Source organism: Manihot esculenta, chromosome 3 (assembly GCF_001659605.2).
Source record: "Manihot esculenta cultivar AM560-2 chromosome 3, M.esculenta_v8, whole genome shotgun sequence".
Taxonomy (NCBI): Eukaryota; Viridiplantae; Streptophyta; class Magnoliopsida; order Malpighiales; family Euphorbiaceae; genus Manihot; species Manihot esculenta.
In genome coordinates this window covers 20980949-21053037 of record NC_035163.2, presented here as the reverse complement: position 1 = coordinate 21053037, position 72089 = coordinate 20980949, and the positions used below count along the sequence as shown (strand labels likewise).

At 38.2% G+C, this 72089-nt stretch overlaps 3 protein-coding genes across 3 annotated transcripts; all 3 read right to left on the bottom strand.

Moving 5' to 3' along the window:
- Positions 1-516: 516 nt before the first annotated feature.
- LOC110611117 (peroxidase N1) lies at positions 517-2215 on the bottom strand. The gene is made up of 3 exons (XM_021751251.2): positions 1767-2215; positions 1458-1620; positions 517-1091 (listed from the first exon to the last, which is right to left on the bottom strand). Exons 1-3 carry the CDS (start codon positions 2151-2153, stop codon positions 676-678), a joined length of 966 nt encoding a protein of 321 aa, XP_021606943.1. The 5' UTR covers positions 2154-2215; the 3' UTR covers positions 517-675.
- Positions 2216-5277: 3062 nt separating this feature from the next.
- On the bottom strand, positions 5278-7504 carry LOC110611115 (cytochrome P450 72A397). Its single transcript, XM_021751249.2, has 5 exons — positions 7091-7504; positions 6685-6902; positions 6322-6566; positions 5876-6242; positions 5278-5804 (listed from the first exon to the last, which is right to left on the bottom strand). The coding sequence occupies exons 1-5, from the start codon at positions 7383-7385 to the stop codon at positions 5379-5381; spliced, it is 1551 nt and encodes a 516-aa protein (XP_021606941.1). The 5' UTR covers positions 7386-7504; the 3' UTR covers positions 5278-5378.
- Positions 7505-54841: 47337 nt separating this feature from the next.
- Positions 54842-57210, bottom strand: LOC110611116 (cytochrome P450 72A397). Its single transcript, XM_021751250.2, has 5 exons — positions 56833-57210; positions 56327-56544; positions 55996-56240; positions 55550-55916; positions 54842-55462 (listed from the first exon to the last, which is right to left on the bottom strand). Exons 1-5 carry the CDS (start codon positions 57119-57121, stop codon positions 55037-55039), a joined length of 1545 nt encoding a protein of 514 aa, XP_021606942.1. The 5' UTR covers positions 57122-57210; the 3' UTR covers positions 54842-55036.
- Positions 57211-72089: the final 14879 nt, after the last annotated feature.

Sequence of the window (72089 nt, the reverse complement as noted above, 5' to 3'; positions counted from 1 at the left end):
TAATTTTAGATTGGATTATTAAAACTAAAAAGTTTAGATAAAATCAGAAAAATAGATAAATGTTTAACTTTTTAATATTAATTATTTTTTTAAATAATTATCAAATGAAACTTATATTTAATAATAAAAAAAAAACACATATGGTGTCATATTATCAAAATATCAAAACACATTTTCCAATTTTAATTTTAAATTAATATAAAATTTATACCAAGTAATTCTTTAATTATGAATTAAATTACTAAAATTAAAACATTTAAATAAAATCATTAAAATGTTATTAATTACTTTTTTATTTATTATTTAAGATTTTTATAAAAAAACAATAAATATTAAATTTTAATAAAAGTAGAGATAAAAAAGACTATATTATATTTCAATTAAAATATGTATATAAATAACATAAATTTAATTAATATTTTAGAAATATATATTCCACTTATTAAAGTATAAATCAGAAAATAAAATATTTAATGAAGAAAAATCACTTATTTAAATGTAAAAAAAACAGAGTAATTACTCATAAGAAAAACAGCTTGCGCTCTGACATTAATAAAAAAATTATAACATAGGATATATGTTTTCTATCTATATTCTCGTCACACATACACATTACTAATAATTACGTGAGATTCACTTCTCTTATTTTCTGAAGAACCTCAACTTTTGACTTCTTCAATTTATGGCAGTACAGATTTTACGAATTTCGCCATTTGAACCAGTTTTAACACCGATATTGCTCATTTTAACCATGGATCTAGCGAACTCCACATTAAAGGTCAAGCCAAGCAAGCCTCTGATGCCTAAGAAACGTTGAACGAAGGTTCTGGTTGTGGCATCAGTCCACAACTTCTGATCAGATTCAAGAATTCCTCTGCCATTCCTCAAATTGGAGAAGAAAGTTGAGTCGAAAGTGTTGGAACTGCCAGTGTCAAGTGCAATTCTTTTGGAGGCGTCACCATTTTGTGGACAAAGTGCCTGTAGTTGTGGAACAAATGCTGGGTCGATGGAAGGATCTGCACCATTTCCACTGAAATTATACAGCCTGTATCTGAAGAATTGGCAGGCTGTGGCTCCTATCGTGTGTCCTCCTGTTAATCAACGCAACTTATTCAGGTTAAATTAATGCTGAACCAAATTATTAGAAAATTGATTTTTATAGATTGATAATTATAATAATTAACTAATTTCAAACAGGTATCAGGAAAAAAAATTTTGTCCTTGAGCTGACTGTAAATAAAATAATCCCACTTTACGTATTTTTGCTTTTCAATTTTTCAAACTAGTTGTTTGTTTTGTCGGAAAAACAGTATGGTTAAATAATATGAGACTTGACATCTTTTGTCATTGGTCCACTGCACTAAATCAACATGTCGGATCATCAAAATAAAGGCGGATTCTCATAATTGATGACTTCAAAACCTGTGGACTTTTTGAAAGCTTTATAATTATCTTACCAACAAGGGTAACGAGATCTTGAGTGTTAAGACCCAAAGCTGCAAACTTTTGCTTTTGAACATCAATGGAGTCTGTGAAGCCAGGCAAATTTGCAGTATCGGATGCTAAAGAAACCCTCCCATCTCTACGTCCTGTGGGTACTGGCCAAGTCGGTCCTCTTGTCTGAATATCCATAAATATATATCACACGTGTTAAACTCATAAATAAACAAATATGTAACATCAAATATCTTTGTAATTTTCTCTTTTTAATAACTAATAATAGAATATAAATAAAGCGAGTTGGAAAAAATAGTAAATATATATACCAAAACCACAGAGTCGCGGGCGGCAAGTGCTAAAATATCAGCACAAGAGACAACTCCAGGGCAAGCAGCTTCGAGTTTAGACTTAGCGTCGTCAATGACTTCAAATCCTCTGAGAGGAAGGTTAGGTCCTGCAGTTTTCTCTGAGTTAGCTCCGTCAATGAGAATGGAAGCATCACAGCCATGCACGAAGCAATCATGGAAGTGCATCCTCAGCAAACCAGGTGCAATTGTGGGATTAGACCTGAAATGGGTTTCAACTGTTGTCCTAACTATGGATTCAACCCGAGGACATGAGCTCGAATAAAAGCCAACTCGAGTTCCTTGCCCTTGAACCATGGTGGCCACCATGCAGGTCAAGAGAAGAAATGCTAATAATTGCATGCCCATTGTTATAGTAGCTAGAGAGACGAGAGCTTATTGTATGGTTTGGGTGATCTTATTGGTGGAAAGTAGAGAGTATTTATAGGCACTTGTTTTCCTTCTGAATTGATTATATACTGACTAGATTGAAGTTATCCACCACCAAATTTTAATATTATTCAACTTTACAAAAGTATAACGAAAAGTCAATACGTATAATCCGTATTTGTGTATAAAAATTAAATAATTATAATTTTATAAATATTAGATATTAAATATTAATTATGAAAAAATTATGGTGTCAACTTATTTTTTTACTATTTAAAAATTATTTTAAATAGAAGGAGATAAAATTATTAAATTTTATTTCTAAATTATTATTAAAATATCTAATAAAATCATTATTTATTAAAATTTAAAAGTATGAATTATATTATTATTAGTTTATTTGACTTTAAATTACGTTTATTTAATAATTTAAAGATAAATTTAAATAAAAAAATATAAACTTTAATATTTTTGGCATGATGTATAATTAGTGGCAAATTTGACATTTTCTACATAGTTTTAATATAGTCAAGATTGGAATAGAAGTAAGCAAAAGCGGCTGCCAAAGAGGGAGAGGTTGGGAGTCAAAGTGGGAGGTGAGTTGGGATCCAGTGGAATCATATTGTCTTTTAATGACTGGTGCATGCAATTTGCATGGTAGCATCAACCAAACACCAAAAAGTCTTCCATCTCTTATTTACATTAATCATTCTTTTCCAAATCATTCAACCTAATTTCATAAAGGTAGGCAATTATTCTGCCCCATTTCTGTATTATTTTTTTTAATCTTGATTCTCATTCAATATATAATTAAAATGACTTTTAGATTTTTTTTTTCACTTAATCAAAATCTTTGAATTCAAATTCTGATATAGAATATCTTTAAAAATTTTAAAAAAAAATGCTTTATCTCCATAATAGATTTATCTTATGTGAATTTATTAAATAAATTTTAGATTACGAATGGTTTATATTAAAAAAATAATTTTTAGATTTATTTTATTTTATTTTTAAAAAAATTTGATAAAATGATGAAAGTATTTTAGTGAATAAATAAAATTGAATTAAAATAGTAAATAAATTTAAATTTCACATTTTCCATGCTTGTTATCTCTTTAGTATGTGTTTTATGCTTATTTTATTTTCTTAACCGACCAGGCATAAGCAGGGGCTGCGCTCAGGAGAGGCTGTACAATATGTTAAAAAAAATATTTTAATATAACATGTAAAATTTAACTTAAAACTCCACGGCTCTCAAAATGATTTTATTTTAAGTAAATTATAATTTATTTATTAAATTTTAATATAATTAATAAATTGATTATTTTATTTTTAAAAATAAATATTTAAATTCTTTTAAATTCTTTCATTTATTTTTACTATTAAAAATATAAAAATATTTTTATTAATCTTTTAATGGATAAATTATATAATAGTTTTTAAATTTTATTATAATTAACAGATCAATTTCTATATTTTTAAAAAATTAAAAATTTTAAATCTCTTTATAATCAATTTATTTAATTTTTAATTTTTTTATACATTTATAAAAATATTTTTATTATTCTTTTTAAATTAAAAATATTATTTGTTAGAATTTTATTATTTTTTTATCTATTAAAATTTAAATATTTTAATCCTTTATTTTTTAGTTTAAAGAACACTTCCCCATTAACTTATAACTAGATTATATTCAACCAAACTTCAACCTTTTTATTATTGAATTTCTATTCATTAAAAATACTCCCTGATAATTTCAAAATTTTCAAAACGTATTATAATTTCAATCATTTTTAAGTAGTACTAAATAACTTTTAAATAGATTATAGATTTTAAAAAAAGTATTTTAGGAATAAATTATCATTCAGAAGTTTGATCACTTTTTAAACTAATATTTATAATAGAGAAAAAAATTATAATTTTGAATGGACTGAATACAGAAAAATATAAAAATTCAATTTTAAAAATATAAGAACTAATATATTAATTATATTAAAATTCAGGGATTAAAATATAACATATTGATAAAAATTTAAATGTTTAAGAAGGTATTTTAGATATTTAAAATGTTTATTCTTCCTTTTAAGTTGTTGAGTAACAGAATTATATAAAATAGAAAAATCTCCCATTCGGACGAATACATCCAAATTTTAAAAATATAGAAATTGATACGTTTAATTACGCTAAAATTTAAAGATTAAAATAAAATTTACTATTTGATTTTTAAGGCTCTCTTATTTATAGAAAATAACTTGTATTAAGAAATATTATCCGCGAAAAATATTTTTTTGAAATATATTTTTTAATGAGATAATTTATTTTTTATTATTTAATTTTAATTTAAAAAATAAAATTTATTAATAAATTTATATATAAAACTTTAATAAAAATTTTAAAATGTGAAAAATGATTTTTTTTGAAGAAGTTATTTTTCTTAAAATGATTTTTTTTATTAGAAAAATATTAAATTTTTAAATGTCTCAAATGTCAAATTATAAAAAAATATATTTTTGTAAAATAAATGGAGTAAAATACAATTAATTAAAATAATTACAAAATAAGGTAAATCATTTCAATTTTTAGAATTTGATTTGATAATTTTTGGAGAGGAGGAAAATGAAAGAGAGAAAATAAAAAATAGTTCCTTTTCTTATTTGAATTAATGAAAAATAAAATAGATAAAAAGAAAAATATATTTATTTATTTTCTTATTCATTTTGCTGATGTTTAAGTAAGATTTTATTAAAAATGAAAATTTTTTTTTCAAATCTTTTGATGGCAAAAGATTAATTTACAGATATAAATTAGATTATTGGGTAGTAATTTTTGAGTTATTCCCATTCAAGCAACGGGTTATTAATAGGTCAAAGAAGTTTTATGTTGACTAAATTAAATTTCAAGAGGTTTTACGCTGCAAATTGGAATTTAGGAATAACGATATTACAACATATTAAATTTAAAGATAACCGGTGAAATTTACCTCATAAAATAACATGTTCAATATCAACATTCATACTTAAAAATAGTAAAATGAAAAATCGATAACTCTAAGTTTATTTTTGTTAGCTTACAACCCAAAATATAAGAAAAGAAAAATATAAAATTGACATTGCAACCGACCACCTTAAATTAGCAATATTTAATACATGCATATTATAGGATATTAATATGAAAGAGTGTTTTTTATACATTAAGCTGAGTGATCTAAATTTTTCGGAAAATCAATTGAGCACCATATTCAGGTCGAAGAGTTGCAAATGCACGAGGAGCATGAGAGTAGGATGAAGAAAGTTGAAAAGAGAAGTGTTGTAATATCATAGCCAAAGCCATTTTTGCTTCCAGTAGAGAAAAGTTTTGTCCAATGCAAATCCTAGGACCCCATCCGAATGGGAAGAATGAAACTTGATTCTTTGTTGCCTTTGAAACACCTTCAAAAAATCTCTGTGGTTTGAATTCTAATGCATCTTTTCCCCATAGTTCAGGGTCTTGATGTACAATGCAAACTGGCACGGTAATTTGCACCCCTGCTGGTAATATCAAATCTCCAAGTCTTGTTTTTTCATAAACCGTTCGAGAAAGTGTCGTACCAGGTGAGTAGAGTCTGAGAACCTCGTACAAAATCATAGTTACCTATAAAATCAAGCCTTATAAATTTTTTTGTAATACGACTATAGAGCAAGAGGAGGTAAATATAAACTTACAACTTTAAGGCGGTTTAGCCCATCAAATTGTGGCCTTTTGCCACCAAAGACCTGCAAAACCTCTTCTCTAGCTTGTGCTTGCCAATGGGGATATTTACTGAGCAAGATTATAGTCCAAACAAGCAAGGATGAGGTTGTCTCTTGGCCAGCAAAGTAAAATAGCTTACACTCATCAATCACATCTTGAATACTTAGACGTTCTTTGGTTTGTTTTAAATTAGATTCAATGAGTAATCCCAATAAATCATCAAGCGGGGCTTCACCTGCTTTCATCCTATTTTCACGCTTATTGATCATTCTCTTGAGTGAGGTTTGTATTTCTATATCGATTTCTTTTATTCTTCTATTGACTTTAGTTGGCACAAACCTACATCCGATTAAATATAGTCATTAATGATGATTAATTTCATGTAGATTCCACTATAATTTCTCATCAGAAAACTTACCTCCAACCAGGTATATAAACTGATTGTGCACCTTGGAATATGAGAATGGCAAGCTCATCAAGGAGTTGGAAAACTCTCTGCCCTTGTTCATGATTGCTTCCAAATGCTGCTCGTGAAATGCAGTCACGGGACAGGTCTTGAAGATAAGGCCACACATCTAACTCACACGACTCCATTGACGAGATCAATTTCTTCCACTTCTCAATCATTTCAATACAGCACTCGTGGAATAAAGGTAACATAAGCTGTAAGAATCACCGTGCATGCAACATATATGTCAAAATTTAATAGATGAATTTGAACATATATACAAAGAATTGGAAAGGGTTTTTTTTTAAAAAAAAAATTTTGTTCTATTATCACCTTTAGCTTCTCTAGATGGAATGCCGGGTTGATAATCTTTCTATGCTTAGCCCATTTGTGACCCTCATAGCTTGCAAGTCCTGGTGCTAACACCTGGAACTGTGGATTCATCTTTACTCTCTGAAACTCATTTATTTTTGCAAATACTTCTTTTATATGCTCAGGGTTGGTGATGTTCACCCTGGGTGCTGGTCCAATCCATATAAAAGAATTCTTACCTGCATTAATATTATACATATTTATTTAGTGAGTATTAATGCTTACCTCTAACAATTATGAATACAGTTTGGTTTCGATTTATTTTCCAAAATTTCTGATTATTCTATTTAGTTCGATCGTTTTCTTGGATCATGACATATATGCATAATAATAAAAATGAGAGAAAGAGATAGCAATTACATAATACCATAATGGTTGAGGGTTTGAAGGAGAAAGGGAGCAACTCGGAGAGCAAGAGGTTGAGAAAAATCAAAGGGCTGAGATCTGGCTTGTTTGATCATCTCCACACTCTGTTTCAAGTCTCCATGAAAAAACCTATATGGATTGCCTGCAATTCCCTGTTTTCTCAGAAATCTCTCAAGCTTCTTTGGCCTAAACCATACCCAGTTGAGCACTCTCCACCCCAACGTCACTATTATCCCCAATATAATCGCTACTGCTACTGCTACTGCACTGCTTCTGCTTGATGTCTCCATTTGCATCTCTGTTTCACAGACTATGGAATCAGGAAATGTCCTCTGTGCTTTAAAAGCTTTTTTTTTTTTTTTTTATCTTTTTGATCCACGCAGAGATAGCAGAATCGTGCCGCTGATATGCACTCAGTTTTCCTTCAATTATTGAATCTTCAATGATTAACAAATATTTATATTTTAAAATATCTTCTTTTTTGTTTTTAAATTTAATAATTGTTTTCCAATTATAATACTGCTCTTCACGGTTACTGTGTATTACAGTGTTCATTGATGTTCCAATGATTTGAAAAGTTTAACCCATATTTGTAACTAAGCCTACTTTTAAAAAAAAAAAAAAGGTTTTCTTGGTGAAACAGGAGAGCAAAGCTTAGAAGCTATCCAACACTAACATGGGACATCCCAGTAGCGCCTTTCACAAGTAACGGAGCAAGATTCATCGACGGGAACTCAGCAACTTGCAACCATGGAAGCCAGATGGTTAGCACACAGATTTACATGCATCTCCTGCTGACATACGGCAGGGATGGCCAAAACCAACGGACTGACTTCTTGGGAATTTGGGTTCTGCCATTCAGCATTTGGACAGCGGGAAGGTTATCGCACTCCGCTCATACATTATGAAAATCCGATGTTTTGGCAAGCTTTAGGCTCTCATAGATATTTAAGTTATGGACCCATTGAAATAAGCAATTTAGAAAATAAAACACATAAAATAATTATATATTAAAATTTTTTTTATAAAAATTAATAATAATATAATAAAATTATAATAAATCTTATTTATTGTTCATTGGTTAAAATTTAAATATCTAACTTATTATTTACTAAACTTATTTTTCTAGATTTAAATTTTATTTTTAAAATTTAAATAGTACATAAAATCTATTAAATAAATTAATATTATTCGATAGTTTAAAGTAAAATTATATTCATATAAATATACTTTCAACTAAATAAGATAAATAAAAAAATTATTATTTTTTAGGATATGTTTAATATGAAGTTAATAAAATAAATTTAATGGTTAATTGTGTATTCTTTTATAGAGTTATAATTAATTCTTAAAAAAATTTCTTTTATGTTGTTAGGTTCAACAGTGATGATGAAATTAACTATTACCCTATTAACCTTTAAAATTAAAATTTAATTTTAATTTTAATGTTGTACTAAGGGAAGTAGTACAATAAATATATAAAGATAGTATACAAATTTGTATTCATAGATTTAATATAATGGTAAGTGTATCTAATTAAATTTGAGAGGTTTCCAATTTTATTCTTTCTGATTCTCAATTCTTATTTCAAAAAAAATAAATTAATTCAATGTAAATGTATCTGATTAAATTTGAGAGTTCTCTGATTTTACTCTTTCCGATTCTCAATTCTTATTTCAAAAAAAATATATTAATTCAGTGTAAATTTTAATTTAAAACTAATCACAGCTACCAAATGTACCCTGACCATAAAAATGGGTATAAAATTATATTAGATAATGAGTAAATAACTTAAAAATAAATTTTATGAAAAATAAATATTTTAAATTGAAAAATAATAGATAATAAAATGGATTAAATGATATAATACAGCTAAAAATACATAAACTATATAATATAAATATTAAAATTTATTAAGGATTTATTTAATAAAAAAATTAAAAAATTTAAATTTATAAAATATAAAATGTTTTAATTAAATAATTTTAAAATAAAAACTAATTAATAAATTTTTTAAATTTATAAAAATTTAATCATAATTTTTCTTCCCAGGTAAATATCAATGGTGGGCATTTGATCGATTCGATTCAAAATCGATTTAAAATCGAACCGAATTAAATAAATCGAAAACTAAAATTTTAATATTTATAAAAATTGAATCGAATCGATTTTAGTCAGAAATCAAATCGAATCAAACTGATTTTATTCGGTTTGGTTTAATCAGTTTAAATTTTTAATAATTATTTTATTTTTACAACATATTTTTAATATTTTAAAATTTAATTAAAATATTTTAATATTAATATGATCTAAACTCTTTATATTATTGAAAATAATATACTATTATGACTAATTGGTTCGGTTCGATTTTTTAAATTTTTTTCTGATTAAAATCAAACCGAATTGAAATAATTAAAAATTTTAAAATTAAAAATTAAATTGAATCAAAATGAATAAAAAATCGAACTAAATTTCTAAATTAATTTAATTCGATTAAATTTTTTAATTTAAATCCAACACTGAGCGCCTCTAGTAAGTACTTGTAAAAAATTTAAAAATTTTTAAGGGAGCATGGCCTCGGCACACAGTAGCTCCGCCAGTGTCAACTCAGTATATATGTAATTGCTCCAAATGGTAAACTAACATAAGTCTAATATAATTAGTAATACATATTTTTAATTTTTTAAGCAATCATTTTTATTAATCATCTAAGCAAAAACTTCCAATGCTTTATCTAATAAAATGATGTTTACAGTTTGGTTAATTTATAAAAATTTTCCTATTTGAATCTTATACTCATTTAAAATTTTTAAACAATTAATTAAAGTATTTGATAAATAGTTAATATAATTAATAACAAGTAATATTCATAATTAAAAAGGGAGAGAAGAAAATATTAGAATTGTCAAAAATACCCTTTAAATATAAATATTATAAATTTATTTATTTTACATTTTTATTTAAAGTTTTTAATTTAATAAGATAATTATATTAGTGTTTTATTTAAATTGAAATTGTTAAAAACTTATTTTAGTATTTAAGAAATTTATTAAGAATTATATTAACATTTAATTCTATTAAACTAAAATTTTATTATAATATAAAATAACACTAAAAAACCTAAATAAATTGTCGCTATAATGTGTCAATGAAACTTTTAACCTAAGTTATATTTTAAAACCTTTAACAACGAAATTTATGTTGCTAATAAATTTTAATGACTAACGTTTTATTTCATGGATTAATTTTATATAAGATTTATTTTCTAATATTATTGTTTTATTATTTTAAATAATTTTAACATATTATTTTTTATTTATAATAATTAAAATGTTAATACTATTAAAAATAAATAAGTGTTAATATTTTTTAATAAGAATAAAACTTTAAATTTTTTATTATATTAAAAATCATAATAAATAAAAAATTAATAATAAAAATTTTTCATACCTTTTAAATTATAAATGACTAAATTTAAAATTAAATATTTTATGTAAAATAAAATATAAAATTGTTAATTTTAATTTTTTTTATATTAAGATAAAGTTAACAATAAATACAATATTTATTTTATCTACTATATCTATTTTATAATTATATAATAATATTTTCTTTAAAAAATTATATACTTAATAAATTTATTATATAATAAGTATTATTACATAAATAAATTTTTATATTTTACCACAATATTTATGATAATAAATTGACTAAAATAATAAAATTTATTAATTTTATATTATAATTAATAATCTTCTTAAAAAATTTTGATTAAGTTTTCATCATAATAATTTGGTGTTAATAGAACACGAAATATAATTTTTTTATAATTTATTAAATTTTAAAATCAATAATTTTATGTAGAATAAATATTATTAATTCTGAAATTTTTATTAATGTATTTATAGTATATATTAAAATTATACTCATAGACTTAATTTAATGTTAAGTGCATTTGAATAAATATGTCTACTCTCCCGATTTTTAATTCCCATTTTAAAAAAAAATATATTAAAATTATACTATATAATAATATTATTTTATCATATTAAAAATATTTATATAATCATTAATAATAAAAAATTAGTCATATTTTTCAAATTATGAATCATTAAATTTAAATTTAAAATCAATAATTGTGTGAAAAATAAAAATATAAAATCATTAATTTTAAAATTTTTATTATTATTAAAATAAAATATATAAAAGTGTGAAGTAAAAAGAAATAATGAGACTTCCATAAACACCTATATTTATGATCACCGCTGAATTTCTCCATCCCGGTCTGAAACCAGTCCCATGACGACAGCCCATTACTTGGAGGCCTTCCAGTCTCTCGCATGAACCAGGACCAGCCCGCTAAGCCTTAAGATCGGGGTCCACCCAAACCCCCCAATTAGACCGGCCCAGCCCATTTGGCTCTGAGACCGGACCACCACTGGGTTCGGTCTCTTTCTCTCCAACCCTGTCGTGAGAGGAAAGGACAATAAGTCCAATCACTTCGCAGCCTTGTCCACTCGCACGCCGAAGGGAATTAAATGGCCGCCTGACACAGGGAGGGTCACTGCATTATCCGTACGTACGAGCCCATACGACAGAAAATGTGGTCCTATAGCAGAAAAGTCGTGACACGCCACTGGAAAAGCAGGATAAAAGAAGAGACACCCTCCTCACAGGCTAAGTTTTTCTAAGCCAACAGAACCATTTGTAAACCCTATTTTCTGGATCTCAGATCATCAATTGGCGCCGTCTGTGGGAAACAAAGGAGATCTTTTCGTCGCCGGAGTTCCACTCTTACAATACCCACTGAGATCCACAATGGCCAACCATAATGAAAACAACATCGTTAACACTCCCAATGACCTGAGCTCTATCTAAGAGAGAGGAAGCTCAAGTCCGTACTGCCGCTTATCAGCAAAGAGCAGCCCGTTATTACAATCAAAGGGTCAGAGAAAGAAGCTTGAAGGTAGGAGATCTGGCCCTGAGAAACCTGGAAGCTACAGGAAAGAGAGCGGCGGTAGGAAAGCTGGCGCCGACCTGGGAGGGTCCCTTCAGAATAGCAAAAGTAGTCAAGCCAGGGGGTATATCGAATCGAGGACATGCAGGGAAACCCTGAGCCTCATGCCTGGAATATCCAACATTTGAAAAGGTACTTCCCCTGAGATATTATCAAATGTAAAAAGACTGATTGTATTTTAAAGCGTGGTAATAAAATAGACGTTGTTATCGTCCAAATTCTTCATTTACCATAACTTACATTGCTTACATTGAAAGAAATAGAAAAAAAAATAATAAAACAGGCACAAATGCGCAAGACCTCAGGGAAGTAGGTGACCAGGATCTCCAAGATCTCCTAGCGCCAAAAAACCAAACTGAGATGACAAGACCTCAAAGAGGTAGGTGACCGGGATCCCCAAGATCTCCCGGTGCCACATGACTGGGATTGTAATGACCCGAAATAGGACCGCTACCAGCGCTAGGATCCAGATCGACTTAAGGTCGCCGGGATCCGTAGCAAGCCTAACATACAACCTGTCATACCTGACAATCCCATACATGATCATACATTTACATAAAATTTTTAAACTTTTTCATTCACCAAGCTTGACCTGTGCATGCACCATAACATTAAACATACAAACCCCATACTAGAGCTCTCATCAAATGCTCTAGCTGGGTCAACATAACATATGCCAAGCTTGGTTCAACATAAATCAACATTAAAACATTTCATAAGACCATGTACAAAAGGGATTAACATACATTAGGGCCAAGCACAATGCTAATCCTCAATACATAATTATACAATCTCTTACAATACATTACATTACATTATCCTTCATGTCCACAACTAACTATTACATACATTAAGCTTCTACTCTTGCTGACCTCCCAATCTATTCTGAACCTACAAGCCTGGGGGATTAAGGGAAGGGGGTGAGCTACTAGAGCCCAGTGAGCAGAATAATAAAACAGTATATTAAAACATATGCTTTCATGAAATGCATCACATCACAAACAATTCACATCAAGGATGGACTTGTCACCAATAGCCCTCTACACATTCCAATGGTGCCAGAGGCGTAGAATGGGCCTCGACCTGGACTTTCTCTTAGCATAACATAACATAACATAACATAACATTCCAATGTGCCAGGGGCGTAAAATGGGCCTCGACCTGGACTTTCTCTTAACATCGTACCAGGGGCGTAGAATGGGCCTCGACCTGGACTTCCATACCATATCATATCATATCATATCATATCGAGGACTAATGGATCATCCAACATCCATCCACATCAACATCATATTATGCAATGCAACATATTCGTGAATTCTAATGCAAACAACCTAGTATATAGCATGGCATTCGTGATGCATGAACATGCTCAAAATTTATTTGCTTTGAAACATAAAGATCCATTCTACTCACCTCAGGCTGACTCTGAGAAGACTCTGAAGCAGCTACCTCACTGCTGGGGTCCTCGGTTCCTCGGGTCCGAACCTACACAGGTGGACTCAAATAAGGGACCAAACATACACTAACATGACTCTAAACATCTCCCCAAAAACCCCCCTAAAACACCATAAAACAATCATAGAAAGCATGCAAAGGAAGGCTGAACAGGACACTTTCGGCGGCAGGTTCGGCGGCCGAAAGTCCCTCTAGAGCCGAAACTCAGCTACTTTCGGCGGCAGGATCGGCGGCCGAAAGTCCCTCTAGAGCCGAAACTCAGCCACTTTCGGCGGCAGGTTCAGCGGCCGAAAGTGGTTTCAGAGCCGAAACTCACCAACCTTCGGGGGCAGGTTCGGCGGCCGAAACTCCCCTCCAGAGCCGAAAGTCCAAACTTTCGGGGGCAGGATTCGGCAGCCAGAACTGCCTCCCTAAGTAGGTTCGGCGGCCGAACATGATTTCGATAGCCGAACCTGGGTCCTTCAGCAGGTAGAACCCAAGCCACCAACAAGCATTCAGCCATCCCCAAACTTCACAACTCAACCCAACTCATGCAAAGGCATGCATAAACACATACACAAGCATAGAGGGGCTTAAAACTAACCTATACCCCAACAACATTAACATAACAACACATTTAACATTCATTTCATCATTAATCTCACAAAAACCCTAATATTTTTCAACTAAGCTAATCATACATCTTTACCCCATAACCCTTCATAAAACTTGCTTAAAACATCAAAGATGGTGAGGATCGACGCTTACCTCTTGAAGATCGAGAGAAGGCGTGACCCAACTTGGAGATTTGGGGAAAACGGGTTCCGGAGGTCTCCAAGCTTCACAACTTCGATTTTGAGCTTAAAACTTCAAAACAAGATGAAAGCTTGTTAAAAGCTTGAAAGATTTGAGGGAAAACATCAAAACTAACCATGGAAGGGCATGGACTCACCTCTGCCCGAAAATGGAGTAGAAAGCTCGCCCATTTTCGGACATGGGGCCTTTTATAGGTGGCTGGCCAGACCACCTTCGGGGGCCAAAGGTATTCCCTAAAGTCACCAACGTTCGGCGGCCGAACATGAGGTTCGGCGGCCGAACCTGGATTTCCTTCCTTGGTGCTTTTCTTTCAAAAACTCAATTTTTTTCTTACTTAAAACCTTAAAACACTTGAAAATATTTTAGAAAAACATATTTTACCCTTCTAGAGGTTCCCGACATTCGAGATTCCATCGGAAAATAGGAATTCCGATGCCGGGGTCTAGCCGGGTATTACAATCTCCCCCCCTTAAGAACATTCATCCCCGAATGTTCAACAAACAAGCATAACATGGCATAGCATACATAAACACATAACCACACATAGATACTAACCTTAAAAGAGATGAGGGTATTGCTGGAGCATAGACTCCCGTGTCTCCTAGGTACATTCTTCTACATTGTGGTGATTCCAAAGGACTTTCACCATCGGACATCTGCATAGCTTTTTTGCCGACTTACAGCAGTCTTGATTCTTTCTCTGATGATGGGCACTACTCTACTGGTGATCTCTACTAGCTCAAGCCCTGCTAAGGTCCTTTCTCCAACTTCTTCCCAACAGACAGGTGACCTGCACTTCCTTCTATACAAAGCTTCATATGGAGCCATCTCGATGCTAGCATGATAGCTGTTATTGTAGGCAAACTCCACCAAGGGTAGATGCTGCCTCCAAGAACTACCAAAATCTAGCACACACGTTCTGAGCATATCTTCAATTGTCTGGATGGTCCTCTCCGACTGTCCATCAGTCTGTGGATGGAAAGCAGTGCTAAAATCTAACCTGGTACCCATAGCATTCTGCAGACTCCGCCAAAACCTGGAGGTGAACTGGGGTCCTCTATCAGACACTATTGAAACAAGAGCCCCATGCAGCCTGACCACTTCATCAATAAACACCTGCGCCAATTTGTCTACAGAATAGCTACTCCTGACAGCGATGAAGTGAGCAGATTTGGTCAGTCTGTCCACAATCACCAATATGGAGTCCAATCTGTTGGACGTTGCCGGTAACCCCACCACAAAATCCATAGCTATATTTTCCCATTTCCACTCTGGAATTGACAGTGGGTTAAGCATTCCAGCCGGCTTCTGATGTTCCAGCTTCACCCTCTGACATACTTCGCAGGCGGACACAAACTGTGCCACTTCTCTCTTCATAGCTGGCCACCAATAAACTCTCTTTAGATCTTGATACATTTTGGTGGCTCCAGGGTGAACACTGTATCTGGCATTATGAGCTTCCCTCACAATGTCACCTTTCAGACTCACGTCGTCTGGTACACATAATCTACTCCCATAGCGGAGGATCCCCTTGCTGTCAAATCTGAACTCTTCATTCTTGTCTGACTGAACAGTCCTGGCAATTTTCACTCACTATGGGTCCTCATGTTGTTTCTGAGCCACCTGTGTAATATCCGGCTAGACCCCGGCATCGGAATTCCTATTTTCCGGTGGAATCTCGGATGTCGGAAACCTCTAGAAGGGTAAAATATGTTTTTCTAAAATGCTTACATGCGTTTTAAGGTTTTAAGTAATAAAGAAATTGAGTTTTGAAAGAAAAGCACCAAGGAAGGGAAATCCAGGTTCGGCCGCCGAACGTTGGTGACTTTAGGGAGCACCTTTGGCCCCCGAAGGTGGTCTGGCCAGCCATTTATAAAAGGCCCCATGTCCGAAAATGGGCGAGTTTTCTTCCCCATTCTCGGGCAAAGGTGAGTCCATGCCCTTCCATGGTTAGTTTTGATGATTTCCTTCAAATCCTACAAGTTTTAACGAGTTTTAACTTGGTTATTGCAGTTTTTGAGCTAAAGATCAAGTTTTGGAGCTTGGAGACCCAAAGAGTTAGATTTCTCCCATCTCCGAGTTAAGGATCGCATCTCCTCTCGATCTTTAAGAGGTAAGCTTAGATCCTACCCTTCTTGTATGTTTTATGAAAGTTTTGAGGGGTTTTAAGAGGGTTGATGCATGTTTTAGAGTAAATGCATAATGTTAGGGTTTATGCTAGTTTTGTGAGTAATGTATGTTATATGTGTTATTAGATGTGTTTTTATTGGGGTTTAGGCTAGTTTGAGGCCCCTATATGCTTATGAATGTGTTTATGCATGCTTGGGAGTGTTGTGCTTGAGTTTGGAGAGTTTGGGAGTCAAAATGTGCATGAGAGGCTGAGTTCTGCCATTTCTGGAAGAACTCAGGTTCTGTAACGACCCGAAAATCGGACCGCTACCGGCGCTAGGATCCAGATCGGCATAAGGCCCCCGGGACCCGTAGCAAGCCTACTATGTATTCTGAACAACCGGTATAATCCCCAATCATGAATAAACAATTTCCATAAAACATTTAATTCTTTTCCTTTAACCAGCTTGACCTGTGTATGCACTATGACTGAACTCATAGAACCCCTAGGGTCAGCATACTCTGTGTCAAACTCGGTCCAATACATACATCAACATAAAAATAAAACTCATGTACAAAGGGATTATCCAACTCGGGCCAAGCACAATACTATAACTCTGAACAAATTACATAATATCATTTTCTAAAACAACTCTTTTACATCATTACATAAACTTACATTACATCATGTCCACTACTATTCTATTACACATCAAAGCCATAGCCATAGCCTGGTGACCTCCTGATCTATCTCTGACCCTGCAAACCTGGGGTTAGGGGAGAGGGGTGAGCTATAAAGCCCAGTGAGCGGAAACCACACTAGCAGAACAGTTCATTTACAAGTATGCTATCATGGAATGCATCACATCACAAACATATCACATCAAGGATGAACTTGTCACCATTAGCCCTCTACATATCAAAATATGTCCAACTATACCAGGGGCGATGAGGCCACACCTAGTATTCCCTTGCATAACTCATATCATAACATGTCCAACTATGCCAGGGGCGATTAGGCCACACCTGGTCTTTCCTTACATATACATGATGCCAGGGGCGATTAGGCCACACCTGGGCTTTCTATATCATACCATGTCATCTCATATCATATTATTTCATCTCATACTGAGGGCTAAGGATCATCCAATATCCATCCACATCAACAACATATTATGCAATGCATCATATTCGTGGATTCTAATGCAAAACAACCTAATACATATCATGGCATTTCATGATGCATGGATCATGCTCTAAAAACATTTAATTTCTTAAGTTAAAGCATTAGGTTTAGTTCCACTCACCTCTGACTAGCTCTGGGCCGACTCTGAAACGGCTGACACTGCTAAACACCTCGGTTCCTCGGGTCCGATCCTACACAGGTGGACTCCAGTGAGGTGCCAAACATACCCTAAACAACTTATAAACAACTCCCCAAAAACCCCTTAAAGCATCAAGAAAACATGCATACAGAACACTCATGAAAAGGCTGGACAGGGCACTTTCGGCAGCACTTTCGGCGGCCGAAGGTCCCTTCCAGAGACGAAAGTCATGCAGGTTCGGGGGCGCCTTCGGCGGCCGAACCCTTTCTCCAGAGACGAAAGTCATGCACTTTCGGCGGCCGAACATCACCTTTGGCGGCCAAAAGTCTGCTTCAGCTCTGAAACACAACTTTCGGGGGCAAGGTTTGGCGGCCAATCCATGCATCCATAGGCATGTTCGGCGGCCGAAACCACCTTCGGCGGCCGAACCTGAGTTCCTCCAGAACTCAGCCCTTGTGCATACAAGCCTCCCAAACCCCCAAAACAAGCATCCAACCTTTTAAAACATGCATAAACTTCTCAAAACCATGCATAAACCCTTAGTCATGCATAAAGGAGCTTAACAACTAGATTAAACCCCAAAAACACATCAAAAGCATACCTAGATAGTTTATGACCCACATAGGCCAAAACCATCAAAACAACCCATAATCTCACTTGCTCTTTCCCAATCATGCATACACTCTCCCACATGCATAAACCAGCTCAAACCTTCAACATAGCATCACATAAACACACTTTGGGCACAAAACCCACATAAACCCTAACATGCATATCTACCCATACCCAATCATCAAAACATCATTAAACTTACTAAAACTTCATTAAAACAGTAGGGAAGCAAGGATCTACACTTACCTCTTGAAGATCGAGGGGTGGTGCGATCCCTGACTCGGAGGTGTGGAGGATCCAAGCTCCAAAAGCCTCCAAGCTCCAAAACTTCTATTTGGATTTTTTAAATCTTCAAAACAAGGGTAGATCTCATGAAAACTTGAAGGATGGGTAGAGAAAACAAGAAAACGACCAAAGGAGGACCAAGACTCACCTGAGCTCGAGAATGGGGAGAAAACTCGCCCATTTCCGATCTGAGGGCTCTTTATAGGTGGCCTGCTGAACCACTTTCGGCAGCCTAACGTGCCCCCTAAACTCATGCATGTTCGGCGGCCGAACTTGAGGTTTGGCGGCCGAACTTGAGGTTCGGCGGCCGAACCTGGTTTATTCAAACAAGGCTTTCGGAGGCCAAAGGCACTCCCGAAACCTTCCCATGTTCGGCGGCCGAACTTCACTTTCGGCGGCCGAACCTGGCAAATGCCTCCTTGGTCTTTTCTTTTAAAAACTCAATTCTTTTTCATTTAAAATCATGAAATCAGTAAAAACATTTTAGAAAACACCTTTTACCCTACAAGAAGACTCTGGCATCATCAAAATCCCAGATTCCCACGGAGATTCCGCCGGGAGGTAGGGATTCCGATGCCGGAATCTAGCCGGGTATTACATTCTTCCTCCCTTTAAGAACATTCGTCCCCGAATGTTCAAACAAATAGGCACATGCATATACACAACATAAGCACAATCATAACAACACATAAACTCTAGTCTATAAAGAAACACGGTATCACTGGAGTAGGAACTCTCGGTCTCCCTGGTGCACTCTTCATCTTAAGGCGATTCTAAGGGACTTGCACCATCGGGATTTCCTTGTTTCCACACTTTCTAACTTGTGTGTCTGCGGTCCGTACTAACTGCTCAACATAGGTGAGATCCTTTATGATCTCCACCTCTGGTTCTTTCCAGAACCTCACTCGGACCCGACACGAACTCATATACCGTGGAAACATGGAAAAAAAAACGGATGGAGCTCTTCCTTTGAAGTAGGTAAATCTAACTCGTGGAATATATTCCCAATCCTTTGCAGGATTTCAAGGGTCCAATGTATGTGAGAGCTAATTTACCTTTTTGTCCATAACAAATCATCCTCTCTTTAGGAGACACCTCCAGCAACCTCAACATGCTTCCGCGGCGCACTCTGACAAAACTCTTCTCGCTTCTGAAACCTTACATGCCTCTTGCGGATAACTTCATAACTCTCCTGCTGACTCACAACAGTTCTGATTCTTCTCATTCTTTGGTTACTGATCTTCTTCTTACTGCACTAAGGGATGGGATAGCTGCCAAGTGGTTTCCGGTTGAGGGCATCTATTAAAATATCTGCCTCAGCCGAAAATACTGAACCTTGGAGTCATAAACACCACACAGTTTTTACCCATCTCCTCTGCCTTCGGTTTTTCTCCCTTGACTCAAGATGTATTGCAAGTTCTTTCGATCTGTAAGGATCCGTCCTCATACCTTATACAGGTACCGCCTCCACATCTTGAGTGCAAGGATTACCATTTCCATCTCTAGATCATGTGTAGGATGACTCAACTCATGCTTCTTCAGCTACTTAGAAGCATAAGCAATCATCCTGCCATTTTTCCATTAACACATAATCTAGTTCCACCCGGGACGCGTCACCGGACACTGTGACATCTTCATTACTGGCGGACAGAGCCACCACTGGTGCTATCATCAACATTTCCTTCGGCTCTTCAACGCTCTCTTCACGCTGAGAAGACCACACAACCCTCTGGTTCTTCTTGATCCATCTGGTCACAGGAGCGACAACTCTAGGGAAGTTCTGGATGAACTTTCCAGTAGGTAACTGGCCCACCCCAAGGAGCTCTTGATCTTTGACATGATAATGAGCCTGGGCTAGTCAGCTACAACTTTAACTTTCTCGGGTCTACCTCACTTTTCTCTTCTATCCCGACATATCATGACCCAAGAAAGGTTTGCTCCTCGACCGAAACTCACATTTGGAGAACTGGGCATCCAAGCCATGTTCTCTCAGGATCTGCAATCCTGATTTCAGATAATGGGCATACTCCTCTGTATTTCTGGAACTCACCGAGGTACCATCGATGAAGACAATAACGGAGTGGTCCAGAAACCAACGGAAACTTTGCTTATGAGATCCATGAATGCTGTAGGGGCGTTCATTAACCCAAACGACATTCCTAGAAACTCATAGTGCCCATATCTGGCTCTAAACACTGCTCTCTGAACATCTTCTTCCTTGATCTTAACTGATAGTACCTGGACTTCAAATCTATCTTGGAAAGGCAACCAGCTCCTGCTAGCTGGCTTAAATAGATCGTCGATCCAAGGTAACAAATACTTACTCTGGGTAGTGACTTTGTTCAACGACTTGTAGTCGATACAAAGTCCTTGGGATCCATCTTTCAACCTCGCAACAATACTGGAACACCCCAAAGTGAGGTGCTCAATTAGATGGGAACCCTTGTCTACCAACTCTTGCAACTGATCCTTACAACTTTTTCAACTCTGTTGATACCATCCTGTGGGGAGAGATAGAGATTGGTCCAATTGCATGCATTACTTCTACTTTGACCTCTATCTCCTTGACAGGCAGTAGTCCTGGGAACTCGTCTGGGGAACATCTAAGAACTTCTCTAACAACTGGCACTGAGGCTGGCTCCCTGACCCTACCATCAAACTCTCTCTAAAAAGCTAGAACCCCTGATAACCTTTCCTGAACAACCTACGAGCCCGTAGGGCTGACATCAAACTGCTAGGTATCCCTACTCTGTCCCCTCAAAGGACTACCTCTGATCCATCCTGACCTCTGGACTAGACTATCTTGTCTTTGCAGACTCAGGTAGCACCACTAGTAGAAGAACCAATCCAACCCTAGAATGACGTCAAACAGTCAAATCTAGAACCGCTAGGCCAGCTGGAAGGCATCTACTCACAACATACTCCGAACTATACCGGCAGACTGACTCTGCCACTGATGGATCACACTTGGGTCCACCGACCCAAAGGGGATACTCTAACCCTTAAGCTATCATGCCCAACCTCACAATGACTCGCAAGCAAACAAAGAAAGAGAAACATCAGGATTCATAAAACATACACATCAGAACGTATCAGAATGAGATTACCTGATCCCATCGGGTTCGATGTGTTTGTAACGACCCGGAAATCCGACCCGTTACCGGCGCTAGGATCCAGGTCGGCTTAAGGCCGCCGGGACCCGTAGCAAGCCTACATACCTCCTGTAAACCTGTGGAATCCCATACATAACAACATATACATGATCTGTAAAAATTTTCTTTTCTCTTATCCAAGCAAAACCTGTGCATGCACAAAATCATACATAAACCCCACACTGGAGTCCTCATCGAAATACTCCAATGGGGTATCATCATCATACATATCAGCTTGGATAATCATGGTCATTAACATCATTACTCAATAAACATTCTGTACATAATGGGGATTCACACACCTCTAGGTCAAGCACTACTATAATCCTCAATACATCATAAATCATTCATTACATTACATGGTCATAAATACTCGTTACATCATGTTCATGTCCACGACTATCTATTACAACATACATGACTTAACTTCACTCTAGCCGACTTCCCGATCTATCCTGTACCTGCAACTCTGGGGATAAAGGGAGTGGGGTGAGCTACTAGAGCCCAGTGAGCAGAATAATAAAATATCAATTTAAATCATGCTTTCATGTATGCGCCATAACACAGACATTTCACAACAAGGATGAACTTGTCACCATTTAGCCCCTATCTTTCTTACTTATACATGCCGGGGGCGTAGAGCCGTAGCAGGCACACCCGGACTACCATAATCAATCATAGTGCCAGGGACGTAGAGCCGTAGCAGGCACACCTGGACTCACATAGGCTATCATGACATAAAAGGGCTAATGGATCATTCAACATTCATCCACATCAACAACAAGGTATGCAATGCAACATATTCGTGAATTCTAATGCAATCAACCTGATATATCTCATGGCATTCATGATGCGTGAATCATGCTAAAACATTTCATTAATTTGCTTTAAAACTTAAAGTTTATTCCACTCACCTCTGGCTAGCTCTGAAGAGACTCTGAAGCAGCTGGCTCACTGCTGGGGGTCTCGGTTCCTCAGGTCCGAACCTACACAGGTGGACTCAAATGAGGGACCAAACATACCTGAATATGACTCTAAAATACTCCCCAAAAACCCCCTAAAACATCCTGAAAACATCACATGAAAACATGCAAGAAATGGCTGAACAGGGCACTTTCGGCGGCAGGTTCGGCGGCCGAAAGTCCCACTGCAGCCGAAAGTCATGCAGGTTCGGCGGCACTTTCGGCGGCCGAACCTCCCAGACAGAGACGAAACTTGAGTTTCGGGGGCAGGCTTCGGCAGCCGAAACTGCCTTCACAAGGGGGTTCGGCGGCCGAAAGTCACTTCGGCGGCCGAACCTGAGTTTCTGCCGAAAGGCAGAAACTTGGCTTCCTTGTGTCCACAGCCTCCAAAACACCTCAAAACATGCATAAACTTGTTTCTACACATGCATACACATCATACATCACACCTAGGGGTCTCAAACTATAATATACCCCAACTACAACACTTCAAACAACACATTTCCAACATACATTGTTCAAATCACAACATAAACCCATAAACCTAACAACAAGCCTAAACATGCATTCTACCCCATCAACTTGCATAAAACTTTCATAAAACATAAAAGAAGCATAGATCGAAGCTTACCTCTTGAAGATCGAGAGGAAGAACGACCCTAGCTCGGAAAAATGAAGGGATTTAGCTCCAAGACTTCCAAGCTCCTAAACTTGTTTCAAAAGCTTAAATCTTCAAAACCAAGGGAAAACAAGTGAAAATCTTGAAAGATTTAGAGGAAGAACATCAAAAATGGGTGAGGGGCGGCGGAAAGCTCACCTTGGCCGAAAATGGGGAAAAACTCGCCCGTTTTCGGCTAAGGGACCCTTTTATAGTGGCTGGCCAGACCACGTTCGGGGGCCGAATGTGCCTCCGCATGCATGCAAGGTTCGGCGGCCGAACATGAGGTTCGGCGGCCGAACTTGGACTTCCCTCACTCATGCTTTCGGGGGCCTAACATGCCTCCAAAACACATGCATGTTCGGCGGCCGAACTTGACTTTCGGCGGCCGAACCTGGGTTTTTCTCCAAAGGTTTTTCATGTAAAAAATTCATTTAATTTCTTACTTAAAAACATGAAATACATGAAAACATTTCATAAAATCATAGTTTTACCCTTCTAGAGGTTTCCGACATCCGAGGTCCCACCGGACGGTAGGGATTCCGATACCAGAGTCTAGCCGGGTATTACATTCTCCCCCCCTTAAAAACATTCGTCCCCGAATGTTCCTCAACTAACATACAAAGCATGGCATCAATCAAAACATACAACATAGCATACAATATATCATACATGCAACACATAGAACAACTAACACTCACCTCAAAACAGATGGGGGTATTGCTGGAGCATGGACTCCCGTGTCTCCCAGGTGCATTCTTCAATATTGTGGTGGTTCCAAAGGACTTTCACCATCGGGATTTCCTTGTTCCTCAGCTTTCTGATCTGAGTGTCAAGAATCCGCACTGGCTGCTCTACATAGGTGAGATCCTCTTGGATCTCTACATCAGGCTCACTAAGAACCTTGCTCGGATCTGACACGTACTTCCGTAACAGAGAAACATGGAAAACCGGATGGATTCTCTCCATCGAAGCAGGCAAGTCTAACTTGTACGACACATTACCGACCCTCTGAAGCACCTCAAAAGGACCGATGTACCGTGGAGCTAACTTACCCTTCTTCCCGAACCGAACCACTCCTTTCATAGGAGACACCTTGAGCAAAACCAAATCCCCCTCCTGAAACTCTAGCTGTCTTCTGCGGATATCTGCATAACTCTTCTGCCGACTAGCAGCAGTCTTGATCCTCTCTCTGATTATGGGTACCACCCTGCTGGTAAGCTCTACTAACTCCGGACCCGCAAGAGTCCTCTCTCCTACCTCCTCCCAGCAGATTGGTGATCTGCACTTCCTCCCGTACAAAGCTTCATATGGAGCCATCCCTATGCTAGCATGATAGCTGTTATTGTAGGCAAACTCCACCAAAGGTAGATGCTGCCTCCAAGAACCGCCAAAATCTAGCACACACATTCTGAGCATATCCTCTATTGTCTGGATGGTCCTCTCTGACTGTCCGTCCGTCTGTGGGTGGAATGCAGTACTGAAGTCTAATCTGGTACCCATAGCGTTCTGCAGACTCCGCCAAAACCTGGAGGTGAACTGGGGCCCTCTATCTGACACTATAGATACCGGGACCCCATGCAGTCTGACAATCTCATCTACATACACTTGCGCCAACTTATCCACAGAGTAGCCACTCCTGACAGGGATGAAGTGAGCAGATTTGGTGAGTCTGTCCACAATCACCCATATGGAGTCTAATCTGTTGGACGTCGCCGGTAACCCCACTACGAAGTCCATAGCTATATTCTCCCATTTCCATTCTGGAATCGGTAGTGGATTCAACATTCCAGCCGGCTTCTGATGCTCTAGTTTCACCCTCTGACACACATCGCAGGCTGACACGAACAGTGCCACGTCCTTCTTCATAGCTGGCCACCAATACACTCTCTTCAGATCCTGATACATCTTGGTGGCTCCAGGGTGAACACTATACCTGGTATTATGGGCTTCCCCCATAATATCTCCCTTCAGACCAATGTCATCTGGCACACATAATCTGTTCCCGTAGCGGAGGATCCCCTTATCATCAAATCTGAACTCATTACTCTGGCCTGACTGAACCGTTCTGGCTATCCTGACCAACTCTGGGTCCTCATGCTGTTTCTGAGCTACCTGCTCCAGAAACACGGGTGTCACTCTCATCTGAGCCACTAAGGCACCTGTGCCAGACAACTCCAACTGTAATCCCTCACTCATAAGTCTGTGGAACTCCTTCACCACCGGCCTTCTCTCTGCTGAAATGTGGGATAGGCTGCCGAGTGATTTCCGGCTTAGGGCGTCTGCCACAACATTCGCCTTACCCGGATGGTACTGAATCTTGCAATCATAGTCACTCAACAGCTCTACCCATCTCCTCTGCCTCATGTTCAGTTCTCTCTGACTCAGGATGTACTGCAGGCTCTTATGATCTGTGAAGATCTCACATTTTACCCCATAGAGGTAGTGCCTCCACATCTTGAGTGCAAAGATTACTGCTGCCATCTCTAGGTCATGTGTGGGGTAATTCAGCTCATGCTTCTTCAGCTGTCTAGAAGCATAAGCGATCACCCTCTCATTTTGCATTAGCACACAACCCAGTCCCACACGGGACGCATCACAATATACTGAGAAGTCATCATCACTGTTTGGTAGAGCTAACACCGGTGCTGAAGTCAACCTCCTCTTAAGCTCCTCAAAGCTTTCCTCACACTGATCGGTCCATATGAACTTCTGATTCTTCTTTGTCAATTTGGTCATAGGAGCAGCAATCTTTGAGAAGTCCTGAACGAACCTCCTGTAGTAACCTGCTAAACCCAGAAAACTCTTGATCTCGGTCACTGAGGTGGGTCTAGGCCAGTTAGCTACAGCCTCTACCTTCTTGGGGTCTACTTCAATACCCTGTTCTGACACAATGTGCCCCAAGAATGATATGCTCCTAAGCCAAAACTCACACTTGGAGAACTTGGCATACAAGCCATGCTCTCTCAAGGTCTGCAAAACTGTCCTCAGGTGATGGGCATGCTCCTCTGCATTTCTGGAATACACTAAGATATCATCTATGAAGACAATAACGAAGTGATCCAGATACTGACTGAATACTCTGTTCATGAGGTCCATGAATGCTGCAGGGGCGTTGGTCAGCCCAAACGGCATCACAAGGAACTCATAGTGCCCATACCTGGTCCTGAAAGCTGTCTTCGGTATATCTTCATTCCTTATCCTCAGCTGATGGTACCCTGATCTCAGATCTATTTTGGAGAAACAACCTGCTCCTGTTAGCTGGTCGAATAGATCGTCGATCCTCGGCAAAGGGTACTTGTTCTTGGTAGTGACCTTGTTCAACTGTCTGTAGTCGATACAAAGTCTGAGGGATCCATCCTTCTTCCTCACAAACAAAACCGGAGCACCCCAAGGTGAAGTACTCGGTCGGATGAAACCCTTATCTACCAGCTCTTGCAATTGTTCCTTCAGTTCTTTCAATTCAGCTGGTGCCATCCTGTAGGGAGGGATAGAGATCGGTCTGGTACCAGGTATTAACTCAATCTCGAACTCTATCTCCCTAGCAGGTGGTAACCCTGGCAGTTCGTCTGGGAAAACATCTAAGAACTCACTCACCACAGGCACTGAGGCGGGCACTCTGACATGACTATCTAACTCCCTCACATGAGCTAGAAACCCCTGACATCCCCTCCTAAGCAACCTACGAGCCTGAAGAGCTGAGATCAGACCTCTAGGTGTACCCCTCTTGTCTCCTCTGAAGACGACCTCTGACCCATCCTGATCTCTGAATCTGACTACCTTGTCTCTACAGTCCAAGGTAGCACCATGGGTCGATAACCAATCCATCCCTAGAATGACGTCAAAATCTGTCAAGTCTAGAACCACGAGGTCGGCGGAAAGGCATCTTCCCTCTATGAAAACTGGACTACATTGGCAGACTGCCTCTGCCACTGACGGGTCACACTTGGGTCCACTGACCCATAGGGGACACTCTAACCCAGAGACCATCAATCCTACCCTCTCCACGACTCTCGGAGCAACAAAAGAATGAGATGCACCCGGGTCCATTAAGGCATACATATCAGAACAACCAATGATGAGATTACCTGCCACCACGGTGTTGGATGTATTGGCCTCCTGCTGAGTAATAGTGAAGATCCGTGCCGGAGCTGATGGACCTTCACCTCTGTATCCTGCTGATGAAGAGGCTGACCCTCTCCCTCTGCCTCTGCCACTGGCCTGTGTTGCGGCTGGAGCTACTGGCTGCACCACACTGCCGGAGGCTGTCTGCTGAGACGGCGCTGCAAAGGCTGCTCTAGGACAGTCTCGAGCCAAATGACCCGCCTGTCCGCATCTGAAACATGTGTTTGTCCCTGCCAGACATACTCCCTTGTGTGGTCTCCCACATCTCATACATGCTGTAACCTCTGCGCCAGAGCTTGAGCCACTGCCTAAACCCAGACCTGACTTGATCTTGTTCCAGAACTTATTCTTCTTAGATTTTCTGTGGCCTCTGTCCCACTTCTTACTGCTTGCAACTGCTGCACTCAGAGAAGAAGAGTCTAACCTTTCCCCACCTGGGGTCTTGGAACCAGAAGACTGTGCCACTGACTGTTTTACCTTCCCCTGAACGATGGCACAAGCCTCCATTCTCCTAGCCATATCCACTATGGCATGGAAACTCTCCCTCTCTGCTGACTGTATCAAAGAGGAATACCTGGAGTGCAGCCTCATAATATATCTACTTGACTTCTTTTGATCTGTGTCCAAATTCTGCCCAGCATATGGCAACAACTCCAGGAACCTGTCTGTATACTCCTCCACACTCATCTGATCAGTCTGCCTCAACTGCTCGAATTCTATTATCTTCTGCTCTCTGGAGCTCTCAGGGAAAGCCCATCCTGCAAACTCATTTGCAAACTCCTCCCAGGACATACTGTCTGCTCTCGGGTTCACATAGTTCTTAAACCAACCACATGCCTTCTTGCACTCCAGTGTGAACCCAGCCATCTGAATGGCTCTACTGTCATCAGCCCCTATCTCATCTGTAATAGTCTTGACCCTGTTCAGATACTCAAATGGGTCATCACCTGTTCTGTACTGAGGAGCACCCAACTTCATGTAATCGGTCATCTTGACCTTGCTCCCTCCAGATGAGGTAGGTTTGGGTACTTGTGTTTCCGGGACAGTAGGTACTGGTGGTGGTGGAGGTGCAACATCCCCTGGGGTAGGGTTTGCTGTACCGGTATAGGGAGGTGGAGGTGGGTACATGGGGTACTGAGAGTATGGTGGGTAGTAAGGTGGGTATGGCATATGTGGAGGATAAGGGCTAAAACTGGGGTTATCCGATGTACCTCCCATCGAATACCCTGGATGGTGTGAATAGGGTGGGTAGTGATGTGGCTGGACATAACTCGAGGCCTGAGTGCCTCCTTCTGATTCTCCCATGCCCTCTTCCGGCATACTTACACCAAGATTGCCATCCCTCCTCTGATCTACCTCCATATCCTCAGACATTCCTCCTTGCACTGTTCCCCTTACTGATCTGCTTCTACCCAGATCCAAAGACCTTCTTGGGTCTCTAGCCACTCTGTCTCTATTGGACCTACTGGACATTGCCCTAGGCAAAGCTGAAGGACGGGCATCAGCGCCCTCGTCCTGAGGTGGCACTCCAGTCAATCGTGCAGATCGACGAGTTCCTCTCATTCTATCTTCTGAAAAACAGCACATAACATAAGCAATCATTAGCATCATATGGTTCATGTGGAAACACATGAACCCTCATCACATACATAGCATCACATCATAGCATTTATGCACATGCATAACATCATGGCATATCATATCATCATATAGACAGGACTCTACATCCTATCCTAGTGGACATGATTTTCCTAGTGTGCTTGACCTTCTAGAACATCTATGAGCCCGACACTCTAGGTCCGACCATATGAACCTAGGGCTCTGATACCACTCTGTAACGACCCGGAAATCCGACCTGTTACCGGCGCTAGGATCCAGGTCGGCTTAAGGCCGCCGGGACCCGTAGCAAGCCTACATACCTCCTGTAAACCTGTGGAATCCCATACATAACAACATATACATGATCTGTAAAAATTTTCTTTTCTCTTATCCAAGCAAAACCTGTGCATGCACAAAATCATACATAAACCCCACACTGGAGTCCTCATCGAAATACTCCAATGGGGTATCATCATCATACATATCAGCTTGGATAATCATGGTCATTAACATCATTACTCAATAAACATTCTGTACATAATGGGGATTCACACACCTCTAGGTCAAGCACTACTATAATCCTCAATACATCATAAATCATTCATTACATTACATGGTCATAAATACTCGTTACATCATGTTCATGTCCACGACTATCTATTACAACATACATGACTTAACTTCACTCTAGCCGACTTCCCGATCTATCCTGTACCTGCAACTCTGGGGATAAAGGGAGTGGGGTGAGCTACTAGAGCCCAGTGAGCAGAATAATAAAATATCAATTTAAATCATGCTTTCATGTATGCGCCATAACACAGACATTTCACAACAAGGATGAACTTGTCACCATTTAGCCCCTATCTTTCTTACTTATACATGCCGGGGGCGTAGAGCCGTAGCAGGCACACCCGGACTACCATAATCAATCATAGTGCCAGGGACGTAGAGCCGTAGCAGGCACACCTGGACTCACATAGGCTATCATGACATAAAAGGGCTAATGGATCATTCAACATTCATCCACATCAACAACAAGGTATGCAATGCAACATATTCGTGAATTCTAATGCAATCAACCTGATATATCTCATGGCATTCATGATGCGTGAATCATGCTAAAACATTTCATTAATTTGCTTTAAAACTTAAAGTTTATTCCACTCACCTCTGGCTAGCTCTGAAGAGACTCTGAAGCAGCTGGCTCACTGCTGGGGGTCTCGGTTCCTCAGGTCCGAACCTACACAGGTGGACTCAAATGAGGGACCAAACATACCTGAATATGACTCTAAAATACTCCCCAAAAACCCCCTAAAACATCCTGAAAACATCACATGAAAACATGCAAGAAATGGCTGAACAGGGCACTTTCGGCGGCAGGTTCGGCGGCCGAAAGTCCCACTGCAGCCGAAAGTCATGCAGGTTCGGCGGCACTTTCGGCGGCCGAACCTCCCAGACAGAGACGAAACTTGAGTTTCGGGGGCAGGCTTCGGCAGCCGAAACTGCCTTCACAAGGGGGTTCGGCGGCCGAAAGTCACTTCGGCGGCCGAACCTGAGTTTCTGCAGAAGGGCAGAAACTTGGCTTCCTTGTGTCCACAGCCTCCAAAACACCTCAAAACATGCATAAACTTGTTTCTACACATGCATACACATCATACATCACACCTAGGGGTCTCAAACTATAATATACCCCAACTACAACACTTCAAACAACACATTTCCAATATACATTGTTCAAATCACAACATAAACCCATAAACCTAACAACAAGCCTAAACATGCATTCTACCCCATCAACTTGCATAAAACTTTCATAAAACATAAAAGAAGCATAGATCGAAGCTTACCTCTTGAAGATCGAGAGGAAGAACGACCCTAGCTCGGAAAAATGAAGGGATTTAGCTCCAAGACTTCCAAGCTCCAAAACTTGTTTCAAAAGCTTAAATCTTCAAAACCAAGGGAAAACAAGTGAAAATCTTGAAAGATTTAGAGGAAGAACATCAAAAATGGGTGAGGGGCGGCGGAAAGCTCACCTTGGCCGAAAATGGGGAAAAACTCGCCCGTTTTCGGCTAAGGGACCCTTTTATAGTGGCTGGCCAGACCACGTTCGGGGGCCGAATGTGCCTCCGCATGCATGCAAGGTTCGGCGGCCGAACATGAGGTTCGGCGGCCGAACTTGGACTTCCCTCACTCATGCTTTCGGGGGCCTAACATGCCTCCAAAACACATGCATGTTCGGCGGCCGAACTTGACTTTCGGCGGCCGAACCTGGGTTTTTCTCCAAAGGTTTTTCATGTAAAAAATTCATTTAATTTCTTACTTAAAAACATGAAATACATGAAAACATTTCATAAAATCATAGTTTTACCCTTCTAGAGGTTTCCGACATCCGAGGTCCCACCGGACGGTAGGGATTCCGATACCGGAGTCTAGCCGGGTATTACAGTGTTAGCCTCCTGCTGGGTCATAGTAAAGATCCGTGCTGGAGCTGATGGACCTTCACTTGGGAAACTTGTCGAAGAAGGAGCTATCCCTCTTCCTCTGCCTCTGCCCTGCGCCATGGCTGGAGCTCCTGGCTGAGCCATTCTACCTGAAACTGTCTGTTGGGACTGTGTCACCAAGGTCGCGGTGGGACACTCACGTGCCATGTGCCCCTCCTGTCCGCACCTGAAACATGCCGTTGTCCCCACCAAACAGACTCCCTTGTGCGGCCTACCGCACCTCGTACATCTGGAGTTACCCGAACCAGAGCTCGAACCATTACCTAATCCCAGACCAGACTTTAACCGGTCTCAGAACTTGCTCTTCTTTGATCGCCTGAGGCCTCTGCCTCCCTTCTTACTCTTTGTGGCAGCCTCGCTCAGAGGGGAGAGATTAACCTCACTTGTCCCTGGGACTTGGAGACCCGAAGACTGTGCCACAGACTGCTGAACTGTCCCTCGGATGATGGCACTAGCCTCCATTCTCCATGCCATATCCACTATAGCATGGAAACTATCCCTTTCTGCTGATTGAATCAACGAGGAATACCTGGAGTGAAGCTTCATAACATATCTCTTAGACTTCTTCAGGTCTGTGTCAAGACCTTGTCCTGCAAACGGCAACAACTCCAGGAACCTGTCTGTAAACTCATCTACACTCATCTCTTCTGTCTGCCTTAGCTGTTCAAATTCAATCATCTTCAGTTCTCTGGAACTATCTGGAAAAGCCCATCCTGCAAACTCATTGGCAAACTGCTCCCAGGATAAGCCTTCCAACCTTGGGTCCACATAGTTTTTGAACCATTCCCTTGCCTTCTTGCATTTCAATGTGAACCCTGCCATCTGAATGGCTCTACTGTCACTTGCTCCCAACTCATCAGTTATCATCTTCACCGTTCTGAGGTACTCAAAAGGGTCATCACCTGATTCAAACTTGGGGGCATCCAACTTTAGGTAGTCTGTCATCTTTACTTTACCCCCAACTGTTGAACCAGGTTTGGGTATCTGGACATCAGGGACTATCGGCTCTGCTGATGGAGGAGGAGGTGCAGCATTCCCTGGATTAAGGTTTGTTGGACCTGGGTAGAAGGATGAGGGTGGAAACATGGGGTACTGTGGGTAAGGTGGGTAAAAGGGTGGATTGGGCATAAAGGTGGGATATAGGCTGCAATGAAAGAAATCCGATGTACCTCCTATCGGATACCCTGGCCCTTGCGGGTAGGGTGGATACTGTGGTGGAACAAAGCCCGAGGCCTGAGTGCCTCCTTGGGACTCTTCCATATCCTCTTCTGACATACTCCTGCCCAAACTACTATCTCTTCTCTGATTACCCTCCTCAGTTCCCATCACATCTGCTGACATACCACCCTGAACTGATCTCCTCCGATCTGCATCAAAAGACCTTCTAGGGTCCCTTGATGTACCTTCTCTGCTTGTTCTACAAGATCTTGCCCTCTGCAGAGCAGGGGGATGGGCATCCATGCCCTCATTCTCTGGCAGAGCTCCAGTAAACCTTACAGATCGACGAGTTCCTCTCATCTTGACTTCTGAAAGCACAACATAACGCATAAACATTAACATCTAATGGTTCATGTGCAAACACATGAACCCGCATCACATACATAGCATATCATTAATGCACATGCATAAAATCATGGCATTTCACATCATCATACAAGACAGGACTCCACATCCTATCCTAGTGGACATGATCTCTCCTACTGTGCTTGCCCTTATATAACATCTATGAGCCCGACACTCTAGGTCCGACCATATGAACCTAGGGCTCTGATACCATTCTGTAACGACCCGAAAATCGGACCGCTACCGGCGCTAGGATCCAGATCGGCATAAGGCCGCCGGGACCCGTAGCAAGCCTACTATGTATTCTGAACAACCAGTATAATCCCCAATCATGAATAAACAATTTCCATAAAACATTTAATTCTTTTCCTTTAACCAGCTTGACTTGTGTATGCACTATGACTGAACTCATAGAACCCCTAGGGTCAGCATACTCTGTGTTAAACTCGGTCCAATACATACATCAACATAAAAATAAAACTCATGTACAAAGGGATTATCCAACTCGGGCCAAGCACAATACTATAACTCTGAACAAATTACATAATATCATTTTGTAAAACAACTCTTTTACATCATTACATAAACTTACATTACATCATGTCCACTACTATTCTATTACACACCAAAGCCATAGCCATAGCCTGGTGACCTCCTGATCTATCTCTGACCCTGCAAACCTAGGGTTAGGGGAGAGGGGTGAGCTATAAAGCCCAGTGAGCGGAAACCACACTAGTAGAACAGTTCATTTACAAGTATGCTATCATGGAATGCATCACATCATAAACATATCACATCAAGGATGAACTTGTCACCATTAGCCCTCTACATATCAAAATATGTCCAACTATACCAGGGGCGATGAGGCCACACCTAGTATTCGCTTACATAACTCATATCATAACATGTCCAACTATGCCAGGGGCGATTAGGCCACACCTGGTCTTTCCTTACATATACATGATGCCAGGGGCGATTAGGCCACACCTGGGCTTTCTATATCATACCATGTTGTAACGACCCGAAAATCGGACCGCTACCGGTGCTAGGATCCGGGTCGACTTAAGGCCGCCGGGACCCGTAGCAAGCCTAACATAAAACCTGTAAACCTGAACAATCCCATACATGATCCACAACGTGCATAAAAATTAAAACTGTTCTTTCTATGAACATCAACCAAACTCAACCTGTGCATAACATTAACATAACTTTGATCCCTCTGTGGGATCTCATCTGTGCCCTCAAAGGGTAACATAACCTGTGTTGAGCTGGTTTACATAAACATCATCAAAATCTCTAAGATCATGTATAAAAGGGATACAACAATCTATGGTCAAGCACATACTAACATCCATAAAACCCATTACATAACTATACTGTACTTTTACATTACAATTTGATCATGTCCATTTCTATCTATTACATAAGCATGACTTCTTCACTCTATCCGAACTCCCGCACTATATCCCGTACCTGTAAGCCTGGGGGAAAGGGAGAGGGGTGAGCTAGAAGCCCAGTGAGTAGAGCTAATAAAACACATTTAACACTATGCTCAAATGGGATGCATCATAACACAAACAATTCACATAAGGGTTGGGTGAACTCGTCACCAATTAGTCCAAGTTAACTCTGTGCCAGGCCTGTAGAATGGGGCCTGGTCTTCCTGTCAGAACATACATTACTTACCATTTTTCCAGGGCCTCCTCTGGCTCCTGGTCTTCAAGTCCCATAACCGTGCTAGACCATAGAATGAAATCCTGGTCTTTCCTTACTCTGTGCCAGGCCTGTAGACTGGGGCCTGGACTTGCTTACTCTGTGCCAAGCCTGTAGCATGGGGCCTGGTCTTCCTGTCTTGGACTAATTGGATCATCCAACATTCACCCACAACAACAACAATTTATGCAATGCGGCATATTGGTGAAAACTAATGCAATCATCCTATTGCATAATCATGATGCATGAAACATGATAAAGCATTTAATTTAAAAGATTAAGTTTTAGTTCCACTCACCTCTGGCTGACTCTGACAACACCGAAGCAGCTGAACTCACTGCTGGGGTCCTCGGTTCCTCGGGTCCGAACCTACACAGGTGGACTCAAATGAGGGACCAAACATATATAAACATGACTCTAATATATCCCCCAAAAACTCCCTAAAACATCCTGAAAACATCACATAAAAACATGCAAGAAGTGGCTGAACAGGGCACTTTCGGCGGCAGGTTCGGCGGCCGAAAGTCCCTCCAGAGCCGAAAGTCAGGCAGGTTCGGCGGCACCTTCGGCGGCCGAACCTCCCAGACAGATCCGAAAGTCTTCTTTCGGGAGCAAGCTTCGGCAGCCGAACTGCCTCCACAAGGGGGTTCGGCGGCCGAAACTCCCTTCGGCGGCCGAAACTCCCTTCGGCGGCCGAACCTGGTTTCTGCCAGAAGGGCAGAAACTTGGTTCACATGAACCTCTTGCCTCCCAAAACCTCAAATCATGCATAAATCTCAACTAAAACATGCATACAAGTTCCTAGGGGTCTCAAGTAGTCATATACCCCATCTACAACACTTCAAACACACTCAAACAACACACATTGTTCAAAACATCAAAATATATCCATAACTCAACATATACCCTAGCATGCATTTCTACCCTTTAAAACTTCATAAAACTTGTTAAAATCATACATTGAGCTTAAGATCGGCTCTTACCTCTTGAAGATCGAGGGTTGAGGAGATCTAAACTTGGAGATGGGAGAAGTTCCAACTTTTGGTCTCCAAGCTCCAAAACTCGTTCTAAGCTCAAAGATCTTCAAAACCAAAGTTATAAACTTGTAAAGATCATGGAAAAAGGAAGGAAAAACTCAAGATTGGGGAAGGATAGCGGAATGCTCACCTTGGCCGAAATGGGGAGAAAAAGCTCGCCCATTTTCGGCTAAGGGACCCTTTTATAGTGGCTGGCCAGACCACGTTCGGGGGCCGAAAGTGCCTCCGCATCCATGCAAATGTTCGGCGGCCGAACATGAGGTTCGGCGGCCGAACCTTGACTTCCCTCACTCATGCTTTCGGGGGCCTAAGGTGCCTCCAAAACGCATGCATGTTCGACGGCCGAACTTGACTTTCGGCGGCCGAACTTGGGTTTTCCTCCAAGGACTTTTCTTATAAAAACTCATTTAATTTCATACTTAAAATCATAAAACACCTTAAAACATTTTTATAAAACATGATTCTACCCTTCTAGAGGTCTCCGACATCCGAGATTCCACCGGACGGTAGGAATTCCGATACCGGAGTCTAGCCGGGTATTACATTCTCCCCCCCTTAAGAACATTCGTCCCCGAATGTTCCTCAACTAGCACATGCAAGGCATACAACAACATACACATAAAACACATAGAGACTAACCTTAGAAGAGGTGAGGATATTGCCGGAGCATAGACTCCCGTGTCTCCCAAGTGCATTCCTCTATATTGTGGTGGTTCCACAGGACTTTCACCATCGGGATTTCCTTGTTCCTTAGCTTTCTGATCTGGGTGTCAAGGATCCGTACTGGCTGCTCAACATAGGTGAGATCCTCTTGGATCTCCACATCAGGTTCACTAAGAACCTTGCCCGGATCTGACACGAATTTTCTCAACATAGAAACATGGAAAACCGGATGGATTCTCTCCATTGAAGCAGGTAAATCCAGCTTGTACGATACATTCCCAATCTTTTGCAAGACTTCAAAGGGTCCGATGTACCGCGGAGCCAGCTTACCTTTCTTCCCGAACCGAACCACTCCTTTCATTGGAGACACCTTAAGCAACACCAGATCCCCCTCCTGAAACTCTACTAGCCTTCTGCGGATGTCTGCATAACTCTTCTGTCTGCTTGTAGCCGTTTTGATTCTCTCTCTGATCATGGGCACCACCCTGCTGGTGATCTCTACTAGCTCGGGTCCTGCTAGGGACCTCTCTCCTACCTCTTCCCAGCAAACAGGTGATCTGCACTTCCTTCCATATAAAGCTTCATATGGAGCCATCCCGATGCTAGCATGATGGCTGTTATTGTAGGCGAACTCCACCAAAGGTAGATGCTGCCTCCAAGAACCGCCAAAGTCCAGCACACACATTCTCAGCATATCTTCTATAGTCTGGATGGTCCTCTCTGACTGTCCGTCAGTCTGGGGGTGGAAGGCAGTACTGAAATCCAACCTAGTACCCATGGCATTCTGCAGACTCCGCCAAAACCTGGAGGTGAACTGGGGCCCTCCATCTGACACTATCGAAACAGGAACCCCATGCAGTCTGACTATCTCATCAACGTACACCTGCGCCAACTTGTCCACAGAATAGCCACTCCTGACGGGGATGAAGTGAGCAGATTTGGTGAGTCTGTCCACAATCACCCATATGGAGTCCAATCTGTTGGACGTCGCCGGTAACCCCACTACGAAATCCATAGCTATATTCTCCCATTTCCACTCTGGAATGGGTAGCGGGTTAAGCATTCCAGCCGGCTTCTGATGTTCCAGCTTCACCCTCTGACATACTTCGCAGGCTGACACAAACTGTGCCACTTCTCTCTTCATAGCTGGCCACCAATAAACTTTCTTCAGATCTTGATACATCTTGGTGGCTCCGGGGTGAATGCTGTATCTTGCATTATGAGCCTCTCTCATAATGTCTCCTTTTAGCCCAATGTCATCTGGTACACATAATCGACTCCCATAGCGGAGGATCCCCTTATTGTCGAATCTGAACTCACTGTCCTTGCCTGACTGAACAGTCCTGGCAATCTTCACTAACTCTGGGTCCTCATGCTGTTTCTGAGCCACCTGCTCCAGAAACACGGGTGTCACTTTCATCTGAGCAACCAAGGCACCTGTACCAGAAAACTCCAACTGTAGACCTTCCTCAATGAGCTTGTAAAACTCCTTCACCACTGGTCTCCTCTCTGCCGTGATGTGGGATAGACTGCCTAGTGACTTCCGGCTTAGGGCGTCTGCCACGACATTCGCCTTACCCGGATGATACTGAATCTTGCAATCATAATCACTCAGCAACTCTACCCATCTCCTCTGTCTCAAATTCAAATCCCTCTGACTCAAGATGTACTGCAGGCTTTTATGATCTGTGAAGATCTCACATTTTACCCCATAGAGGTAGTGCCTCCACATCTTGAGTGCAAAGATTACTGCTGCCATCTCAAGGTCATGTGTGGGGTAATTCAACTCATGCTTCTTTAGCTGCCTAGAAGCATAAGCAATCACCCTCTCATTCTGCATAAGCACACAACCCAGTCCCACACGGGACGCATCACAAAAGACCGTAAAGTCCTCACCACTAGATGGCAGAGCTAAAACTGGTGCTGAAGTCAATCTCTTCTTGAGCTCTTCAAAACTCTCCTCGCACTGGTCGGTCCACAGAAATTTCTGATTCTTCCTGGTCAGTCTGGTCAGAGGAGCTGCAATTTTTGAGAAGTCCTGAACGAACCTCCTGTAGTAACCTGCCAAACCCAAGAAACTCCTGATCTCTGTCACTGAAGTGGGTCTAGGCCAGTTAGCCACAGTTTCTGTCTTCTTGGGATCTACCTCAATACCATTCTCTGACACTACATGCCCCAAGAACGAAATGCTCCACAGCCAGAACTCACATTTAGAGAACTTGGCATACAAGCCATGTTCCCTCAAGGTCTGTAAGACCAACCGCAGATGATGGGCATGCTCCTCTGCATTCCTGGAATACACTAAGATATCATCTATGAAGACAATAACAAAGTGATCCAGGTACTGGCTAAACACTCTGTTCATGAGATCCATGAATGCTGCAGGGGCGTTAGTTAACCCGAACGGCATCACAAGGAACTCAAAATGCCCATATCTGGTCCTGAAAGCTGTCTTTGGTACGTCCTCTTCCCTGATCCTCAGCTGATGATACCCGGACCTCAGATCTATTTTGGAGAAACAACCCGCTCCTGCTAGCTGGTCGAATAGATCGTCGATCCTTGGCAATGGGTACTTGTTCTTGGTAGTGACTTTGTTCAACTGCCTGTAGTCGATACAAAGCCTAAGGGATCCATCCTTCTTCCTCACACACAGAACTGGAGCACCCCAGGGTGAGGTACTCGGTCGGATGAAGCCCTTGTCTACCAGCTCCTGCAACTGCTCCTTCAACTCTTTCAATTCAGCTGGTGCCATCCTGTAGGGAGGGATAGAGATCGGTCTGGTACCAGGCATTAACTCAATCTCGAACTCTATCTCCCTAGCAGGTGGTAACCCTGGCAGCTCGTCCGGGAACACATCTAAGAACTCTCTAACCACTGGCACCGAGGCGGGCTCTCTAACCTGACCATCTAGCTCTCTCACATGAGCCAAATACCCCTGACATCCCTTCCTAAGCAACCTACGAGCCTGAAGAGCTGAGATCATACCTCTAGGTGTACCCCTCCTGTCTCCTCTGAAGACAACCTCTGATCCATCCTGACCTCTGAACCTGACTACCTTGTCCCTGCAGTCCAAGGTAGCTCCATGGGTAGATAACCAGTCCATCCCTAGAATGACGTCAAAGTCTGTCAAATCTAGAACCACAAGGTCGGCGGACATGCATCTCCCCTCAACAAAAACTGGACTACACTGACAGACTGACTCTGCCACTGATGGATCACACTTGGGTCCACTGACCCAGAGAGGACACTCTAACTCAGAGATCATCAACCCCAACCTCTGGACGGCTCTCGGAGCAACAAATGAATGAGATGCACCAGGGTCCATCAAGGCATATACATCTGAACAACCAATAATTAAGTTACCTGCCACCACGGTGTTAGATGCATCTGCCTCTTGCTGTGTCATTGTGAAGATCCGTGCCGGAGCTGATGGACCTTCACCTCTGAAACCCGCTGAAGAAGAGGCTGTCCCTCTCCCTCTACCTCTGCCACTGGCCTGAGTCATGGCTGGAGCTGCTGGCTGCGCTACACTGCCTGAAGCTGTCTGCTGGGACTGAGCCATTGGAGCCGCTCTTGGACAGTCTCGAGCTATATGCCCCTCCTGACCACATCTGAAGCAGGCGTTCGTCCCAAGCCGACATATTCCCTTGTGTGGCCTACCACACCTTGCACAAATTGCATTATCCGCACCAGAGCTTGAGCCACTCCCAAATCCCAGACTGGACTTAACTTTACTCCAGAACTTGTTCTTCTTACCCTTGGGTTTACCCCATCTTTTACTGCCTGAAGCTGCTGCACTCAAGGTAGAGGGATCTAACCTTCCCCCACCCGGAGTTTTAGAACCAGAAGCTTGTGCCACTGTCTGCTTAACTGTCCCCTGAATGATGGCACTAGCCTCCATTCTCCTAGCCATGTCTACTATGGCGTGAAAACTTTCTCTATCTGCTGACTGTACCAAGGAGGAATACCTGGGATGGAGCTTCATGATATACCTCCTCGACTTCTTCTGGTCTGAGCTAAGGTCTTGCCCTGCAAATGGCAGCAACTCCATAAACCTGTCGGTATATTCGTCTACACTCATGTCATCAGTTTGCCTCAACTGCTCGAATTCTATCATCTTCAATTCCCTTGAACTATCAGGGAAAGCCCATCCTGCAAACTCGTTTGCAAACTCTTCCCAAGTCATGTTGTCCACTCTCGGGTTCACATAATTCTTGAACCACTCCCGTGCCTTCTTGCACTTAAGCGTGAACCCGGCCATCTGAATGGCTCTACTATCATCCGCCCCTATCTCATCTGTAATTGCCTTGACCCGCTCCAAGTACACGAACGGATCATTACCTGTCTCAAACTGGGGAGCACCCAGCTTCATATAGTCTGTCATCTTAACCTTGCTCCCACTGGCTGAGCTAGGTCTATGAGGTTGAGCAACTGGGGCTGCTGGTTCTGCAGGTGGTGGAGGTGGTGCAACATCCCCTGGGGTAGGGTTTGCTGTACTGGTATAGGGAGGTGGAGGTGGGTACGTGGGGTACTGAGAGTATGGTGGGTAGTAAGGTGGGTATGGCATGTGTGGAGGATAAGGGCTAAAACTGGGGTAATCCGATGTACCTCCCATCGAATACCCTGGATGGTGTGAATAGGGTGGGTAGTGATGTGGCTGGGCATAACTCGAGGCCTGAGCGCCTCCTTCTGATTCTCCCATGCCCTCTTCCGGCATGCTCACACCGAGACTGCCATCCCTCCTCTGATCTACTTCCATATCCTCAGACATTCCTCCCTGCACTGTTCCCCTTACTGATCTGCTTCTACCCAGATCCAAAGACCTTCTAGGGTCTCTTGCTACTCTGTCCCTGTTGGACCTGCTAGACATTGCCCTAGGCAATGCTGGAGGACGGGCGCTCATGCCCTCATCCTCAGGTGGCACTCTAGTCAATCTTGCTGATCGACGAGTTCCTCTCATCCTGTTTTCTGAAAAACAGTACACATCACAAGCAACATTAGCATCATATGGTTCATGTGGGCACACATGAACCCTCATCACATACATCACATATCATAGCATATCATTAATGCACATGCATATTATCATGGCATTTCACATCATCATGCAAGACAGGACTCCACATCCTATCCTAGTGGACATGATCTTTTCCTATTGTGCTTGACCTTCTATAACCTCTATGAGCCCGACACTCTAGGTCCGACCATATGAACCTAGGGCTCTGATACCATTCTGTAACGACCCGAAAATCGGACCGCTACCGGCGCTAGGATCCGGGTCGACTTAAGGCCGCCGGGACCCGTAGCAAGCCTAACATAAAACCTGTAAACCTGAACAATCCCATACATGATCCACAACGTGCATAAAAATTAAAACTGTTCTTTCTATGAACATCAACCAAACTCAACCTGTGCATAACATTAACATAACTTTGATCCCTCTGTGGGATCTCATCTGTGCCCTCAAAGGGTAACATAACCTGTGTTGAGCTGGTTTACATAAACATCATCAAAATCTCTAAGATCATGTATAAAAGGGATACAACAATCTATGGTCAAGCACATACTAACATCCATAAAACCCATTACATAACTATACTGTACTTTTACATTACAATTTGATCATGTCCATTTCTATCTATTACATAAGCATGACTTCTTCACTCTATCCGAACTCCCGCACTATATCCCGTACCTGTAAGCCTGGGGGAAAGGGAGAGGGGTGAGCTAGAAGCCCAGTGAGTAGAGCTAATAAAACACATTTAACACTATGCTCAAATGGGATGCATCATAACACAAACAATTCACATAAGGGTTGGGTGAACTCGTCACCAATTAGTCCAAGTTAACTCTGTGCCAGGCCTGTAGAATGGGGCCTGGTCTTCCTGTCAGAACATACATTACTTACCATTTGTCCAGGGCCTCCTCTGGCTCCTGGTCTTCAAGTCCCATAACCGTGCTAGACCATAGAATGAAATCCTGGTCTTTCCTTACTCTGTGCCAGGCCTGTAGACTGGGGCCTGGACTTGCTTACTCTGTGCCAAGCCTGTAGCATGGGGCCTGGTCTTCCTGTCTTGGACTAATTGGATCATCCAACATTCACCCACAACAACAACAATTTATGCAATGCGGCATATTCGTGAAAACTAATGCAATCATCCTATTGCATAATCATGATGCATGAAACATGATAAAGCATTTAATTTAAAAGATTAAGTTTTAGTTCCACTCACCTCTGGCTGACTCTGACAACACCGAAGCAGCTGAACTCACTACTGGGGTCCTCGGTTCCTCGGGTCCGAACCTACACAGGTGGACTCAAATGAGGGACCAAACATATATAAACATGACTCTAATATATCCCCCAAAAACTCCCTAAAACATCCTGAAAACATCACATAAAAACATGCAAGAAGTGGCTGAACAGGGCACTTTCGGCGGCAGGTTCGGCGGCCGAAAGTCCCTCCAGAGCCGAAAGTCAGGCAGGTTCGGCGGCACCTTCGGCGGCCGAACCTCCCAGACAGATCCGAAAGTCTTCTTTCGGGAGCAAGCTTCGGCAGCCGAATGCTGCCTCCACAAGGGGGTTCGGCGGCCGAAACTCCCTTCGGCGGCCGAACCTGGTTTCTGCCAGAAGGGCAGAAACTTGGTTCACATGAACCTCTTGCCTCCCAAAACCTCAAATCATGCATAAATCTCAACTAAAACATGCATACAAGTTCCTAGGGGTCTCAAGTAGTCATATACCCCATCTACAACACTTCAAACACACTCAAACAACACACATTGTTCAAAACATCAAAATATATCCATAACTCAACATATACCCTAGCATGCATTTCTACCCTTTAAAACTTCATAAAACTTGTTAAAATCATACATTGAGCTTAAGATCGGCTCTTACCTCTTGAAGATCGAGGGTTGAGGAGATCTAAACTTGGAGATGGGAGAAGTTCCAACTTTTGGTCTCCAAGCTCCAAAACTCGTTCTAAGCTCAAAGATCTTCAAAACCAAAGTTATAAACTTGTAAAGATCATGGAAAAAGGAAGGAAAAACTCAAGATTGGGGAAGGATAGCGGAATGCTCACCTTGGCCGAAATGGGGAGAAAAAGCTCGCCCATTTTCGGCTAAGGGACCCTTTTATAGTGGCTGGCCAGACCACGTTCGGGGGCCGAAAGTGCCTCCGCATCCATGCAAATGTTCGGCGGCCGAACATGAGGTTCGGCGGCCGAACCTTGACTTCCCTCACTCATGCTTTCGGGGGCCTAAGGTGCCTCCAAAACGCATGCATGTTCGGCGGCCGAACTTGACTTTCGGCGGCCGAACCTGGGTTTTCCTCCAAGGACTTTTCTTATAAAAACTCATTTAATTTCATACTTAAAATCATAAAACACCTTAAAACATTTTTATAAAACATGATTCTACCCTTCTAGAGGTCTCCGACATCCGAGATTCCACCGGACGGTAGGAATTCCGATACCGGAGTCTAGCCGGGTATTACACATGTCATCTCATATCATATTATTTCATCTCATACTGAGGGCTAAGGATCATCCAATATCCATCCACATCAACAACATATTATGCAATGCATCATATTCGTGGATTCTAATGCAAAACAACCTAATACATATCATGGCATTTCATGATGCATGGATCATGCTCTAAAAACATTTAATTTCTTAAGTTAAAGCATTAGGTTTAGTTCCACTCACCTCTGACTAGCTCTGGGCCGACTCTAAAACGGCTGACACTGCTAAACACCTCGGTTCCTCGGGTCCGATCCTACACAGGTGGACTCCAGTGAGGTGCCAAACATACCCTAAACAACTTATAAACAACTCCCCAAAAACCCCTTAAAGCATCAAGGAAACATGCATACAGAACACTCATGAAAAGGCTGGACAGGGCACTTTCGGCGGCTGAAGGTCCCTTCCAGAGACGAAAGTCATGCAGGTTCGGGGGCGCCTTCGGCGGCCGAATCCTTTCTCCAGAGACAAAATTCATGCACTTTCGGCGGCCGAACATCACCTTCGGCGGCCGAAAGTCTGCTTCAGCTCTGAAACACAACTTTTGGGGGCAAGGTTTGGCGGCCAATCCATGCATCCATAGGCATGTTCGGCGCGAAACCACCTTCGGCGGCCGAACCTGAGTTCCTCCAGAACTCAGCCCTTATGCATACAAGCCTCCCAAACCCCCAAAAAAAGCATCCAACCTTTTAAAACATGCATAAACTTCTCAAAACCATGCATAAACCCTTAGTCATGCATAAAGGAGCTTAACAACTAGATTAAACCCCAAAAACACATCAAAAGCATACCTAGATAGTTTATGACCCACATAGGCCAAAACCATCAAAACAACCCATAATCTCACTTGCTCTTTCCCAATCATGCATACACTCTCCCACATGCATAAACCAGCTCAAACCTTCAACATAGCATCACATAAACACACTTTGGGCACAAAACCCACATAAACCCTAACATGCATATCTACCCATACCCAATCATCAAAACATCATTAAACTTACTAAAACTTCATTAAAACAGTAGGGAAGCAAGGATCTACACTTACCTCTTGAAGATCAAGGGGTGGTGCGATCCCTAACTCGGAGGTGTGGAGGATCCAAGCTCCAAAAGCCTCCAAGCTCCAAAACTTCTATTTGGATTTTTTAAATCTTCAAAACAAGGGTAGATCTCATGAAAACTTGAAGGATGGGTAGAGAAAACAAGAAAACGACCAAAGGAGGACCAAGACTCACCTGAGCTCGAGAATGGGGAGAAAACTCGCCCATTTTTGATCTGAGGGCTCTTTATAGGTGGCCTGCTGAACCACTTTCGGCAGCCTAACGTGCCCCCTAAACTCATGCATGTTCGGCAGCCGAACCTGGTTCATTCAAACAAGGCTTTCGGAGGCCAAAGGCACTCCCGAAACCTTCCCATGTTCGGCGGCCGAACTTCACTTTCGGCGGCCGAACCTGGCAAATGCCTCCTTGGTCTTTTCTTTTAAAAACTCAATTCTTTTTCATTTAAAATCATGAAATCAGTAAAAACATTTTAGAAGACACCTTTTACCCTACAAGAAGACTCTGGCATCATCAAAATCCCAGATTCCCACGGAGATTCCGCCGGGAGGTAGGGATTCCGATGCCGGAATCTAGCCGGGTATTACAGGTTCGGCAGCCGAAGCCATGTTCGGCCGCCGGACCTGCCTATGGAGGCAAGTTTTTGGCTGCCGAACCCTGCCCCCGAAAGTTGGACTTTCGGCTCTAGAGGAGAGTTTCGGCCGCCAAAGGTGCCGCCGAAGGTGCATGAGTTTCGTCTCTGGAAGGGACTTTTGGCCGCCGAAGGTGCCGCCGAAAGTGGCTGAGTTTCGGCTCTGAAGGGACTTTCGGCCGCCGAACATACACTAACATGACTCTAAACATCTCCCCAAAAACCCCCTAAAACACCATAAAATAATCATAGAAAGCATGCAAAGGAAGCCTGAACAGGGCACTTTCGACGGCAGGTTCGGCGGCCGAAAGTCCCTCCAGAGCCGAAACTCAGCCCCTTTCAGCGGCAGGTTCGGCGGCCGAAAGTGGTTCCAGAGCCAAAACTCACCAACCTTCGGGGGCAGGTTCGGCAGCCGAAACTCCCCTCCAGAGCTGAAAGTCCAAACTTTCGAGGGCAGGATTTGGCAGCTAGAACTGCCTCCCTAAGCAGGTTCAGCGGCCGAACATGGTTTCGGCAGCCGAACCTGGGTCCTTCAGCAGGCAGAACCCAAGCCACCAACAAGCATTCAGCCATCCCCAAACTTCACAACTCAACCCAACTCATGCAAAGACATGCATAAACACATACACAAGCATATAGGGGCTTAAAACTAACCTATACCCTAACAACATTAACATAACAACACATTTAACATTCATTTCATCATTAATCTCACAAAAACCCTAACATTTTTCAACTAAGCTAATCATGCATCTTTACCCCATAACCCTTCATAAAACTTGCTTAAAACATCAAAGATGGTGAGGATAGACGCTTACCTCTTGAAGATCGAGAGAAGGCGTGACCCAACTTGGAGATTTGGGGAAAACGGGTTCCAGAGGTCTCCAAGCTTCACAACTTCGATTTTGAACTTAAAACTTCAAAACAAGATGAAAGCTTGTTAAGAGCTTGAAAGATTTGAGGGAAAACATCAAAACTAACGATGGAAGGACATGGACTCACCTCTGCCCGAAAATGGAGGAGAAAGCTCGCCCATTTTCGGACATGGGGCCTTTTATAGGTGGCTGGCCAGACCACCTTCGGGGGTCAAAGGTGCTCCCTAAAGTCACCAACGTTCGGCGGCCGAACCTGGATTTCCTTCCTTGGTGCTTTTCTTTCAAAAACTCAATTTCTTTCCTACTTAAAACCTTAAAACACTTGAAAACATTTTAGAAAAATATATTTTACCCTTCTAGAGGCTCCCGACATCCGAGATTCCACCGGAAAATAGGAATTCCGATGCCGGGGTCTAGTCGGGTATTACAGAGATCCCCAAAATCTCCCAGCGCCACATGACCGGGATCCCCAAGATTTCCCGGTGCCACATGACTGGGATCCCCAAGATCTCCCGGTGTCATATGATCGGGATCTCCAAGATCTCCCGGTACCACATGACCGGGATCCCCAAAATCTCCAGGCACCGCAAACCGAGCTGAGATGACAAGACCTCGACGAGGTAGGTGAATGGGATCCCCAAGATCTCCTAGCACTGCAAACCGAGCTGAGATGACAAGACCTCAAGGAGCTAGGTGACCAGGATCCCCAAGATCTCCCGGCACTAAAAAACTGAGCTGAGAAGACAAAAGCAACGTAAAGCTTAAAACACCGACCTGAGACACGCAAATATGAGCCTGGAAAAGCAAGCAAGAAAAGGGCCGAACTCAGAAAGCTCAAGGGCAAGCTAAAGTTACAAGCCTCCTACGATCTAAAAGGAAATTCAAGGCATGAGCAGACAAGGCCCCAGCCTCGATTCCTATCAGAACGGAATTAAAGGTAAAAAAGCCAGCCCTACTCATTACATAAAGAGGTACATGGTCCATTTTCACTTTGCTTATACAAATATTGTACGTCCGAGCTCGCATCACGGACGAGTTAACAGGATAGAAAATAATAAGAACACCTGTACAAGGTTGTAGAAACTCATGAATTGGAAGTTTAGTCAATTGTTAAAAATCGAACACATGGTCTGAACCCTGGGAGAGATTAACTAAATACGTAGCTTAAAGATTTTTATCCTTAAGGCAGACCCAGTTCGGAAAAGGCCTGCAGATAAGAACGCCCTTGTGAAATTGGAAAAGTTCATAAGTTGGAAGTTAAGTCCTTTGCTAAAATTCCAACCCTGATTGGCTCGGGGGCAAGAAATGAAAAACGGTATAATTAACTCCTTAGAAAAATTATGGAGCACGTGGCTTAAATGTTTTATTCTTAACGTGTTGGGCTTTTTACAGGTTGAGCAGTTCGGTAAAGCTAGAAAAGTAAATAAAAACAAGAATAACGCAAGCATAAAATACAAACAAAACACAGATTCTATTTCATTAAGACAAAAATTATAACCTATTCTAAACACTTACTCTACTGAAGGAAAAACTGTCCTTAAAGGACTTACATGCCTAGGTGTATCAATATCTACATTGCTATTGTCTACACTACTATCTACAAAGGGGACAATCTCCTGCCCCTGAGGCCCAGCACCTTCATCATCCTTCCCCAGCTCGGCATCTGCCTCAGAAGGCCCATCTGCAGCGCGAGAAGCTCCTTTGGGTAAGGGTCTGTCATCCTCCCCGTATAGCACCTCCTCGCCATCAGAGTCCTTCTCAGCAGCTCGGAGTTCAGCCAACAGGGTAGAGGGGGCATATCTGGCAGTCCTCAGCCCTCGATTGTATCCATAAACGAACATGCAGAAGCTCTTATTCCATATAGTAGTCTTCATCTCGCCAGAGCCTTTGAATTCTGCAAGTCGCTCCTCGCAGGCCTCAGCTATCTTGGTTTTCAGCTCTGAAAAGTCCTTATAATCTTGGAGATAAGCTTCACAGGCCTGCTGGATCTCCCTTTTTAGCTCGGCCGACTCCTTATACTCCCTTAGACGCTCCTCGCACTCCAGCTGGACTCTATCCTCAGCCAGCTTGGCATCTTCGAGTAAGGCTGAGCACCTCTTCTCCAAGGCATTGACATGTTGGCAGAGTTGTTGATTCTGAAGTTTGGACTCCTCTGCCGCCAAGGTCAAGCCCTTAACGCTGTCAGCTTGCTTGCTCAGCTCTTGCTCCAGAACCACGACCCGAGCTAGGGCTTCCTCCTTTTGAGCCTGCACGGCATCAAAATCTTTCTTCAACAGCTCGTGCTGGTGCTAGACCCCCTCCTTCTGGCTCAGGGCCTCTTCCCTTTCTCGCCGGATCTCCTCCAAGGAGGACAGCTGCTTCAAAACCTCATCGCGCTGATCTTCTGCCTCAGCTGTCCTCCCATCAGCCTTTTTGAGGGCCTCCAGCGCAGTATGCAGCTCTATCTGGAGGGACCTGGAGTGCTCTCGGGCGGCCGCGAGATTGCCCTTGGCGTCGCTGGTTGCTGATAAGTTCTCTTCCAGGCGTGCCTCCTCAATCTGGCGATCCACAGACTCCCGAAGAGAGTGGTCACGAGCATCTACCTCCATAAAGAGGTCCATCACCTAGTACAAGGAAATAATTGATAAGACAAAGAAGCAAAGAAAGCTAAAATGAAAACAAAAGGGACAACCTACCATCAGGAGCATCTCTCTGGTTGTATCACCGAGATCCCCTCGGGGTCGAGACCGAAATGCCGCTTGCTCTCGAGTAAAACCAGCCAAAAGGCCAATCAGAGCAAGCAGATGAGGGTCCGAAGCCTCCGTGATCCCACCGAACATCCGCTCCCGCAAGATCTCCGCTACAACGCTCGCCGGAGTTTGATGAGTAATATCCTCTGCGTTCAAAATGTCGTTGTCAGGAGCAGACAACTGGGGAACCACGGGAGCCTTTCTCTTCTTCTCGAGAGGAGGAAGAGCTGGAGCCGGTCTCCTCGAAGCCCGAGATTTCTTAGGGATGGGAACTGGGGCAGGCACTTCGGGAGGAGCAGGACGCTTGTCCCCGACCTTCTCTGCGACATCTTCACCACCAATGGGTCTGGGCCCCATTCCCTCGGAAGTAGGGGCAACCCCAAGAGGGGCCTCCAGGGCACCTTCACCCGCCGGGATAACCTCCATCCCTTTTTCCGGAGCCCTCTCCTTGGCGGCGGAGGTCTCAAGCCTCCCCTCAAGAACCTCCTCAAAAGGAAGAATAGGATCCGTCCTCGCCAGCTCGGTGCCTTCGATCGGCTTAGAGATGTCCCCAGGAGCCTCTTCCGTCCCCTTATTAGAATCCCGTCGAGACCGAGGGACTTGGGAAGACTGAGGAACAGAGCTCGATCTGCTGCGGCTGGATGGCCGGAAAGACTTGCTACTTTGGGAGCTCGGCTTGGGAGCTCGAGAAGATGCTGAGGCAGGAGGCCGGCTAGCCGACCTGGAGGAGATAACCTCAGCCACCCTCTGGGTAGTCTCTCCCACTGATTGCCCAGCTAGGAGGGCGTCTAATGCAGCATTCATGCTCTCTCTAGATAACGTGAAGTTCTTTGGAGGCTTGATCTGATCCATTTTCACGTCGGAAGCTGCAAAAATTCAAAACCAAGACAAATTAGAATGACCCTCGGTAAAAATCGCAATGAAAAAACAAAATGATTAAATAAAACAAAGTACCTGCGTCTTGGATATCCCGGAGATTAGACGCGAACATACACTTTTCGACATCATACTGCTTCTCAACAGAAGTCAGTCGAATATACCCGACCTGCTCGGTAAGACTCAGCTGGAGCAAGTCGTTGCAACCCAGAGAGACATCCTCCCAGTCGAGTTCTATCCCCCAAGATAGACCGGAGTCTTTTTTCAACTCCACCACTACAAAGCCCTCTACCCAGCCTTTGATGGAATCCTTGTAACCCGTGAAGATGAAAAGGTCACCACGGGGGGCAAAGTAGTAAAAACGCTGACTCGCCCTAACGAGACGGAAGAAAGTGACGAATAGACGCGCTGTGGGTGTGAACCCCCAGCTCAAGCAGACTGACTCGAAAGAACACATGAACAAAATGGAGTTGGGAGATAGCATCTGGGGGGTTATCCCGAAGTACTGGAAGACCTCGATGAAGAATGGGGTAAAGGGGAAAGTTAGACCGTAGTCTCGTTGTTTGACAAAGAAAACTAGACTGAGATCTTTTTGGGGATCTATCAGGCCGGAGGGAGGAGGATCGGGAAGAACAATCCTCTCGTTCCGGTAAGGAGCCCTAATGTGATAAAGAGGAATGTCCAAATACTTCCGAGAAAAGAAGTTGGTCAGGGTAGATGGGATAATGCAAGACTCAAGATTAAAAACCTCAGGGAGCTTTGGGCCTTCCATGGTGAAAGAAAAAGTGTACCTGGAAAACGATTAGCGCAGGTGAACAAAGCGAGCAAAACGAACAAAAAGCAGAGGAAAGCAGAAGTTCAGAGAAGACAGAGGGAATTCGAAATTTGAAACAGTAAGGAGGTGAAGAGATGTTTTGAGGCAGACTGTACTTAGACGGTGCGGTCATAATGATTCTCGGTATTTACCCTCTCATCAGTCGGGTAATAACTGATGAGAAGGTAAAGGGGCAATTGATGACCGCTGGATTTCTCCATCCCGGTCTGGGGCCAGGCCCATGACGACAGCCCATTACTTGGAGGCCCTCCAGTCTCTCGCATGAACCAGGACAAGCCCGCTCAGCCTTAAGACCGGGGTCCACCCAAACCCCCCAATCAGACCGGCCCAGCCCATTTGGCCCTGAGACCGGACCACCATTGGGTTCAGTCTCTTTCTCTCCAACCCTGTCGTGAGAGGAAAGGACAATAAGCCCAATCACTTCGCAGCCTTGTCCACTCGCGTGCCAGAGGGAATTAAATGGCCGCCTGACACAGGGAGGGTCACTGCATTATCCGTACGTACGAGCCCATACGACAGAAAATGTGGTCCTATAGCAGAAAGATCGTGATACGCCACTGGAAAAGTAAGATAAAAGGAGAGACACCCTCCTCACAAGCTAAGTTTTTCTAAACTAACAGAACCATTTGTAAACCCTATTTTCTGGATCTCAGATCATCAATTTATATTTTTAATTATAATTTATTTTTTTTATTGATGAGAAAATAATATAGATATTTATTATTATAATTTAAACATTTTAATCTAATTATAAATATATTGCAAATCTTTATTAAGTTAACTTTAATATATAAAATTTTTAACTCATATAATTTTTTTTTTCAAATTATAACTTTTACATATGTGAAAAATCAAATTATATTTAAAAATTAATATGTATATATATATATATATATATATATATATATATATATATATATATATATATATATATATATATATAATTAAAAAAATATAATTTTCATATAAATTAAATTATTAATTTTTTAACATTAAGATAATATATCTACAAGGTGGAAAGAAAAAATAGTGTGTGGTCAATGCACATCGAAATTTTATAGTATAATAATAAAAGACTAATTTTATTTTATTTAAATTGTTAATATTAATATTTAATTTTCAGATTAATAATATTAATTTCAATTTTTAAGTATGAAAATTAATAATATTAAATTTTCAACCCAATAATAAAAAAAATTATTAATATTTTAAAATGTTTAAAAATAACGTGTATTAAACATTTAAAAAATCTAGTATTATTAAAATTAAAGATTAATTTTATGGAGTTAAAATCATATACGAACTTTATTTATTGAATTAACAATTTAATTGATTAAAACTAATTTTATTTTATTCAAATTATTTAGTATCATTGAATTGAAATTTTATAGAAACTAGAATTGACAAAGTAATAATTTTAATTGGTTAAAATTAATTGTATTTTAGTTAAACTTTATACAGTTGAAATCTTACATAAATTTGGTTTATTGAAACTAATTTCATTTATTACTGTGCCAGTAATATAAATACATGTATAGTTTTTTGAATTTTTCAATATTATTCACAAACAATTATTTGTATTTTTAATTTTTTAAATTAATTTTTTTTAATAAAAATTTTATTTTTATATTCAATAAAATTATCTATTTATAATAATATATAGGTCGATAACATTATTAGAATGAAATGGTATTGTGATTGAATAAAACCTGCAAAAAAGAGAATATGAGGTAGTTGTTATTGCAGCCGCTCTAACCCTCAAATAAGTATTTCGACTCTAACATTTAAATTAGTGTTTTGAAAAATAGAGAGAATATAAAAAATTATTTAGATTTTGATCAGTATTAGAAAATGTCGTACATTTATTTCTATAATTTTTCTCATTTTATATTAAAAAATAGAGATGAATATGATATTTTTTAATAATTCTGCAGTAATATGACTATACACTTGATAAGGGATATCGCCCACTAATAATTGAAAATTCCATGATCATATTTATAATAGAATATATTGAATTATACTTGATAACGGTAATTTCATGTCGAGATTTGCTCTATTAAAAAAAGGATAACTTTTTTAATAATGATCGAGTGCTAATGTGTTTAGATCTTTCTTTTCTTATATTGGACTGCATTTTAAATTTTTCAAATTGAATTAATGTAATCAAGATTCAAAACTTATTTTTATGTAGTATCAAATATGTATATTTATTTATATATAATATAAAAGTGAGAATAATGAATAATATAATTATTTAAAAGATTGGATGTATATTATTTTTTTTTTTATTTATTAATAAGAGATATCATGTTTTATTTTACTGGTGTATAGTTCTACCAAAATTATTTTATCAGATAAATTTTATTCGCAATTTTCAATTTTATTATATTTTTAATTTGATCATTTAATTTTAATTTTTTAAAATTTTAAAATTTAATTTAAACATCATTAAACTCTCTTACCTTTCATTTCATGTTTCAGGTTAATTCAATTAAACTATTGTTTCTTTTCTCTTATTTTTTACATAATTTTATCTTTTCTAATCAAAATTTACTAGATTTTAGATATTTTCACCAATAATAATATATCTACACTAACAATATCATATATAAAATTAATTTCTATTATCCCTGATTATAGAATACAAAGTTTAGTTATTTTAAATAGAATTTTAATTTTTTACTCTTCTTATTTATTTATTTCTTCATGAAATGAAATAATAAATGTATATTCAATTATTAAATAAATTTTAGTAATTCATAAAATTTTAATATTACTAAAATTATTAATTTTTTCAATTTTATTTTCTTAATCATTATTATTATTTTAATATTATAATCATTATAAGCTACCATTATTAAAAATAATTTAAATATTTTATCTATTTAAAATATTTATTTAGTATTGATATTTAAAATAAAATAAACAAATATAATATAATGTAATAATAAAAAATAAATTAATTCAATACCCTAACTTTTTTTTTTTCACCATGTCTTTACTGATAAGCCCTTCAATCACAAAATGTTTTTTAGTTAGATTTTATAAAAATTTTAAATTCTTTTAGTTATTTTATAAAATAATTAATCTTTATTATATTATTATTATCTATTGCTTATCTTACCTTAATGTAATGAATATACTCATAATTGAGATTTTATAAATAAATTTAATTGGTTATTATAAATTTTTATTAAAATTATTTTATATTCTAAATTTAATATAAACATAATTTAAAATTTTGAAAAATTTAGAGTTTAATAATTAAACATTAAATGAATCATTTATATATATATATGTTGTGAAACTAAATCGGTATAAAAAATTTCTATTTTGGCTTAATTAAACATTATATTTATTTGACAATTATATTTTATTATACTTATCTAGAGTAAAAATGCATTAATCATTATATTATTTAAAATATATTATTAATTATATTATTTTTAATAACAGAATAATATGTCAAATAAAAGAATAAATAATGAGTATAATAATAATCTACATCACAATAATGAAAAATTAGTCCGTTATTAAAATCATTAAAAATTATATTAAATAAGATATATGTTAAAATTTTAACACAAAATAAAGTAAATATAATAACTTATTTAATTAAAATTTAATATTTATAAACATCAAAATAAAAAATTAATATCTCTAATTTTATTTTTTAGCTTACAAGCGGAACATATAAGAAAAAAAATGTTATAAACATACAATTCAACTTATATTTAGAGTTTATAATCTAGTTTAATTTATGAGTTAAGACAAACAAGCTCCTAAGATTTGCTCATCACCTGTAATTACTAAACATGCATATAAGGACAATAACATGAACTAGATTTTTCGCAAAATCAACGGAGCACCATATTCAGGTCGAAGGGTTGCAAATGCGCGAGGGGCATGAGAGTAGGACGAAGAAAGTTGAAAAGAGAAGTGCTGTAATATTATAGCCAAAGCCATTTTTGCTTCCAGCAGAGAAAAGTTCTGTCCAATGCAAATCCTAGGACCCCATCCAAATGGGAAGAATGAAACTTGATTTTTTGTTGCTTTTGAAACTCCTTCAGAAAATCTCTCTGGTTTGAATTCTGATGCATCTTTCCCCCACAGTTCAGGATCTTGATGTAAAATGAAAACTGGCAAGGTAATTTGCACTCCTGCAGGTAATATCAAATCTCCAAGCCTTGTTTCTTCATAAATTGCTCGAGTAAGTGTACTGGCAGGTGGGTAGAGTCTGAGAACCTCATATAAAATCATAGTTACCTATCAAAACAAGCCTTGTAAATCAAACTATTATTTCTTTTTAATATAATTCTACAAAATAGATCGGGAAAGTATATATAAACTTACAACTTTAAGGCGGTTTAGACCATCAAATTCTGGCCTTTTGCCACCAAAAACCTGCAAAACCTCTTCTCTAGCTTGTGCTTGCCAATGGGGATACTTGCTGAGTAAGATCATAGTCCAAACAAGCAATACTGAGGTTGTCTCTTGGCCAGCAAAGTAAAATAGTTTACACTCATCGATCACATCTTGAATACTTAGACGTTCTTTTGCTTGTTGTAAATTAGACTCAATGAGTAATCCTAATAAATCATCATTGGGGGCTTCACCTGCTTTCATTGCATCTTCACGCTTATTGATCATTCTCTTAAGTGAGGTATGTATTTCTCTATCAATTTCTTTTGTCTTTCTATTGGCTTTTGTTGGCACAAACCTACACGAGATGAAATATAATCATTAATCATGAACGATGTCATATATATAGAACTCACCATGACAGAAATTAGGCTTACCACCAACCAGGTATATAAACTGATTGTGCAACTTGGATTACGAGAATGGTGAGCTCATCGAGGAGTTGGAAAATTCTATGTCCTTGTTCATGATTGCTTCCAAATGCTGCTCGAGAAATACAATCACGTGACAGATCTTGAAGATAAGGCCACACATCTAACTCACACGACTCCTTTGAGGAGATCAACTTCTCCCACTTCTCAATCATCTCAATACAGCATTCATGGAATAAAGGTAACATAAGCTGTAAGAAGCACCATGCATGTAACATATATAACAAAATTTAATAGATGAATTTGAATGGTTATATAAAGATTTTTTTTTAATTACCTTTAGCTTCTCTAGATGGAATGCTGGGTTGATAATCTTCCTATGCTTAGCCCATTTGTCACCCTCATGGCTTACAAGTCCTGGTGCTAACACCTGGAACTGTGGATTCATCTTTACTTTCTGAAATTCATTTATTTTTGCAAATACTTCTTTTATATGCTCAGGGTTGGTGATGTTCACCCTGGGTGCTGGTCCAATCCATATAAAAGAATTCTTACCTGCATTAATATTATACATATTTATCTAATGCCGACTAATGTTGAAAGAAACGACTTGGAATTGACAATTATGCATATAGCCAAACGTTATAATCAAGTTCGGTTATTAAAATGAAAAATAAAATAATCCAACTGAATAAAAAATTTATATTTTCAGATTTGTTTAAGTAGACTATTTTTTTTTTTAAGAAAAAAATTTACTATAATTTTCAAGAACAATTACGACATATATTCATAAAAGTTTAATAAATAAATAAAAGAGAAGAAGAAATAGCAAATATATAATACCGTAATCGTTGAGGGTCTGAAGGAGAAAGGGAGCAATTCGGAGAGCAAGAGGTTGAGAAAAATCAAAGGGCTGAGATCTGGCTTGTTTTGTCATCTCCACACTCTGTTTCAAGTCTCCATGAAAAAACCTGTATGGATTGCCTGCAAGTCCCTGTTTTCTCAGAAATCTGTCAAGCTTCTTTGGCCTAAACCACACCCAGTTGAGCACTCTCCATCCCAACGTCACTATTATCACCAATATAATTGCTACTGCTACTGAACTGCTTCTGCTTGATGTCTCCATTTGCATTTCTGTTTCACAGGCTCTGGAATCAGGAAATGTCCTCCGTGGTTTTAAAAGCTTCTTGTTTTCTCTTTGCTCCACGCAGAGATAACAGAAGCGTGCGGCTGGTATGCACTCACTTGTCCTTCAATAATTGAATATCCAATGATTTACAGATTTTACGTTTTAAAATATCTTTTCTTTTTAATTTAAATATTTTTTTTTCCGATTGTGATACTGTTCTGTTCAGTGTTACTGTCTGTAACAGTGCTCAATGATGTTCCAATAATTTGATACTCTGTTTGTTGGGCTTTTTTCTTTTTCAAGTTAAAAATTTATAAGAATTTAATATGTAATAAAATATAATTATTTTTTTTTTGAAAAAAAAAGAGAGATTCCTGGGTATTTTTTAGATTCATTTTCCTATTTTTAAAAATTATTTTTGCAGATTTATTTATATTTTATTAAGTTGTCAGTCATATGGGTCATGCTATATGCAATCACCAAGATACTATAAAAATTCTTCACTCTTTTTTATCTTTTTATTTTTCCTCTTTGCTTTAGTGGTGTAAAATAAAATGACAATATCTAAATAAGTCTAATGTATCTTTTTTATCATATATGTAATAGTCGGCTAGACTCCGGTATCGGAATTCCTACCGTCCGGTGGAATCCCAGAGGTCGGAAACCTTTAGAAGGGTAAAATCATGTTTTTATAAAACGTTTTAATGTATTTTATGTTTTTAAGTAAAAAGGAAATTGAGTTTTGTATGAAAAAGACCAAGGAGGCATTTCCAGGTTCGGCCGCCGAATGTGGGATGGTTTAGGGGGGCATGTTAGGCTTCCAAAAGCCTCAAAGGTTCGGCCGCCGAACCTCATGTTCGGCCGCCGAACTTGCATGAGATGTGGGGGCACGTTCGGCTGCCGAAAGGTGGTCTGCCAGCCCTATATAAGAGCTCCATGGCCGAAACGGGCGAGTTTTCTCCCCATTTTCAGCTACGATGAGTTCATGCTCTCCTTTGGTTCGTTTTTGATGTTTTTCCTCCGGTCTTTCATGTTTTAACAAGTTTTATGTTGATTTGAAGAGATTTGAGCAAAAAGAGCAAGTTTTGGAAACTTGGAGACCAAAGAGCGAATCTCTCCCATCTCCGAGTCGGATCGTCTCTCCCCTCGTTCTTCAAGAGGTAAGAGTAGATCCATAGTTCCTTTCATGTTTTAAGTAAGTTTTATGAAGTTTTTGAGGTAGAAATGCATGTGTAGGTTTATGTTGATTTTTTGGTTAAATGTGTGTTTATGAGCAATGTATGTTGGTTATGCATGTTTGATGTGTTGTAGTTGGGGTTTATGATAGTTTGAAGCCCCTAGGAGCTTGTATACTTGAGTATGCATGTTGTAGAATGGGAATATGCATGATTGAATGAGTTGGGAGGCGTTTATGCATGTTGAGTTGAGTTTCTACCCTTTTGGGAGAAACCAAGTTCGGCAGCCGAAGGTTCTTTCGGCCGCCGAACCTGCCTGTGGTAGCATGAATCGGCTGCCGAACCCTGCCCCCGAAAGATGACTTTCGGCTCTGGAAGGGAGTTTCGGCTGCCGAAGGTGCCGCCGAACATGCATGAGTTTCGTCTCTGGAGGGAACCTTCGGCCACCGAAAGTGCCGCCGAAGGTGCATGACTTTCGGCTCTAGAGGGCCTTTCGGCCGCCGAACCTACCGCCGAAAGTGCCCTGTTCAGCCCTCCTTTGCATGTTTTCTATGATTGTTTTAAGGTGTTTTAAGGAGTTTTTGGGGAGTATTTTAGAGTCATGTTCATGGATGTTTGGTCCCTCATTTGAGTCTACCTATGTAGGTTCGGACCCGAGGAACCGAGGACCCCAACAGTGAGTCAGTCACTTCAGAGTCCTTAGAGCTTCAGCCAGAGGTGAGTGGAATAAACACTTATGTTTTAAAGCAATTAAATATTGATTTGAGCATGTTCATGCATCACGAATGCCATGTGATATTCTAGGTTGTTTGCATTAGAATTCACGAATATGTTGCATTGCATAACTTGATGATGATGTGGATGGATGTTGGATGATCCTTAGTCCTCAATATGATAAGATGTAATATGATATGGTATGATATGGTATGGAAGTCCGGTTGACCCATTCTACGTCCCGGCACTATGTAAGGGAAAGACCGGTTGACCCATTCTACGTCCCGGCACGTTGGAATGTTATGATATGCTATATTTAAGAGAAAGACCGGTTGACCCATTCTACGTCCCGGCACCTTGGAATGTAGAGGACTATTGGTGACAATACCATCCTTGATATGATTTGTTTGTGTTGTGTTGCACTTCATCAAAGCATGAGATATAAACTGAATATGTTATTATTCTGCTCACTGGGCTTTATAGCTCACCCTTCTCCCTTAACCCCCAGATTTGCAGGTACATGGTAGACTAGGAGGTCAGCAGGAGTAGAGTCAGGTTGTCTGTAATAGCTAGATGTGGACATGAATATGAATATGATGTAATGTATAAGTAAAGTATTGTAATGTTATGTGATGATGCTTATGGGAGTTTAGAATTGTACTTGACCATAGTGTTATGTTAATTCCTTTCTAGTACATGATCTTAATGTTTAATGATGATTACTGTAAACCAAACTTAATTTATGTTATGTCACCCCATTGGAGCATTGATGAGGACTCCAAAGTGGGGTTAATGTTTATGACTATGTATAGTGCATGTACAGGTTGAGTTTGGTAAATGAAAGAATGAATGAATGTAAAGGAAAGTTTAAAATTTTTATGTATGTTGTTGATCATGTATGGGATTAAACAAGTTCACAGGATGGTTGTTTGGCTTGCTACGGGTCCCGGCGGTCTTATGCCGACCTGAATCCTAGCGCCGGTAGCGGTCCGATTTTCGGATCGTTACAATATAAAACCTAAAATTTTATATTTTAAGTTCAAATAAATACTAATATAGTAAAATGTTATTTTTACAATTTTAAATATTAAAATTATTTATTGACTTAATCAACATAAAAAAATTCAAAAATAAAAATAGTAAATAATTCTAATATATAAAAATTATCAAAATATATTTTTTATTAAAAATATTTTATTACATCTTGAATTTTTTTACTTAAATGTAAAGTTTATATTTTTATTTTGCTAAAAAGTTCAAAATTGAGGTTGTTTAAACTTTGATGAAAATTGAGAAGGTTATTTAGATTATTTTCCAAAGTAAATTTTTAAAATGAGAGTAATGTTTTTATCATTTTTAAATTTTTTTTTTCACTTAGTGTTATGTGAAATTATGATATAATCAGTTAATTTAGTGAGTTAAAAAATATAATTATATAAAAGTTATTAAGAACTCTGAAAGCTTTATTTTAAAATTGTAAATTTTATTAAAAATAAAAAATATTTTAAAATTTTAAAAATCATTCTTTAAAAATATAGGACCACAATCATAAGAGTTTTGGCGGTGGAGTGATGAGATTGAAAAGGATATTTGAATGAAAGGGAATGATAGAAGGTTATGAACTTGTGAATAACAAAGGACGGGAGATTTTGATAAATATAAATTCACAAGGAGATAAATTTTTAAAAGAAAAATTAGTAAGCGATTAAACAAATAAAAGTGAAAATTACTATTTGATTTTTGTATTATTATTAATTAATTCATTAATTTTAAAAAATATGTTAAAACATATTTAAAATTTTAAATATTTTATCAATCATTAACTTTATTAATTTTAATCTTTTAAATATTATATAAAAATTTAAAATACTGTAAATTTTATAAAATTGATGGATTAACGAATGGAATTTTTAATATTATAAAAACTAAATAGTAAATATGTAATAGATAAAATAAAAATTTTTTAATAAAATTTTAATATTAAAAATATTAAATTTTTAATATATTTTTTAAAATAGAAAAAAGTCAATTAACGAATTTTCCAATTAAATAGTAAATTTTTCAAAAAAGAAAAGAGGATTTAAGATCTAAATCAAATTAATTGGATTAGATAATCCACAATAAGTTGAAAATGAGATTAAGGCTCTAATTATTTGTAAAAAATAATTTGTATTTAGAAAATATTTTTTTAAAAATATTCCTAATAAAAAAATATTTCCCGTAAAAAATATTTTTCAACTTGATAACGTATTTTTTATTATTTAATTTTAATTTAAAAAATAAAAATTATTAGCAAATTTATATATCTGTATATATAAATTTATGTAGTTATGAAGTGATATTCTTAAAATTATCTATTTGTATTAAATGGCACACTAACATGTTTTATTTTTATTTTTAAATTATTTTTTCATATTTAATAGTGTTAGCGATGTTGCTGAAAATAAATCGATGATGTAGTCAAAGTGGATTCGTGTTGTGATTAACTAGTCCTGCAAGATAAAAAAAAAGTGAAGTAGTGAGTGTCCACCGCAGACACTTTAATGCTCAAATCAGTACATTAGAGAAAATAGTGAATAAAGAATTTGAGAGTATTTATGTAGAAGAACAGTATACTTTTACTTATATAATTTTTCTCTATTTATACCGTAAGAATGTGAAATAAATATATTATTTTCTAATAATGGCCAGTTATTTGGTAAAAGATTTTTGTGTACTAATTAATCGAAAATCTTATGATTATAGGTATAAAGGAAATATGGTGGTTTATAGCCATTAATGGTAATTTTTTTATAGAATTTCGCCATGAAATTAAAAGGATGGGTCTTATTTGATCTGAGGTCGACCTATCCTAAAATGTTCGAATCTCCTTTTCTTTTCGGATTTTTTTTTATGAGTGGGATTGCGTGTATTTGATTTATTAAATTCTTACCACATAGCCTATAATTATGGTAACAGTTTATTGCATATTTTGAACAAGTCTCATGTAGAATTAGTTACTAATTAATATGTCCATAATAGATGTAATTTATTATTTTTATTATTACAGTTTATATATAATTTTTTAATTTTTTATCATTATTATTAATATATAATTTTTTAATTTTTTATTATTTTTTTAATATAATATATTAATTACAATAAAATAAAAATTTTAACATATATTTTATTTTTATTTTTATTTTTAATAGCAAATAAATTATAAAAAAATTATATTAATATTATTAATTAATTGATACTATATATTTTCCATCTCTTTTGTGAATAATAATAAATATATGAGAGATTATCTATACTAGGTGCCACAAATTTATAAATTTTTTATATTTTTGAAATTTTATTTCTATACAAAATAATAACTAATATATATTAAATAAAATTTATTATTTTTATTATCACTAATAATGAATAATTTTTTAATTTTTTACTTTTAATATAATAAGTATAATAATTTTTAATTTTCTACTTTTAATATAATAAGTATAATTTATTATATTGATTGTTATTAACTTTTGATTTCTTACTGTTTTTTAATATAATATGTTATTATATTATAATAAAAATTTTATTATTAAAAAATTTATTATATATTTTATTTTAATTATAAATAAAAAATATATTTATAAAAATTGAATAATTACCATATAAAAAGATCATTCGATAATAAAATAAATCACTATAAAAAAATATATAAATATATATATAAGTCTATGACAAAATATTCTGTAAAAAAACATTATTATCTCATAATAGTGTTAATTTATTGATTTTATAATTTTTTAAACTTATATCTAATATAATTTAATTAATAAGTGTTACATATTTTTGTTCATTTAATATAAATAATTATAGAGTTAATTGTATAAAATATTATTAAATTAAAAATTTATTATATTCAAATAATTTATAAAAAAATAAATAGACATGAATAATTAAAGTACAATAAAAAATAAAATAATATTTTTAACACTCTAAATCAATGGTTATAAACTTTAAACAATAAGTTATTAAATTTAAATTTTTATAATTTATTATATAAATGGTTGTAATAATTTTATTCTCTTCCTTCTTTATTAAAAATATAACCTTTATATATTTATTATATATAAAATTCATTAGCTTACGTAACTCTATATCCTCTATTTTCAAATGATTCGTATTTTAAAAATTTTTTTCTTATCATTCTCTTGACATTTAGCATGAAATAATTTTTTTCGCCAACTCAGCCATTCAAATATTGAGATTCTTTGATTCAAATGATTTTCTTCTTTTACCGCCACTATCACGATTGCCACAGCTGTTCACTACTATTAAAATTTAATAAATTTTATTTTTCTAAACGTATATGTTTTTTTTAATAGAATCTATTATTAAATATTAATAATATATGATAGTAAGTATTAAAATTTTTAATTTCTTCAAGCAATAAAATTTATTGATATATGGCTTTATACTTATTAATATTTGAGCTTTAAAATTAGAAATCATGTATATTAGTTGGATTTTTAATTCTTTTCTATTCTTATCTTCTTTATTTTATGGTAATAGGTTGCATATTTAACCAATAGTTTTTTATTATATTATTTTAAATTCTAAGAGATAAAATAATATATTATGATCTATTCTCCATCAATCAATGAAAAATATTATTTTATAAAATAACTTTATATCCTAATAATAGTAATATAAAATATTTTAATACCTGCATATCTGGAGGCAAACAACTAGTTTATATATATAAAGAGGTCTTAACAATGATCTCTAGGTGTGTAAAAGGACTTTCTCTCTTTAAGAATGGAAGTCATTTTTTTTTAAATGATTTATTTTTTATTTTAATTAGAAAAATATTTTTATTATATTAAATTTTTTAAGTGTTTAAATGTCAAAAAATTATAAAAAAATATTTTTCTATAAAATATTTTTCGTAAAATAAATAGAATTTACAAAAGCTATTTCAATAAGGTAGTCGTAAACTTTATTTTTTAAAACTTTTAATGTGTTTGAAGAATATGAAAATATGGAGAGCTTGCAAACACAAATTAATATTCTATAACATGGAAGCACCTTAAGGAGGAGGTTAAAGTAGCTTGGCAAACCAATAGCTTTGGTTCCCATCTTTAAAAATAAAAGAAACATGATGAACTAAGTTGGTACTAAACATGATGAATCACATGATGAAGCTATGGAAACTAAGTAGGTTAAATATGAATTTATTTTTAAAATATTTACCCATCATTAAAAAAAAAAGTTTATGTAGCTAATTTTTTTATTGGTTTAATTAACTAAAAATTTCCTAATCAACTCTTTAGTTGCAGGAGGTTTAAAGGGGTTAAGTATAGGACTTAGCAAAGGTTGTAAGTTGATCTCCATGGCCATGATGCTTCTCTCTTGTGGCCTTGGGCGACGGAGTCAAAGTTCTCACACTACAAGAAAATATGTTTTTTTTTATAGAAACAAATTTCCTTTTAAAAGTTTAAATTTTGTCATTACAGATACTAAAATTAAATTTTGTCGCTAAACAACACAAAAGTTTTTAGTGGCGAAATATCATTTTGTCACTAACTATATAATTTTTTGTAGAAAGATCCAATTCTCTAAGCACATCGAAATTATAGTGATATTTAGTGGGAAAAAATGGCCATAAAAGGTAATTACTAAGCACATCGAAATTCCCATTAAATTTATAAACCTTTAGTGGAAAGTTTTTCCCCACAAATTTACATGCTTTAATGGCAAAAATTTTGCGCACTAATTTTCACTAGATGGAACGCTGGGTTGATAATCTTTAAAAATTAAAAAGTAAATGAACCGCGGATATATGTCATGAAACTAAATGGGCATAAAATTATAGTGATATTGAGTTTTTTTATTTAATATTTTGTTAATTAAATTGAATTTATATTTATTTTATTTTAATTTGACAATTATGCTTGTTATACTTATTTAAAATATAAATATATTATTAATTATATTATTTTTCTTTTTAAACTTTTAATGACATAATAATATGTAATATTACAACATTATATATAAAAAATAAATAACAAATATAATAACATGTTTTTAGTGATGGATGCAGAAATTTCAATTAAGGATCATATTTTATTTTTTTCGATGAGAACTTTAATTTTACTTAATTCATAAAAAATACTTATTAATATTCATAAAATTTTTAAGATAAAATTTAATTTTAAGTAGAAAAATAAAAAAAAATTCATAAACATAAAATTTTACAAGTTAAATTTATTTGCTCATATTAAATATTGAAAGCGAGATTTTAAAATTTTTTAATATGAATTGTCTAAACTATTATCTATTAAAAAACTTATTTATCTTTAGTTAAAGAGAATAAATAGTATAAATATTTAAGTGTACTGTACATATAACTAAAATTATATGAAATAAAAGATATAAATATTCAAAATATGTTAATGAATTTATAAAGATCAAAAAATTTATTTTATAAAATATAAAAATATTTTAATTAAATAATTTTTAAATAGGATAAATTAATAATTTTTTTAAAAAAATTTAGAGTTGAATGATAATTTTCCTTCCATTTATCTAGATTAATAAAAATTAAATAAATACCCCTATAAAATTTTTAAAATATTGAAGGGTCTTTAACCCATAAGTGGATTCGGATATGTCGTTGTATGCATCACATGTTAATGAAAAGGGTAAACTGTAATTTAGTCCCTTTGATTTAGTGAAATACAATCTTTCGTCCCTCTGTTTTAAAAAACCTTTAATTTAGTCACTGTGATTTTAAAAAATTATGCGTTTAGTCCCTCCCATTAGATTTTTTGTTAAATCACCGTTAGTCTTCAATTTATAAGTTGGTCAACAGAAAATTAAATAAAAAATTCCAAGATTGCCCTTTAACTAGCGGGAAGGATGATATTTTTTCCCTCCAATTACAGAAGAAGGGGCTATTTAAGAATGAGGAAAAACTACTGCACAGACAAATTATTGAAGGATGTCGGTCACCAGTTACTCACCCAATACCAGCGGCAGATGGGAGGGAAGATATCTGAATAAGAATTGCAAGTGTGGCATTAGGGCTGCTGTGAGGATTTCTGAATCGGAAAGGAACAAGAACTGCTTGTATTATGCTTGTCGCAACAACGTATGTGGCTCGTTCCTGGGATGGTGTATACTGGCATCGAGGTTTCCAGCAAGTGCAGAGACAGTGGAAGTCGGGCCGAGGCAAAGAAATCTTGGGCGAGAGTTGGCTGATATAAAAGAAGATATGTTTATTGTACAAGATGAGAATCGAAAGATGATAATGAAGATGGAAGATATGGAGAATATGATGGGTTTTACAAAGACTATCTTAGTTATTGTATTGGTGTTAATAGTCTTTATTTTTCTTCTCATTCTCGTTCTCATTGGGAGGAGAATGAGATCTGTGTAATGGATTTGGCAGTATTTACTTCTTGGGGTTATTTTTGGTGTAAGTAAATGGATGAAAAGGGGTAGGTTGTTGAAGTAGTTGGATGTGGGTTAATGAAATCTTAAGTTTCATAGATTGTGGGTTATTTTGGGTTGGATGTAGGTTAATGAAATCTTAAGTTTCATAGATTGTGGGTTATTTTGGGTTGGATGTGGGTTAATGAAATCTTAAGTTTCATAGATAGTGGGTTAGTTTGGGTGTAAGTTAATCTGATGTATTATAACTGATGGGTTAATATTTTGTAGTACGTAAATCTGATGCAATGCAAGCTACTATGAATGATGATTACTATTTTATACATTCTTAGTTTTCATGTGTTTGCCTCCTTCTCAAAGTGCAGGACCAATTCAGATAATGAAGCCACCATTTCTGTCAAATAACAAAAAAAAAAAACACCAGTATTTTATACATTCTGAGCTTTCATGTGTTTGTGTAAATTGGTTGAATCAATATTGTTTAGATCTAAAATTATTGGCAATTACAAAATCTGAAATGTTAGATGGACTGAATGGTTGTATAATTTATTATTAAAGGAGTAATATGTATTGAATTTAAATTATTGAGGGACAATTTACTATGAAATATGAAAATATAGGGGGTAAAGGTCTGTTAAAATTGCAAACGCAGGGACTAAATTGATTGTAAACTTATTAATCTTGGGGCTTAATTCATGACTAAATTACTAATATCCAAATTGGGCAAAACATAAATTGCTATGAAATTGATAATAAAATTGCTGACATAATTAGCTCATAAATGAGTTGTCTAAAACAAATATCATATCATTATAATTAGTTAGTACAATATCAAAGTTTGCCCATTCACTGCCCAAGTATAAAGATCATAACTATAACTTTTTTCTGCATATCCTAAAATTATCATAAGCTTCCAAAAGTCTGTACCCATATATACTCCAAAAAACTCAAAAATTTATCCTATTTACCAGGACTACCTGTACCCATAATTACAAAAATACAAAAGTACAACATCAATATTGTCCATAGAAAACTAGCTTCCAAAATCTTAAAGGGTATTGGTAGTATCTGCATCTTCCAAAATCTTCATTACTTGTGGCATCTCAGATATGTCTCCCATGTATGTTAGATGAATTGCCTTTTCTCTGTTACAAAAAAAAAAGAGATTAAATTAATTTATTCAATATATGATCTAAAAAATAATATCCACAAATACTTACCTTCTCCTTAATAGGTGCCCTTTGGCAAGTCCTTTTATTATGCCCTAGTTGCTTACATGTGGCACATCTAGTTGTCTTTGATTTGGTCCTTACATTTGATGGAGTAGCTTCACCTTCTTCCCTCTTCCTTGCTTTTCTAGGCCTTCCAGGTAACCTTTTCAAAAGTGGTGGCATAATGCATTGAGACTCATCTTGTATACTGTAATTGGCTTGTGGCATTGGGTGAATAACCCCTTCATAAACCTTCACATATGTTGAAATATAATAGTAATAATGGCAATAATCCTCAATATCTTGACGCATGTATCCAATACACAAGGCTGCATGTTTGCAAGGCAATCCACTTATGTCCCACCATTTGCAAGAGCATTTTTTTTCCTGAAGCTTTACAGCAAATTTCAGATTACCCTCAGTGACTTCAAATTCATCATTTCTACATGGCAATAACCTACAATTTTTTCCTTGCTTGATGATTGAATTAATTGTCTTGCGAGTATTAGGAGTGATCTTACCTTCCCATGAAGTCCCATTGGCATATCTCTTCTGGAGTCTGACCATGCATTTTTGTCTAAATGCATCTAACAGTTTCACAATTGGCAACCCTCTAATTTTTCCAATCCATGCATTAAATGATTCTGTCATGTTATTGGTTAAATGCTCTGATTTTGCTTCTGGCCAAAACATGTGTCTACTCCATTGGCTCATGGGTACCTTCAATAACCAGTCAAATGGCTCCCCATCCTTAATCCTTTTAATCCTTTTCATTGCCTCCCAGAACTCATATCCATGTGTGGCTCTAGCAGCTTTCCAAAATTCTTGTTTCAGACCAAGTCCAGGATATTGCTTCTTAAAGTTGTTGAACATATGTCTAGCACAAAATCTATGACATGCCTCAGGAAACCAATTATTGACAGCTTGAATAAGTCCCTATTTAAGAAAAAAAGTATTAAACACATAATTTTGTTAACAGAAAAATAAAAGTACACATAATTTTGTTAACAGAAAAATAAAAGTATAAATAATTTTGTTAACAGAAAAATAAAAGTATAAATGGTTCTGATAGTAATACCTTTTGTCTGTCACTCATGAATGTCAGAGGTGTTTCATCATCTTCTGGACCAATGCAGGTTTTCAAGCAATCAAAGAAAAAATCCCAACTTGCACCACACTCAATCTCCACAATTGCAATAGCTAAAGGAATCACACCTTTATCACCATCAAGTGATATAACTGATAGCAAAACACCTCCAAATGGACCTTTCAAGTGGCAACCATCAACACCTATAAATGGTCTACATCCAGCTTTAAAGCCATCTATAATTGGTTTAAAAGACAAAAACATCCTCTTAAATACTTTTGAATCATTATTTGAAAGCCTATCTCCAAACTGAAATTTGACAAAAGTTCCTGGATTATGCCTTTGTAGCTCCTTCACATATTCTTCTAAAATCTTATAACTATCTCTGTGACTGCCTTCATTTTGCAATCTAGCTCTTGCTTTAGCTTTGTATAAATTCCATTGACTCACCTCAACTCCCCATTCTTTCACAAGTTCATGACGCATTAAGTCATAAGACATATCACCATCTGCTGATAAGGCATCCATTAGTTTACCTGCAACCCACTTAGAATTTGCATTTGCATTTTTATTACTCATTGCCCTAATACATGTATGATCACTTGCCATTGTTTTAATCATAAATGTTCTACCATCTGGTATCACTGATGCATGTACTCTCCATGGACAACCAGCGGTGGCACATATAGCTGTAACCCTTTTCAAATCATTTTTTTTCCTTCTAATAACATAACCCCCCTTAATAGCATAATCTCGTAAAGCATTCCTAAAGACAGAAGCATCAACAAAACATTGACCAATCTCAAATTGGATCTCACCTTCACCATTATATGTAAATGGATTATTGTAAAATCCATGCAAATGATCCTTCTGGTCTGGTGCACTGTCACTATCTGATGATGATGAATCTATTGAAGCTTCTGACTCTAAGTTGCTCAATCCATCACTATCCTTAGCAATATCCATTTCATCTAACTCAACTTCTGAATCTACATGACTATCACTACTAATCTCATCTAATTCATCAATTCCAACAGTTTTTGTACAATCACTGCCATCAGAGGACTCAAATTGATATTCATTTTCACTCTCACTCATTTCTGATTCTGTACATTTGCCCTTGCCATTCTTAGTACCCTTAGTTATTCCACTGCCACTAGCATCAGCAGACTCCAAATTGTTTCCACTACCCTTATCCCTGCCCCTAGCTAAGCCCCTTCCTCTGCCTCTTACACTAAAATTGCCTCTCCCATTACCCCTGCCCCTAGCTAAGCCCCTTCCTCTGCCTTTTACACTTACACTGACTCTATCCTTACCACTGCCCCTATTTTCATTTCTACCACTGCCCATGTTACAATTAGTGCCTCCATCCCCATCAACTAGTATTTCAGATTGAGCCGTCACGGGTACCTCTACAAAGTCACTTGCAGGTGATTCAGATGTATTATTTTTATGAACAGTTTGATCTCCATCATTTCTTTCCTCCACAAATACAAAATCATCATAAACAGTCTCATTTATAAATTCATTTGCATCATTTTCAGAATTCCCCTCACTATCCTCAACTTCCAAAATAATCTTTTCTTTCTCCTTACTACTTTCACATTTTTCACTATTGCACTTTTCTTTCATCTCATATTGCTTTAACCAGAAGGGCTTGAAAGGTGGAGGTTCACTTTTCCTACCAGATTCTGTCTCCAAAGCAAACTTCAAGGGCCCATCAGTAATCACAGATAATGCATAATGTTTCTCATAGCAATTCATTTTTATCACAGGATTATCAGCATACTTTTCAAACAATTTATTCACATCATCATCCCCTTTAACATGTATTCCACAACTAGAAATAATATCCATAAAGTCAGATTTAATCCTAAATGCCTTATGGCAATCTGATAATAGACTAAAGTATGAATACATATCTGGGTTAACATTTCGCACAATGACAACCTCCTTCTCAAAGTGCAGGACCAATTCATATAATGAACCCACCATTTCTGTCAAATAACCAAAAAAATAAAACATTAATAATAAAACACAAATTGTAAAACAGGTAACCCTAATCCCTAAATCGTCAAAAACCTAATCATAGCGTAAAACCCTAACCCTAATCCCCAAATCATAAAAATGCCCAACACCCTAAATCATAAAAAAACCCAAAACCCTAATATTTACTATATTTAACCAAGTAATTCATATATATATTACCTAAGATTGATCTTTATAAGATAAGCGCCACGGCTTTGCCGAATAGAGATGAGGTGCAACAGATTGCCGAATAGAGATGAGGTTCGACAGATTGCCGAATAGAGATGAGGTTCGACAGATTGACGAATAGAGATGAGGTTCGACAGATCTAGATGGGTCAGAGAAATGGAGCTCCACCTTCTGTTTCTCGTTTGCTTTGATAAATCGAATTGGAGAACAGGTTAGAGCAAGTTACAGAATTATATTAATGATGGGTATTTTAGTCTTTTAACTAAGACTAACGGTGATTTAACCGAAAATTTAACGGGAGGGACTAAACGCATAATTTTTTAAAATCACAGTGACTAAATTAAAGGTTTTTTAAAACAGAGGGACGAAAGGTTGTATTTCACTAAACCAGAGGGACTAAATTACAGTTTACCCTAATGAAAATTTAGTCAATGCTAAAAATACATTGTTTATGTTACTGTAGTTTGCAACTATGTATTGATTAAACTGTGTTGTTTTATTGTTGGCTTCTCTCAACTCTGTGACTGGGTTTCTATGCACATGACGTGCACAAGTTGTTGTCTGATTTATAAGGAAACTATAAGTTTCCATAACATTTTTGTAATATCATTCTTTCTCTCTGAAATAAAACGATCTGGCTTTCTCTCTCTCTCGTGTTTTTGAATATGGTATTAGAGCCTGGGTTCTAGCTCACGTTGGTGCGTCGCTGGTTGCATGAAGGCGATCCTTTGTTCCTTCGAAAGATCTAAGGATGGCAGAGCGAGAAAGCAGTAGTAAAGATCAGAAGGCGACCGGACCACCTGAGAAAACGTAGATCACGAACGCCGAAATGGAAGATTTGCTGAGCCTTCAAACCTCTGACCATCCAGGTATGAGTTTGGTCTCTGCTCCTATTATAGGTTCTAATTTCAGATCTTGGAGTATGACTATTAGAATAGCCCTGGGTGCCAAGATGAAATTAGGATTTGTCAAAGGCATAACTTCGGTACCTAGCAAAGATTCTGAGAGTTATGAACAGTGGAAAAGATGTGACTTCATGGTCACATCTTGGATCCTTAACTCCATCTAAGGAGTTCGTTGATGGCTTCATATACACTGCCTCTGCCGGAGATCTCTGGTTAGAGATCTATGAGAGA

Excerpts from the sequence above, each read along its gene's own strand:
- LOC110611116 (XM_021751250.2), bottom strand. The coding sequence starts at position 57,121 with ATGCAAATGGAGACATCAAGCAGAAGCAGTTCAGTAGCAGTAGCAATT. Across the intron at positions 56,545-56,832 it reads TCAGACCCTCAACGATTACG|GTAAGAATTCTTTTATATGG; the intron begins GTATTATATATT and ends ATATTAATGCAG. Across the intron at positions 55,917-55,995 it reads GTTTATATACCTGGTTGGTG|GTTTGTGCCAACAAAAGCCA; the intron begins GTAAGCCTAATT and ends CATCTCGTGTAG.
- LOC110611115 (XM_021751249.2), bottom strand. The coding sequence starts at position 7,385 with ATGCAAATGGAGACATCAAGCAGAAGCAGTGCAGTAGCAGTAGCAGTA. Across the intron at positions 6,903-7,090 it reads TCAAACCCTCAACCATTATG|GTAAGAATTCTTTTATATGG; the intron begins GTATTATGTAAT and ends ATATTAATGCAG. Across the intron at positions 6,243-6,321 it reads GTTTATATACCTGGTTGGAG|GTTTGTGCCAACTAAAGTCA; the intron begins GTAAGTTTTCTG and ends AATCGGATGTAG.
- LOC110611117 (XM_021751251.2), bottom strand. The coding sequence starts at position 2,153 with ATGGGCATGCAATTATTAGCATTTCTTCTCTTGACCTGCATGGTGGCC. Across the intron at positions 1,621-1,766 it reads CCCGCGACTCTGTGGTTTTG|ACAAGAGGACCGACTTGGCC; the intron begins GTATATATATTT and ends ATGGATATTCAG. Across the intron at positions 1,092-1,457 it reads AGATCTCGTTACCCTTGTTG|GAGGACACACGATAGGAGCC; the intron begins GTAAGATAATTA and ends GTTGATTAACAG.